At 43.4% G+C, this 71,917-nt stretch overlaps 2 protein-coding genes across 2 annotated transcripts; one reads left to right on the forward strand and one right to left on the reverse strand.

Moving 5' to 3' along the window:
• The first annotated feature begins 3,459 nt into the window (after positions 1 to 3,459).
• COMTD1 (catechol-O-methyltransferase domain containing 1) lies at positions 3,460 to 26,741 on the forward strand. The gene is made up of 7 exons (XM_070945946.1): positions 3,460 to 3,544; positions 9,741 to 9,883; positions 14,073 to 14,178; positions 15,816 to 15,934; positions 19,359 to 19,413; positions 21,252 to 21,385; positions 26,420 to 26,741. The coding sequence occupies exons 1-7, from the start codon at positions 3,460 to 3,462 to the stop codon at positions 26,570 to 26,572; spliced, it is 795 nt and encodes a 264-aa protein (XP_070802047.1). The 3' UTR covers positions 26,573 to 26,741.
• Positions 26,742 to 40,562: 13,821 nt separating this feature from the next.
• On the reverse strand, positions 40,563 to 57,514 carry VDAC2 (voltage dependent anion channel 2). Its single transcript, XM_070946209.1, has 10 exons — positions 57,361 to 57,514; positions 55,029 to 55,090; positions 52,621 to 52,692; positions 49,847 to 49,896; positions 48,570 to 48,722; positions 48,433 to 48,485; positions 47,475 to 47,702; positions 46,019 to 46,169; positions 42,796 to 42,853; positions 40,563 to 41,124 (listed from the first exon to the last, which is right to left on the reverse strand). The coding sequence occupies exons 2-10, from the start codon at positions 55,063 to 55,065 to the stop codon at positions 41,033 to 41,035; spliced, it is 894 nt and encodes a 297-aa protein (XP_070802310.1). The 5' UTR covers positions 55,066 to 55,090; positions 57,361 to 57,514; the 3' UTR covers positions 40,563 to 41,032.
• Between the last annotated feature and the right edge of the window lie 14,403 nt (positions 57,515 to 71,917).

Here is a 71,917-nt window from a genome sequence, read left to right on the forward strand (position 1 = left end):
TGTGAATCAGCAACTTGAAAAATTCAAGCAGGAAATTAAAGAAATTGGTGAATTGGTGAAATCTAAGTTTGACTTTTTGGATCGAAAGATTTTAAAAATGGCTAACGGTTTAGCAGACTTTATGATTCAGTTGGATGCAAATATTAAATTATTAGAGTCTAAAATGAAAGAAACTGAGGATAATTTGGATGATAAGATCCAAAAAATTAAAAAGGATTTGACAAACATTCAGGATAATAGTTTAGAAGACAAACCTAAAATGGAGGCTGATCAAAAGACTGGTAATGAAGAAAATGTACAACAGAGGATTGAAAGAGAAGTTTTAATGATTCAACATAATTTTACAGAATATGCAATTAGACTGAGAGGTCTGCAGGAAAATAATAGAGATGATTTAAGGAAAATATCTTCTGAGATTCTGGCTGGGATTTTAAAGGTTCAACCTGATGAAGTATTTTGCAAGATTGACAGAATTTATAGAATAAACTCCTGGTTTGCAAAGCAAAGGCAATTGCCTAGAGATGTGGTGATTTATTTTACGGATAAAGAAATTAGGAATAATATTGTGCAGAATTCCTTTAACTCTACTTTGCAATTTCATGGAAGAAAGATTTGGATTTTTAAAGAGCTCCCGCCTAAGATGTTAACGGAGAGGAAGAAATTTGGTTTTCTAGTGACTGAGTTAAAAAAAAGAAATATCCTATTTAGGTGGGATGTTCCAATCGGTTTAATATTGAGATATCAAGGAGAAAGATACCAATTGAATACTGTTGAAAAAGCGGGAGAATTTTATCAAAAATTTTTGAAAATGAATTTAACATCTTTAGGTATAATACAGGACAAGCAAAAGGAGTTGGACCCCAAAAGTTTTTTATTAAAATAAATTCGATAAAAATAAAAAAAAATCCAGTTTAAATAAAAAAAATCTGATTTAAATAAAAAAAACCTGATTTTTTTGATTTTTTAAAAAAAAATCATTGATTTTTATCCACCCTGCCCAGGAGGAACAATTCCAGGCCCTGCTCCATCGCCTTCTTGGATTTAAGCACAGTTCAGAAACCTATCCACAGGAATTCCTGTGCAGAGAGAGAGAGACAGAGACAGAGACAGAGACAAACAGAGAGAGAGTGTGAGTGAGTGAGTTCAGGTAATCCTCAATTTACGACCACAACTGAGCCCAAAATTTCTATTGCTAAGTGAGAAATTTGAGTTTTGCCCCATTTTAACGCCTTTTCCTGCCGCATTTCTTACTGCCATTGTTAAGTTGTTGTTACGTACGGCTGTTACGTGAATCTGGCCTCCCCATTGACTTTGTCAGAAAGTCGCAAACGGGGATCACATCACACACACACACACACACACACTCACACACACACAGAGGACATTGCAATTGTCATAAATACGAACCGGTTGCCCATGAGTCAGAATTTTGACCGTGTGACCACAGGGATGCTGCAACGGTCATTAAGTGTGAAAAACCGGTCACGAGTCACTTTTTTCCCCAACGCCGTTGTAACTTCGGTCACTAAAGGAGCTGCTGTAAGATGAGGACTACCTGTACTAAATGTGTCTTCTTGCCCCGCCCCACCCTATGTTACCCCCCCCAACCCCTACCCCTAGGATTGCCAAGTGTCCACTATTTGAGCGGACAGTCCGCTTTTTTCACATTATGTTCACTATTTTTTTTCACAAAATAGTGGACATTTTTTTTATTCAAAAGCTTTATGATGAAATGGTACGTATGTTTTGCGAGTCAGAATTCCATGAAGTTTTGTGCCATGTTCCAACACGTTGGTTAAGTTTGTTTAAAGCAGTCGAAAGACTTCTTTTAAACTGGATACCTCTAAAATCGTATTTTATTTCTCTTGGATCTGATGAGTGCCATAAGATTATCTGGATCCTTATTTTGGATCAGGAAAATGAACTCGCAAAGGACGATGAACCAACAATTTCAGAATTGTATTTATATTTCACGCACTTCTTCATGTCAATAATGCAAGACACCCTACTGAAGCTGGAAAGCAAGAAAATTCTTGCATGTGATCTTCACATTATCATGTGTAAGCTGCGTGATTCTTTGCAAAAAAAAATACGATGAGCAGTTTTTTGGAATGAAAGTTTTATTTGCCTTACGTAAAAAACATTTGCCTGAGAATGCCGTGCAAAAGTTCAAGAAAGAAGCCATCAATGTGTATCAAAGAGCCATTGCGTACCTAGAAAAGTGGTATAATTTCACCGATTCAGTATATGAGATGCTAAATTGTTTCAATCTAATTGATCGCAATAATCCTCCAATTTTAGAAGAAATGACGAACATCTGGTTATTATCACCATGGCGAGAAGAACTTCCACCCAACACTCTCTTCGATGAAATTTCTGCCTTCGAAGAAGTTTATGTTCATCTGCAGGGCGATTCATCCCTTGATAAGTGGACGTACTTTTTCAAGAAAGAGCCAGCTCCGAGTTTACTGAAACTGTTCCAGTATTGTGCATCAATTCCAGTATCAAATGCAAATGTTGAACGAATTTTCAGCGTCATGGGAAATTTGTGGACTGACAAACGTAACCGACTGCTTGTACCATCAGTTCAAAGTGAACTTTGTATATTTTTTAATATTTCTCAACATTGTATTGAAATTAAAGAATTATTCCTTAAACACAAAGAATTGATTGATCAAAGCTGTGCAGTCAAATAAAAAATACACACGGCAGCAAAGTAAAATGTAATTTAATATTCTACATATTATTATAATATATTTGATGTTTTGAATTTAAGTAAAGTTTTGAAGTGATTATTTTAATTGGTGTTAAAATGTTTGTAAGAAAATATATAATTTAATTGTAATTTTTTTTTATTTTTTTACTACTTAACCCCCCCTACACACACACACACACACACACACACACACACACATACCGCTTGTCCGCTATTTTTTGGAAGCAGACCTGGCAACCCTACCCCACCCCCAATGACAAACCGGATTCACTTCTGCAACTTCAGCGACAAAAACCCTCGATTTTGCCACCAAGTATCTTCCTCGCATCCCAGGCTGGCCAGAAATACAAAGTTGCCGAACAAGCTCCGCGCAAAATCCACTTGCAAGCAGGTCAGCAGGACGCATTCAGACGTTCTTTTGGGACCCGGGATATGATGCCCCCCCTTCCCAACCCCCTTCTGGGCTGCCCCCCCCTCCACACATTGGACCCAGAGGCCAGTCCGAGGCACTCCAGACCACCCCACAACCCCCCTCCCTCCCCCAGGCTGCCCCGCAGCCTGGTTCATACCGCTGCGCAGGTGACTAGTCCTCATTGCGCAACGGGGTTAAAATTCAAGTCCCGGGTTCAGCCGCCTGCAGGGGCCGCTCGCCAGCCCGGGACACGTGACGGACAGGTCTTGGGGGAAAAAGCGGCCAAAGCTTTTGCTAGTCGGATCCGCTTCCCACCACCTTTGCTCCGGGCATGGTTTTCTCCGGTTTCTCCCGCGAGACCCTCCTGGGGGGCACGGCGGCTGTTGGGGCGGCGCTGGCGGTGGGCTTCCTGGCGGGTAAGGCGACACGTGGGCAGGAGGGAATCCCCGGGCGCTCGTGGGTGGGTGGGAGAGGGAGGCAGGGTGGGTGGGAAGCCCAACCTGGCGCCCGCGTGCGTGGAAGAGGGAAACCCCCCCCCAGCGCCAGTGGGGGGCAAGGGGAACGCCCACCTGAGGACTTTCCCGCCCCCCGTGATGAGCTTCTTCCCCCCTCCCCATTCCCCAGCTTCTCTGGGGTGCCCCGTGCACGATTTTGATCGTCCGGGTTTAGGATCGCTTTGGGAATGGGGCTGCGCCCGCGGGCCACTTGTTGGAGAGAAAGAAAGCGGGCAAGGAATATGTTTCCCCCCCCCTGCCGCCTAGCGGCGTTGGAAGGCATTGCAGCCTGGAACTGGCCAGCGCTGAAAGCGGGGCTGGTTGGGAAATGGGGCAAGGCATTTTGATCTATGGCCAGTACCACACCTATCAAGATCAATTGACACACCAAAAGTAGGCAACTATCACAGCCATGGAAACCCTTCCTGAAATGCAGCCGAAGTATCTTTTTCATTGAGGGTGGAGGGATCAGTCAGGAACAGATCTTGAGTTTAATTTAATTTAATTTAATTTATTTGATTCGTTTGCCACCTGTCTCACATCAAGGCGACTCCAGGCAGCTTACAAACATTATTTATTTATTTATTTATTTATTTATTTATTTATTTATTTATTTATTTATTTATTTAATTTTTTTATACCGCCCTTCTCCCGAAGGACTCAGGGCGGTGAACAGTCAAAATAAACATATATATAAAAATGTGACTAGAAGCAATAAATAATAATTAAGTCAATCTGGCTTATCAGTTAAGTTAAGATCTTCAGAATAAAATTTACACAATTAGGAAAAGGAAAGAAAAAATTAATTATGCCAAGCCCGGCTTGGTGAAAAGAGGAAGGTCTTAAGTGCCCGACGGAAAGTAGGACTTTGTAAAGTACAAACATGACTTGGCTTTGGTAATTTTATTGCTATTATTACACTACCGATTTTCCACCTCTTCCGTTTTCTAAAAATTGCACTTCTTTACCCACCGATTCTCTCTCAGCTGCTGCAGTTCTGTGTCTCGATGCTGGGAACTGTTACAGAGTTAAATTAAACAAGGGGGTAACCATTAAAAAAAAAAACCGTGGGCGATGAGAGAAAATAAAAATCCTTACAGGCAGGGGGTGGCACGTTTCTTGTTTTTCTGTTCATAGTTCCTGACTTGGTTTTGTTTTAATAAATATTTGGGTGCATGCAAAAAAAAGGGGGGGGCAAGGCAGGGAAGGGGGTCAGGACATCCCACCGCCTAAACTGGGGAGGAGGAGGAGGGATTAGATTGCAGAGATCTCCAGCTTTTTTTTTTAATTCTGCAGGCCCCGGTCCAAGATCATCCTAAAAATCTCTGGCTGGGAGAAAATTCTGGGAGTTGAAAGTCCGTCCCACGTTAAAGTGGCCAAGTTTTTTGGGGGGGGGATTTGAATTCTGTAAGGGGATTTAAACATAGTTGAGGTCTTCTTCCCTGTCGGAGCGTAAATTAACTTTGATACTTCCCTGGGGTAATTGCACTTCATTAGAGACGGATGGATCTTGTTTTCCATGCTGTATACTTTAAAAACCTGAAATATATTCTAAGAAACATTTTATTATAAAAAAATAAAACAAACTTACTAACTACATCGTTACCGGCAGTTTTATCACAGAGACGGACAAAGGAAAAAGATCAGGAAGTTTCTTCCTTAAGCTTGGACATGCACAGTAGCTCAGAAATCACAAGATAGTCTTATCTCTGTTACTACAGAGATGTGCTAAAGTTCTCTGGCAGGCTACCGTAAGTCTTAGGATGGAAGCTTGGCTGACAAACACAACACAGTGACATTCCCTCCATCATTTTCCTGTCTCACAACTGTCCTCTGGCTCCTGGACCTGTGTCCTGGACTTTCTTAGCGACGTGATCCAGACAAGCTCAATCACCCTTTGGAGATACCTAGCTCACTTTAAAAACTTAAGTGGGATGGGAGACCACCCAGAGATGCAGCGGCAGCCAAAAAAAGCCAATGCAATCCAAAGCTGCATTAAGAGAGGGATACAATCAAGATCAAGTGAGATACTAATACCAAGCCTTAGCAAGAGCACACCTAGAGTCTCACATCCAGTTTTGGTCACCACGCTATAAAAAAGATGTGGAGACTCTAGAAAGAGTGCAGGGAAGAGCAACCAGGATGATTAGGGGACTGGAGGCTAAAACATACGAAGAACAGTTGCAGGAACTGGGCATGGCTAGTCTAGTGAAGAGAAGGACCAGGGGAGACATGATAGGAGTGTTTTCAATATTTGAGGGGCTGCCACAGAGAGGAAGGGGTTTATTTTCAAAAGCACCTGAAGGTCAGACAAGGAATAATGGATGGAAACTGAACAAGGAGAGATTCAACCTGGAAATAAGGAGAAATTTTCTGACAGTGAGAGCAATCAACCAATGGAACAGGAGTTGCCTTTAGAAGTTGTGGGAGTTTCATCACTGGAAGCTTTCAAGAAGAGACTGGACTGCCATCTTTCAGAAATGGTGTAGGGTCTCCTGCTTGGTTGGGGGGTTGGACTAGATGACCTACAAGGTCCCTTCCAACTCTGTTAATATTTATTTATTTATTTATTTATTTATTTATTTATTTATTTATTTATTTATTTATTTTATTAGTCATATTTCTATGCCACCCACTCTCCAAGGACTCTGGGCGGTTTACACCAAAGACAGTATCCTAAATAGCATATTGCCCCCAACAATCTGGGTCCTCATTTTATCCACCTCAAAAGGATGGAAGGCTGAGTCAACTTTGAGCCAGTGAGATTTGATCCACTGATCTGCTGAACTAGCAGTCAGCTGAAGTAACTGAAGTACTGCACTCTAACCACTGCGCCACCTCGGCTCGGTTATGCAAGGCTGTAAGGCCAAATGGAGAAATCTTAAAAATGCTGGAAGAAGTTTGGGGCAAACCACTTAAGTATTTTTGCCGAGAAGGTGCATCATTGTGTCTTGAGTGGCCATCAAAGCAGAATCAGATCAAAAGAAGCAGGTTTCGTTTTTTTGGGTTTTTTGCCTTAAGCAAGTGATAGGAACAAACTTTTGAAAAAAGGTGCTTAGTCTGGGGCAAACTATGATCAAAATGTCACAGTGCTTTCACAGTGACCAGTGACTCTGCTTAGGAGGATTGGAGTAGATTGGGCTAAGCCCCGATTAGTCTACTTAGTTCCCTAAGACACGATTTACCGTTGTCCCATCCGTCTTAATCTGATAAGGCAGAGGTGTCAAACTCGATTTCATTGAAGGCCGCATCAGAGTTGTGTTTGATCTCGGGGGGGGGAGTTGGGGGGGCATGGCCAGGGGAGCATTCTGCCAGCGAAAAAGGGACCCTGAGCTCCGTTTCGGCTGCAACGGCCTCCTGCAACCCTCTGCCAGCGAAAACGGAGCTCAGGAGGGCCCTTGTGAATTCCATTTTGGCTGCCAGAGGTACCATGGGTCGGTCATTTGCTGTTTCCACGGCGGCCCCGTGGGTCAGATCTAAGCACCCCACTGGCCGGATCCGGCCTCCAGGCCTTGAGTTTGACACCCCTGTGATCACAATTTCTCTTCTGGGTAGGATGACGTGTTTCAGCTTACACATTTTTAAGCACTCATGGTACCTCTAGCAAAAGATTCACACAGCACACTAAGCTTGTGTTCATTTTGGTTAAGCTTTAACAGCTTTTTGTCATGGGTGAACTCAATGTATTGTATTGATACAACAGCGGAAAGTGAGTTAACTTATTCCAGATTGCCATTTTTTTATTTTTTTATTTTGTTTTTGTTTTTTTTGTTTTTTTGACTCCTGCCTTGAGCAAGGGATAGTAACAGTAACAGAGTTAGAAGGGACTCTTAGAGGTCATCTAGTCCAGCGATGGCTAACCTTTTTGCCATCATGTGCCAGGAGTTGGGGTCGCATGTGGGGGTCACGGGTGTGCATGCCCACACCCATAATTCTATGTGTCCCACCCCCGCGCATGCACATGCGACTCCCCCCGCTCCTGGCACACGATGGCCCAGTAGGCCCGTTTTTCTCTCTCCCCAGGCACCAGAGCCTTTCTAGTCCCACTGGAAGTTGGCAAATGGGCCGTTTCCAACCTCCAGAGGGTGGGGAAGGCCCTTTTCGCCCTCCCCAGACTCCTAGAAAGGCTCTGGAGCCTGGGAAAAGAGAAAAATGGGCTTTCCCCACCACCCCCCGAGGCCCTCCGGAGGCAGGAAACAGCCTGTTTCCCTACTTCTGGTAGGCCCAGAAGGCCCGAAAATCAACTGGCACGCGTCGGAGCTGAGATCACGTGCCCACAGATATGGCTACGCGTGCCACCTGTGGCACGCGTGCCATCAGTTCGCCATCACGGATCTAGTCCAACCCCCTGCTCACGCAGAACTGTACTAGGGATTTGAACCGCCAAACTGCCAACCTTTCTGATCGACAAGCTCAGTGTCTTAGCCACTGAGCCACCTAGCTAAGGGTAAGGAGTTGGATTAGAAGAGGTCTCTTCCAGCCGTATGATCTATGACTTTCAGCTCTTCTCCCACCCCCACCCTGGTCAGTTCAGAAACCAGGATATAAGTATGTTGTGTGAACAAGGATTGATGTTCCCAAGAGCCACTCTTCTTAGCTTATTTCAATGTGTTCTTCTCAAGCGTTTCAAAGATAGATACAGAATAACAGAGTTGGAAAGGATCTTGTAGGTCTGTGATGGTGAACCTATGGCAGAGCCATCTCTCCGGGCACACGAGCCGTCGCTCTTCCTTTGCTCTTCCGGGATCTGGCACGCCAACCAGCTGGTCTTCAGGGAGGTTGCTCTTCTGGTTTCCAGCACATGCATGTGCCACCTGGTCTTCTGGTTTCTGGTGTGCATGCATGTGCAAAAACTAGCTAGCTGGTGTGCATGCATGTGCCAGAAACTGGGACATCATCTTTCCGGCGTGTGCATGTGCACCGGCCAGCTGGTCTTCGCACGCATGCGCACCATCCAATGGCTCTTTGTGCGCCAGAAATAGGAAGACCAAGTGGCCGGTGCACATGCGTGTACCGGAAACCGGAAAAGCAGCCGTCCGGTGGATGCATGTGCACTGGGAGGCTGTTCTTCCGGTTTCCGGTGCGCGCATGTACGCACTCCCATTTTGGCACTCGGTGCCGAAAAGGTTCATCAACAGTATTGTAGGTCATCTACTCCAACCCCACACCCAAGCAGGAGACCCTCCACCATTTCTGACAAATGGCAATGCAGTCTCTTCTTGAAAGCTTCCAGTGATGAAGCTCCCACAAGTTCTAAAGGCAACTCCTGTTCCTTGGGTTGATTGCTCTCACTGTCAGAACATTTCTTTTTATTTCCAGGTTGAATCTCTTTCAGTTTCCATCCATTATTCCTTGTCTGACCTTCAGGTGCTTTGGAAAATAAACCCCTTCCTCTCTGTGGCAGCCCCTCAAATATTGAAAACATTCCTATCATGTCTCCCCTGGTCCTTCTCTTCACTAGACTAGCCATGCCCAGTTCCTGCAACTGTTCTTCGTATGTTTTAGCCTCCAGTCCCCTAATCATCCTGGTTGCTCTTCCCTGCACTCTTTCTAGAGTTTCCACATCTTTTTTATAGCGTGGTGACCAAAACTGGATGCAGGACTCTAGGTGTGCTCTTGCTAAGGTTTGGTATTAGTATCTCACTTGATCTTGATTGTATCCCTCTCTTAATGCAGCTTTGGATTGCATTGGCTTTTTTTGGCTGCCGCTGCATCTCTGGGTGGTCTCCCATCCCACTTAAGTTTTTAAAGTGAGCTAGGTATCTCCAAAGGGTGATTGAGCTTGTCTGGATCACGTCGCTAAGAAAGTCCAGGACACAGGTCCAGGAGCCAGAGGACAGTTGTGAGACAGGAAAATGATGGAGGGAATGTCACTGTGTTATGTGTTTGTCAGCCGAGCTTCCATCCTAAGACTTACGGTAGCCTGCCAGAGAACTTTAGCACATCTCTGTAGTAACAGAGATAAGAGTATCTTGTGAATTCTGAGCTACTGCGCATGTCCAAGCTTAAGGAAGAAACTTCCTGAGGGCAACATCTGTCCCATGGGTTGAATGAAATATTAACAAATATTTAAAGTATTTATGATATGACTGAGGATGGATTGGTTTGCTTTTGAAAGGCAGAAGATACCGTGGGTCAGATTTATTTGCCTTTGGCACCTCCGGCCATTCATACGGCTTCTTGCAAGGGACTGGCAACCTACACAAATACGTCTTGGATCATTCGGTACGAGAGCATCCGCTTTTGAAGAAGCTGAGATTGGTGAGTCCCGGTTGTCAGTGGATCTGACCAACTTCTGATGGTCTCTTCCTCAGGGGGATCAACCCAGGATTCATGAACTCTCCAAATTAACTCCATCTCCTCTGTACTTGGGGGGGTCTTTTCAGCCCTTGCGTGTGGAAGAATTAAGAGTAGACATCCCAAATAATTTAATTTAATTTAATTTAATTTAATTTATATGCCACCCCTCTCCGAAGACTCAGGCTTCGGAGACTAGTGTTCAGCCAGTCTGTTGTGGCCCACCAGTGACCTGTGGAACTGGCAGCAGAGTCGGACAGTGAGAAGGTTGGGGAGGGACATGGGCCAGCCCTGGGGGCTGGGGAAAGCTCGGGCGAGGGCTCTGCATCAGAGGCAGAGAGGGAGATAGATAGCAGTGAGGCAGAGGAACAGCTGGAGCCCGTTCCCAGTATACGCATGTGCAGAGCTGCCAGAAGACAAGGACAACTAAGAAAGCAGGGTCGACTCAGGAGTAAAGCCACACCTTGGAAGTGATTGGCCCCTCCCATAGGAAACAAAAGAGGAGCGAACGGGGAGTGGGCTTTTGCAGGAAACAATTCATTCAGTCGGCCGTTGCCAAAGTGGAAAGTTCTGTTTGTGACTTGAAAAGACACTGTGCCAAGTTTTGCCTTGTCTGGTTGGAAACTAGTTATCTGGCAGCTTTCCCAGCGAGATCAGGTGTGTTGAGAAATACTCCTTTGAAAAGCTGTTTGGACAAGCCTTGCTGACTGTGAATGAACGTAATTCACAGTCATGTAAATTGGTCCCGCCAAAACCGGGACCAAGTCCTTTCTCCTGCTTGTTAAGGGAGCTTAGGTCAGAACATAGTCCTGGACTTAATGACATCTTATTTAGTGACCGTTTCGAAGTTAAAACAGCACTGAAAACAAGGGATTTAAGACCATTTTTCACACTTACAAACATTGCAGCATCCCTATAATCAAAATTCAGACACTTGGCTACCGACTCACATTTATGACGGTCGCAGTGTCCCGGGGGAGTCATGTGATCCCCTTTTTATGACCTTCTGAGAAGCAAAGTCAACAAGGAAGCCAGGCTCCCCTGAACAACCACCATATTACTAAATTAACGCCGGCAGTGATTCCCTTAACAGCCGCGGCAAGAAAAGTTGTAAAATGGGGCAAGACTTGCTTAACAAACATCTTACTTAGCAGCAGAAATTTTGGGCTCTATTGTGGTGAGGAAACGATAAAAACAATATAAATCGTAGAGATACAAGCAACATGGTTATAGCCATAAGTGGGAAGAGATAGATACTAGGAAAGATGAGAATAATAATAGTAATAGATCCTTAATAGTTAATTCAGCAGTGTTGTGGGAATTAGTTGTTTAGCAGAGTGATGGCATTCAGGGAAAAACTGTCCTTGTGTCTAGTTGTTCTGGTGTGCAGAGCAGGGATGAAATGCTCCCAGTTCGGACTGGATCACCCGATCCAGTAGCGATGGAGGCGGGTGGTTCAGAGAACCGGTAGCAAAAATCCCTGCCCCCCCCCAATGCCCAGCTGAGCCGCACAATCATCAGAGGCTTTTTTTTTTACTTTTAAAAGCATTTTTTCTACAACCTCTTCAGAGCGAAGAGGTTGTAAAAAATGCTTTCAAAAGACTCTGAGGATCCCAGCTGAGCTGCCTGATTGGCAGATGCTTTTTTTCTTTTAAATGCCTCTGTCGATCCAAGCTGACAAAATCCAACAATTTATGTCCAGGATGTGAGGTGATTATCAGGTGAATATAATTATATGAATTATATTATATGAATAGAATAGAACCAAGATGGCGAACCTGTGGCACACGAGCCACAGGTGGCATGCGGCGCCATATTGGTGGGCACACAAGTGTTGCCCTAGCTCAGCTCCAGTGTGCATGGAAGTGCCAGCCAGCTGATTTTCAGGCCTTCCCGGCCCACTGGAAGTCGGGAAACAGGCTGTTTCCGGCCTCCGGAGGCCTCCAGGGGGATGGGGAAGGCTGTTTTCATCCTCCCCAGGCTCCTAGAAAGCCTCTGGAGCCTGGGGAGGGTGAAAAACAGGCCTAGCGGGCCCACCATGCCATTGCATGCCAAAAGTGAAGGGAGTGCGGGGGGGGAGAGATCGAACGTGCATGTGCGGGGGCAGGGCGCAATGAATTATGGGTGTGGGCACGCACACTCACGACCGCCCCGCGTTCCCCCCGGTTTTGGCACATGACGGCAAAAAGATTAGCCATCAGTGGAATAGAATATGTATAATATAATATAAGCTTGAAAAGATAATAACAGGCTCCTTCGAAATAAAACTAATGCAGTTGTATTTGTGTGCCTGGTGTAGACTTCGTTTAACATTTTTTATTGAGTTATAAGATAAAATAAGATACAAAATACAAAAGTAAATAGGAGAACAGTGGGGAGGAAGAGCGGGAAGAGAAGTGAGGAAGGATAAGAGAAAGAGAAAAAGAAGCATTGACTTCCAACTCTCTCTATTGCATTAACATCTAATCACAAATTTTTGTTTTTTCACAATATAAACAAGCCATTTCTATAAAGAGCTATCAATCTAATTGGTAAAACCCAAAATCAAAATTTCACTCATTTCCACTTCAAGCACAAAGTTCAGAAGCGGTCTCCATGCAGAAACAAAACTACTTATATTCTTTTCTTTAATCAAAATAGTCCATTCTCGCCATTTCAGCCAACTCCATCAACTTCTGCAACCATTCGTCCATGGTAGGAATCGAAGTTGTTGTGGCCCCGCCCTCTGAGCCTGTCCCATCGGAGGAAGAAAGCTCCGAGCATGAGGAAGAGGAGTCAGCCAGGCCTCCCTCTCCAGGCCCCTCCCCTCTGGCATTGTCTCAAGTGCCGGCCGAGGGAGAGGAGACAGCTGATTCGAGTCAAAGTGATAATGAAACATCATTCCTGGACGCACGCCTCCGAAGGCGTGATAAACGTTTGCAGCAGCTTAGGAGGCGTGCTAGGGATTAGGACTGAGTCACTGGACCACACCCCAGAGACTATATAATAGAGGGTAGTGGTCAAAGGATCCTTGTGACGAACAAAGCAAACCTTGAATAGTCACTAAAGCCTCGTCCGGAGCTGCTGAGAGAAAGATTTAAAGTGTCGGACATTTGGACTCTTGAGTATTTATCTTTCTGTTTTCCTTTGACAATAAAGTCAGTTGGCAGACGGTGTGTCTATCGCTGCCAAGTCAGAGATAAGAACTGGGTGCGTTCCAAAGTGTTTCCTTAACCCTCGACTGGCTGTGTGTGTGTGTGTGGGTACGGGGACAGATCAGAAGTGTCCTTCCATTTTGTCATGGCGTAGATATAGTTAGTTAGTTTAGTTAGTTTATTTGATTTGTATACCGCCCTACTCCGAAAGGACTCAGGGCGGTGAACAGCCACAAGATAAAAACACATAAATACAAAATTTAAAAACAGAATAAAACCGAATTAAACATATATATATGATTTGTAATTTCTGATCGATCTCATGGGCAGGAAACAGCCACAGGACCTGGTGTGACCCATGAATCCAGGCCTGCATTAAACAATAAATTGAATTGTGGGATAGTCACAATATAAGCCTAAGACTGAAAATCAGGCTTGTCAGATGTTACATCTATTCTATCCTGCTCTACGGAGTAGAGAGTTGGTCTCTGACAGAAAACCACTTGAAGAAACTAGAAGCATTTGAAATGTGGATTTACAGGCTGTTACGTATAAGCTGGGTTAACAAAATCACAAATGAGGAGGTGATAAGCCGCCTAGGTAAGCAAAGGGAAATAATCAAAGCCATTAAAAAGCGAAAGTTTAGAGTATTTTGGACATGTGATGCGACACCCAGAAAAACACGGCATCCTTCACTTAAACCTCCAGGGAAAGATTGAAGGCAAACGAGGTCCAGGCAGAAGAAGAAGATCATGGCTTCAAAACCTTAGGGAGTGGTTTGGACAAAACTCAGCAGCACTATTTCATACAGCTGTTGACAAAAATAGGATTGCCAACATGATCGCCAACGTCCGATGACGGACATGGCACAAGAAGAAGAAGAAGAGAGAGAGAGGTCATGCAGGACTTCTCAGTTTCCAGAGGTCCTCACCCCCAGACTTGCTAAGGTTCTTTCAGAGATGACGTTCATGGAATTGCAGAAGAACGTGTCACATGGCTCCCTGTTTGGCTTTTTCTAGGCTGCAACTTCTACTCCTGGCAAAAAGCTGTGGATCTCTTGTGATCAGGCCCAGTTGGTGACAAACCTGATCAGGCTTGTTGGAGCAAAAAAGGTAATTGAGATAGGTAAGTGAGATTGCCTACAACCAGGAAGATTCGGGATTCAGTACCACAATGAACTGGCTACTCCGCAGGTCACAGTCTCATCTTCTTCTACCGGTAGTCCTCAGGTTACAACTGGTCCCTTCCCTCAAACTCCCCTCTTTTATTTTTAAGCGACCAATTCCACACTCTGGCGAAATAAAACCAAAAGGCAGTTTGTTTTAAACTATCTGTCACGGCTGCATCTCCTCCTATCCAAGCTTCATGAGCTGACAAACTGACATTAGCAATGGGGGTGGAGTGGGGGAGGGAAAGATTGGAGTATAAGGAAAAAAGGGGGGGATGGAAGCCCAGTTGAGCCTTATGAGAAGCTTCAGCCAGCCAAGGTCAACCATCGGCATGCAGAGCTGGGAATTGAGAACCTGTCCCCTAAACAATATACAAACACCTAACTGGACATTTACAGATAACTTTACTTAAAGGTAAAGGTAAAGGTTCCCCCCACACATATGTGCTAGTCATTCCTGACTCTAGGGGGTGGTTCTCATCTCCGTTTCAAAGCCGAAGAGCCAGCGCTGTCCAAAGACGTCTCCATGGTCATGTGGCTGGCATGACTCAATGCCAAAGGCGCACGGAATGCTGTTACCTTCCCACCAAAGCTGGTCCCTATTTTTCTACTTGCATTTTTCACGTGCTTTCGAACTGCTAGGTTGGCAGAAGCTGGGACAAGTAACGGGAGCTCACCCCGTTACGCAGCACTAGGGATTCAAACCACTGAACTACCAACCTTTCGGTCGACAAGTGTCTTAGCCACTGAGCCACCAAGTCCCTTACTTTACTTACTTTAATTTACTTTGCATCGTTGGCATGGGAAATCCTCAGCTTACGCTACTTCTGCAACCATTTAAACCATTTAAAGGAGACACTTGGCAAAAACAAATGGCCAGGAGTCTTTCTTTGCTAGATGACTGACTGGGATAGCTGACACCATCCTTTTCTTTTGAGGATAAGTGTCTACTCTTTGGGGTTCTTCAAAATTTAAGAACTAGACCAGGGGTGTCAAACTCGATTTCATTGAGGGCCACATCAGGGTTGTGTTTGACCTCGGGGGGGGCGGAGTGGGTGTGGCCAGCTTGACGTCACTCATGTCGGGGGCGCATGTGGTGGCCTGAGTGCTGTGCCACATAAAATGAGCTCCCGAGCTCCATTTTCACTGGCAGAGGCATCGCAGGCCAGTTCTTCACTGTTTCCAGGGCAACCTGCGGGCCAGATCTAAGCACCCCATAGGCCGGATCCAGTCCCCAGGCCTTGAATTTGACACCCCTGAGCTAGAGTGTTAGAGGAGAAAGCTGACATTACTTTACTGTTAAGAAGAATGGGGTATGAAATAAGTCCTTGACTTTGGTTTAGTGATTGCTCGAAGTTACAATGGCACTGAAGCGTGACTTGCGGTGATTTGTGGGTTGTAGAGATCACTCCCCTCCGGCCTCTGTGGATAACCTTGGGACAGCCTTGAGAAAGATATGTCTGGAATGTGCTCCTGTCTTTGGCTGCCATGTTGCTTCATTGGTTTCCCATCCCCTTTGCCTATGGCAACTCGAGGCCAGGGATGCTTTGACATTAAAACTCCCTTCAACCGTGTTTTTGTAATTTCTCTGTAGGAGTTTCTGCTGGATACAATACTTTAAGCATGGCTCTAGTCCTACCAGAAGATGGCAGAATCGTTGCCTGCGAGATCAATGAAGATTTGGCCAGTATCGGAAAGCCAGTGTGGAAAGAGGTAGAGTAAGTCACTCAGAGAACTGGGGCTTAATCAAGGGATGAGAGAGGACGTGGTATTAATATTTGCTGACATTCGGTTGATTCGTTGGTTTGCAGGGATCCACAAATCTGATTAGAAGAATGGTGCTGTTATGGATTTATGGTAGTTAATCCTTTCTCCCCCTGATTATTCTCAGGGGCGCCCATAAACTGTGTCAAAATTGCAAGGCGGTGGGCGCAGCACTGCAATCGAAGCCAATGCTGATAATCTGTCATTTTGACCTGTGACCCCACCTCTCTCACCCTGCAAAAGCCATCTCTCCTAGAATTCTTATTATCTAACAAGATCATATTATTTAATTAGATCATGTTTCATCGCCTACTCAGATATATTATTTCTTAGACAATAACTTTATTGTCACTTTGAATGTACCCTAATCGGCATGCATTAAAGTGAAATTTTGTTGCGTACAACTCTCAAAGGGTCACCACCTCCAATATATACTACATATATACCGTGTTTCCCCGAAAATAAGACCCTGTCTTATATTTTTTTGAACCCTGAAATAAGTGCTTGGCCTTATTGCCATGCACTCAAAAGCCCGATTGGGTTTATTATCAGGGGATGTCTTATTTTCGGGGAAACAGGGTATATCAAAATAAATACAAAATTATGCATATATCCAGATATATTATATGACACGGAGAAACAACACAGTCTAGTTCGGATGTATACATGTACGTGGCAAGAAAAGCGAATCTTGCGAGTTTACCAGACGGATGGCATTGGGAACAAAGCTGTTACAGAAACTGATAGTCCTGCTAGAAATACTTCGAAACCTCCTCCCAGAGAGGAGCGTGGAGTGGGTGTGTGGGGTCTCTAACGATGCTTTGACCTCTAAGCACAGTATCCAGAGCAACAGGAAGCGAGCTTCCTATAATCATCTCCACTGTACTCACCACTCTCTGTATGGACTTTCTATCTGAGGCATTGCTGCTACCAAACCACAAACAGGGATGCAGTTTGGTAAAATGCTCTCAATCGTACCTCTGTAAAAAGTGGCCAGGACAGAAGGAGAAAGATGTCCTCTCCTCATCCGACGCAGGAAATGCAGGCGCTGGTTTGCATGCTTCACTGAGAATGACGTGTGGAGAGACCAGTTCAGATTGTTACTTATCTACACCCCCAGATATTTAATACCGTTGACCACCTCTACAGCTGCATCCTTGATACTGATCCTTGAGTATGACCATGCCAGCTCTTTCTAAAATCTACGATGATCTCATTCGATTTATTAATGTTAATATATATGTTTATATTGCATTAATAGTATCCCCGTGCTCATGTGATCAGAATTCCGATGCTTGGGCAACTGACTCATATTTATGACAGTTGCAATGTCCCGGGGTCATGTGATCCCCTCTTGCGACCTGACAAGCAAAGTCAATGGGGGGGGGAGCCAGATTCACTTAACAACCATGTGACTAATTTAACAGCTGCAGTGATTCACTTAACGGTAGCAAGAAAGGTCATAAAATGGGGCAAAACTGACTTTAGAAGTGTCTTGCTTAGCAATGGAAATTTTGGGGCCAATTGTGGTCTTAAATTGAGGACTGTGTGTAGTCTTTTACCCCCCTCCTCACCTTTAAACACTTTAAAATTATCATTTGGGGATATTTTTGGCATTTAAGAGGACTTTTCAAGAGTAGGATAAATCCCACCCACAGAGTTCTTGAAGCAGTGCTATTTCCCTACTTTAGACCCATTAAAAAATAGACTACTAAAAAATTCAGTTCCTTTCTTAAAATGCTACCACCTCAATGGATTGTCTACGCCAGTGATGGCGAACCTTTTCGGCACTGAGTGCCCAAACTAGAATGTGTGTGCATGCACATGTATGTGTGAGCACTGGAAACCTGAAGACTAGCTGGCCGGTATGTGCATGTCTTTTTTGGCAGTTTTTCAGGCCGTTTTCAGGCTGTTTTTCTGGCCATTTGGGCCCAAAAATGGCCTGAAAACAGCCCATAAAACCAGGCTGTTTTGGGCCATTTTTGGACCATTTTGGGGCTGTTTTTGGCCTGAAAATGGCCTGAAAAATGGCCTGAAAAATGGCCTGAAAACAACTGGAATAACAGCTTGTTTTGGGGCCGTTTTTCAGGCCATTTTCAGGCTGTTTTTCAGGCCGTTTTGGGCCCAAAAATGGCCTGAAAACAGCCCAAAAAACTAGGCTGTTTTTCAGGCTGTTTCCAGGCTGTTTTGGGCCATTTTTCAGACCATTTTCGGGCTGTTTTTGGCCTGAAAATGGCCTGAAAAATGGCCTGAAAACAACTGGAATAACAGCTTGTTTTTTGGCCGTTTTTCAGGCCGTTTTCAGGCTGTTTTTCAGGCCGTTTTGGGCCCAAAAATGGCCTGAAAACAGCCCAAAAAACCAGGCTGTTTTTCAGGCTGTTTCCAGGCTGTTTTGGGCCATTTTTCGGACCATTTTCGGGCTGTTTTTGGCCTGAAAATGGCCTGAAAAATGGCCTGAAAACAACTGGAATAACAGCTTGTTTTTTGGCCGTTTTTCAGGCCGTTTTCAGGCTGTTTTTCAGGCCGTTTTGGGCCCAAAAATGGCCTGAAAACAGCCCAAAAAACCAGGCTGTTTTTCAGGCTGTTTCCAGGCTGTTTTGGGCCATTTTTCGGACCATTTTCGGGCAGTTTTTGGCCTGAAAATGGCCTGAAAAATGGCCTGAAAACAACTGGAATAACAGCTTGTTTTGGGGCCGTTTTTCAGGCCATTTTCAGGCTGTTTTTCAGGCCGTTTTGGGCCCAAAAATGGCCTGAAAACAGCCCAAAAAACTAGGCTGTTTTTCAGGCTGTTTCCAGGCTGTTTTGGGCCATTTTTCAGACCATTTTCGGGCTGTTTTTGGCCTGAAAATGGCCTGAAAAATGGCCTGAAAACAACTGGAATAACAGCTTGTTTTTTGGCCGTTTTTCAGGCCGTTTTCAGGCTGTTTTTCAGGCCGTTTTGGGCCCAAAAATGGCCTGAAAACAGCCCAAAAAACCAGGCTGTTTTTCAGGCTGTTTCCAGGCTGTTTTGGGCCATTTTTCGGACCATTTTCGGGCTGTTTTTGGCCTGAAAATGGCCTGAAAACAACTGGAATAACAGCTTGTTTTTTGGCCGTTTTTCAGGCCGTTTTCCGGCACTCCAACACTCGTGAAGAGCAGCTGGCCAGCATGCGTGCTGTAAACAAGAAGAGCTGCTGGCGATGGCATGCATGCCACCACAGAGAGGGCTCTGCGTGCCACCTCTGGCACACGTGTCATAGGTTCTCCATCACAGGTCTACACAAACAAACCTAAACAAATACACACACAAGATGGGGAGGCTGAGCATCTGGGACCTCAAAATGTGGCCGATCCCTTCCTCGTGAAATCTTTGACCTGTTTTGTTTCCTTCCAGGCCGGGGTGCTACGTAAGATCGATCTAAGGATAAAACCAGCCATTGAAACGTTAGGTAGGTGGAAGCAAAGGGGTTCGACTGGAAAGGTTGGGGGGCTTGTGGGGGGGTCTATTCAGGCATCAACTCTCCCTCCAGTGGTGGGATGCTGCCGGTTTAACAATCGGTTTGGTGAGCGCGCGATTTGCACGCAGCGCTGAAAATGGAGCATTTAGAAGCTCAGCTGCTTACTTTCCAAGACAGCAACGGCAAGTACAACAGTTAGGAGGGGGAATCAGCTGTACCACGTGATTTTAATTTTAAAACAAAAAAATAAAAATAAAACATATAAACATTCATTCATTCAATCAAGTACAGACAGTACATCGGTCAGTTTGCATCCCTAGTGCCCTCTCCTCTCTTCACAATATCACTACATATCCAAAATTTATTCTTATATAAAATATATCGGTTGTATCATCATTTAAAATATTTCAACATTTACTTACATAGCAACATTTTTTATTATCTACCCAATGGTAAAATAGATCCCATATCAAATTATGGGGTATTTTAAATTTGTTCAGCCAAACTATTTAATTTGTTTTTATTTTATTTTAAATTTTTGTATTTATGTGTTTTATCTTGTGGCTGTTCACCGCCCTGAGTCCTTCGGGAGAAGGGCGGTATAGAAATTTAATAAAATAAATAAATAAATAAATAAATAATATTGTTTTTCTTCCTGCTCTCTTATTTCAAATGTCAGTTTACTCATTTCGGCACAGTCCAACATTTTCCTAACAATTTCTTCATCCTAGGTATCATTTCTTCTTTCCAATTTTTAGAGCTGTACCACGTGATTGAGATGAGCTACAAACCAGGAAATAAAGGACAGGATAGAGTTGGGGTAGGGGGGCTAATGATTGTTGGATCAGTTGCCTCCTGAAAAAGCACCTTCGGGAGAGATGGGAACTCCATCCCCAAAAACTGTGGTTTCACAGATAGAGTCATGTCTGAATAGCGAGGTTAGTTTGGCTTAAGAGGAAACTGGAATTCAGGATTCTTATCATTCCTCGTCCCCTTCCCTTTGCAGGTTGGATTTGTCCGAATAGTAATAGCACTTAGACTTACGTATATACTGCTTCACAGTGCTTTTACAGCCCCCTCTAAACAGTTTACAGAATCAGCACATCGCCCCCAACAATCTGGGTCTTTGTTTTACCCACCTTGGAAGGATAGAAGGCTGAGTCAACCTTGAGCCCGTCAGGATCGAACTGCTGGCAGTGGGCAGAATTAGCCTGCAATACTGCCTTTTAACCACTGCAGATAAGAGTACGACGACATATTACAACAGCAGCGAGAATAATGTATAATGCACAAAATTGGAAAAATAACAATAAACTATCAGAGGAAAATGTGATAAGGAAAGTTCTAGAGTGTGCAGAGATGGATAGACTTACAAAAGAAATAAAAGATAAAGAAGAAACAGAGTACTATATGGTATGGAATGAATGGTATAAATGGTTAGAGGATAGGTGTAAAGATTAAGGAAAGTTTGAATGAAGAAGATATATGAGTTAGAAATTAGTAACAAATTTGTATAAATGGAAATGACACATAATGAATGATTGTAATTTAGTATATGAATATATTATGATGTATAAAAAATAATGGAACCACATGTGTAGATAAAGATAAATTGAAGTAAGAGTGGGAAAATGGATATATAATGGATGTGGAAATGTTGTAAAGAAGAAAAATGTCAAAAAAAAATTAAAAACTGTTTAATAAAAAAAAATGTTTAAAAAAGAGTACAATGACAGAGAGAAGGTGGACAGAAGGAAATTTTTGCATTTAAAAAAAAACCCAAAAACTTATTCTGATTTGTGTGTGTATGTGTGTGTGTGTTTTTGTAGAGGAACTTCTGGCCAATGGTGAAGCTGGAACATTTGACCTGGCTTTCATCCACGCGGACAAAGAGAGTTACAACGATTACTATGAAAAATGTTTACGGCTCATAAAAAAAGGGAAGATATTAGTTCTTGACAACGTAAGTACTTCAGAAAAAGTGGGAACACTTTTTCACTTGGTGGCTTTTCTGGATTAGAACCTGTTTTATCCACCCTTCTTTCGGGTTGCTGGCCAGATGGGAGAAGGGGTCGATCACAAAGCATATTCTCAAGAAAAACAGAGTAGAAGGTTCAGCCTGAGGCCCAAATCCAAAACAACATTCTTTGGAATCTAGTTTTCTTCTCCTTCAGAAGAACCAATTCTTTTCAGACCTACAAGATCCTCTAAATGCTAATAATCTTATGTTAATGCTAGATCATCTAGAGGTCATCTAGTCCAACCCCCTGCTCAGTAAGAGGATTCATTAAGCCACCCTAAACAAACCTATTTGTAAATCCAGCGTAGGATGGAGGAGTCCCTCCACTTTTCTATGCAAAGCAAATCTTAAGAAATTCCTCTTAATATTCTCTCTGAATCTCCTTTTTTTTAAAGGAACTTTCAAACCTCTAGGCCTTGCCATACTCATTCATTCATTCATTCATTCATTCATTCATTCATTCATTCATTCATTCATGTTATTTTGCTATTATTGTATTGAGGATATTTTATCTTCATTTATTTGGTCATTATCTTTGCCTACCACTGCAAGTCCCTGGATTCGTACCAGTGTAGAACCTAAATAAATGAATCAGTCAATTGATACGCCAATCATCTACCTTCTTCTAAGCCCAGAAATGGATGAATCCAACCAGCCCAGGATTCAAGACAAGGCAGGAATGCAGGGTGTCTCTTAATCCAACCCAGATCACACTGATGGTTCTATCCGGTTGCTTAAGATCAAGTTCAGCCCATGATAAGAGCCGAGGTGGCGCAGTGGTTAGAGTGCAGTACTGCAGCTACTTCAGCTGACTGCTAGTTCAGCAGATCAGTGGATCAAATCTCACCGGCTCAAGGTTGACTCAGCCTTCCATCCTTCCGAGGTGGGTAAAATGAGGACCCAGATTGTTAGGGGGCAATATGCTATTTAGTATACTGTCTTTGGTGTAAGCCGCCCAGAGTCCTTGGAGAGTGGGCAGCATAGAAATATGACTAATAAAATAAATAAATAAATAAATAGTCCTACAGTCGTGGCCAAAATTGTGGAAACCTTTTGGGAAAAGTGTATTTTTGAGATTTGATGGTGAATAACACCACTTTTTTTGGGGGGGGGGAGTTTCAAGTTAATCATATTCCACTGCTGGAATGGCCTGGGAATAACCCAGACCTTAACCCAATTGAAAATCTATGGAACCGACCAGGGGTGGGTTCTACTTACTTTTATTACCGGTTCACAACAGGGCCGCAAGCATGCGCAGAAGCATTCTGATGAATGTCGGGGTCAGTGGGCGGAGCCTCCCACCGGTTTTACTACCAGTTCTATAGAACCGGTGCGAACCGGGGGCAACCCACTGCTGGAGCCGACTAAAGAAACTTGTTAGTCAGAAGCGATCCAGCAATAAAACCCAGTTAATAGAAGCCATCATTCAATCTTGGTTTCACATTATAACAGCTGCAGAACTAAAAGACTTGGTTCGCTCCATGGGAAGACGTTGTAAGGCCGTAATTCATGCTAAAGGTGACCCAACAAAGTATTAACTGACGTCATAATTTTTGTATATCTCATTTTTTCTATGGTGATAATTTTTGTATATCTCGTTTTTTCTATGGTGATAATTTTTGTATATCTGGTTTTTTTACGTGTTTCACTTTTCTTCTTTCTACTGTAACTGCTATTCTAACAGCAAATCCTTCATAAAAGTTATTGCATTACATTCTTGATTAAATTATCTTTCCACTGATATATAATTTTATGGTACTACTCCCCCAGAAAAGTGGTGGTGTTAGCTAGTTTTAGAAAATACACTTTTCCCAAAAGGTTTCCACAATTTTGGCCACTACAGTAGATCCATTTCATGTGGGCTGCCACCAAGCCACGTCTCCCATTCTGTATCTCTGCCTTTGGTTTTTAGATCCTTGCACGGTTGAACATCCTACAGCCTTTGCCCCAAGATGCTCCATCATCCAGGTCATAGTTGTCCCAAAGTTTGCTTTTTCCAAAAGGCAGCTGGACTTCCTTGATTTTTTTTTTTCCTTGAAAAAGTTTCGCTTCTCACCCAAGAAGCTTCGAAGTTCTCTGAAGAACTGAAGAAGCTTCTTGGATGAGAAGCAAAACATTTTCAAGGGGGGAAAAAAACCCCAAGGAAGTCCAGTTGCCTTTTGGAAAAAGCACCAGTGCAACTTATCCATGAACATGGCGGCTTTTCCCACCTTTTTGTGTGGCGCCATTTAGACTCTGGATTAAGAGGCATCCCGTGCCAAAATCTGAGGTTGGTTGATGACAGAATCATCGAGACTCAAAGGAGAAATCAGAGTAATGACCTTGGAGTAGAAATATGGCAGCAGTAGGCAAAACATCTAGGAAAACAAACTTAGCATTGCCTCACCTGGACTCTGTGATACAAGGCAGTTGCCCCCAGCCTGAGCAGGGGGTTGGACTAGAAGCCCTCCAAGATCCCTTCCATCTGTGTTGTTCTGTTCTGTTCTTTTGAGCAAAGGGCCAGTGTCAAGTTTCGAGGTCGTCTCAAATAAATTGCATTTCAAACGAAGTCTTTGAAGGAAAACTCCTATTTATTAAGCATGGCATTCTAAACCCGACTACAGTCGAAGCCAACACTGACGTCCAGCCCCAAAATCCTCCCTTTCCGTTACCCACTCCCCTGCACTCATTGGCCATCTTCCAAGTCATTCTACCCCTAATCTACTCCAGCTCAAAGGAATTCCCCCCTCTCATCTCATCTCCTCGGAAACATTATCTCCAGGGAAAATAAGTAGGTGAAAAGTCAGCCGTCCCTTTCCAGACGCCTTCACTTCTCCTTCTTATGTCAGCACTAGAGTAAATGCAGGTTGAAGTGCTGACATCCAGTTCTGTGGGGAGAGGAATTTCTGTGGACTGAAGGGGGCCTGGTTTCATGTGCTACCTGCATCCCTCAAATGGGGCTTTGCTTGTTTGCCCGGCCCGGTTTCTGACATACCGCGGCCCAGTGCCGGTCCACGGACCAAGAGGTGGGGACAGAGGTGGGATTCAGCTGGTTTGAGCCGGTTCGGGCAAACTGATAGTTAAATTGCTGGCTGGCTGGCCCCGCCCCACCTCGGCCCTTTCAGGAATCCCCACATGCCCCATTTTGGCTCCCAGGTAAGTGCAGGGAGACCTACTAGGCCCAAAATGGGGCACGGGGGGGCGGTGCATGGACCCTCCCTAACACACAACACATGAATAAGAACACCTTAAAGGTCACCATCTTTAGAGCGCTTCATGGCTTAGGACCTGGTTATTTACAGGACCGCCTACTACCACAAACAGCCTCCCACCGGCCGGTACGCTCTCATAGAGAGGGGCTCCTCTGGGTGCCGTCAGCCAAGCAGTGTCGACTGGCGGCCCCCAGGGGGAGAGCCTTCTCTGTGGGGGCACCCACTATCTGGAATGAGCTCCCCCCGGAGATATGGAGGATCCCGGATCTGCGCACTTTCCGCTGTGCTCTTAAGACCCTCCTATTCCAGCAAGCCGGCCTGGCCTAATTTTCTCCCCTTTCTTTTAAATTTTTAAATTGAAATTTTAATTTGTTTTAAATTATTGGGATTTTTAATTGTCTTGGGCTAAATTATTTAATTTGGTTTTAATTATGTTTCTAACTTTTGTATTTATGTATTTTATTTTGTGCCTGTTCACCGCCCTGAGTCCTTCGGGAGTAGGGCGGTATATAAATTTAATAAAACAAACAAACAGAGGGATAGAATCAAGATCACATGAAGGCCTAGTAATGCTTTACAAAGCCTTAGTTAGTAAGAGCACACTTGGAATGCTGCATCCAGTTTTGGTCGCCATGATGTAAAAAAGATGTGGAGACTCTGGAAAGAGTGCAGAGAAGAGCAACAAAGATGATTAGGGGGCTGGAGGCTAAAATGAAGAACAGGAAATGGGAATGTCTAGTGTAATGAAAAGACGGATTAGGGGTGGCACGATAGCAGTATCGCAATATTTGAGGATTAAAGTTGCAGTGCAGCCCGCCCTGACTTTGTAATAAACCTCCCGGACGGTATGGAATCTTTGCTTTAGCCAGGGTGATTCATAAAACAAAGGTCCAATTGTAAACTTAGTCATGCAAGGGTAGGGCAAGGCAGCAGTTTGGAACAGACAGATTGTAGAGGCCCCAATTGCCTGCACCTTACTAAACTGCCCAGAACTGTTTCCAGGTTTGTGTGGTTGCAGCAGAACACGGATATCCTAGCGCTGTAATGGCGAACCTATGGCACGCGTGCCACAGGTGGCACACGTAGCCATATCAGTGGGCACGCGAGCTCAGCTCTGGCGTGCATGCGTGCGCCGGCCAGGTGATTTTCAGGCCTTCTGGGCCCACCAGAAGTAGGGAAACAGGCTGTTCCCTGCCTCCGGAGGGCCTAGGGGAGGTGGGAAAGGCTCATTTTTCTTTCTCACCTGGCTCCAGGGCCTCTCTAGGAGTCTGGGGAGGGTGAAAACAGCCTTCCCCCCCACCCAGAGGTCCTCCGGAGGCCAAAAACACCCCATTTGACAACTTCCGGTCCCACCAAACGGGGTGTTTTTGGCTTCCCGAGGACCTCCAGGGAGGTGGGGAAGGCCGTTTTCACCCTCCCCAGACTCCTATAGAGGCCCTGGAGCCAGGTGAGAAAGAAAAACGGGCCTACCGGGCCATTGTGTGCCAGGAGCAGGGGGGAGGGGGGGTCACGCGTGCATGTGTGGGGGAGGGGTGCATAGAATTATGGGTGTGGGCACGCACGCGTGCAAAACCCCCCCTCCTGGCACCCGATGGCAAAAAGGTTAGCCATCACTGTCCTAGCGGTTTAGTCCTGAGAAAAGAGGTAGCTATTTTAATGAGCCTCAGCCAAGAGTTACATTTGAGTTTCCAGGCCTTCTCTGACGCTTCTCTCCAATGTAACAGTGTTGTAATACATGGCGTGAATCCTGCATGCTCTGTATGGTTTACTCTCTGTTTTCTAACAGGTTTTGGTATCGGGAAAAGTACTTAAACCAGGCAAAAGTGATCGCGCAGCCCAGCATATTCATCAGCTAAACGAAAAAATCTTCCACGATCCTCGTGTGAACATCAGTATGATCCTGATTGGAAACGGGATAACTTTAGGATTTAAGCTATAGTTAAGGAGGGGAAGGAAGGTAGGATACACTAAGCACTCTCACTCCTCAGGGATAATGATTTAGAGATGTGAAATTGTCTATTTTGTCCTTATTTCTTTAAATGTGTTTAGGGTGGCATCGTGCATTACACAAATTAAAACTAATAATCATCCCAAAATGTCCTTTCAGTTTTAAGCATCACTTTATTTATTTATTTGTATCCTGTCTTAATTATTTTTTACAAATAACTCCAGGTGGCAAAGATATCCAAGGGACATTCCTCCTCCTTATTTTCCCCACAACAACCCTGTGAGGTAAATTGGGCTGAATAAGAGTGACTGACCCAAAGTCCCCCAGCTGGCTTTCCTGGCTAAGGCAGGACTAGAACTCAACAGTCTCCTGTTTTTTACCTGGTACCTTAAGTCACCTTGATTGGAGTAGTGTATAAATAAATAAATTTACTATATATAAATATAATATATATATAATATATATAATATAAAGGCTCTATGTCATCCTATATATTGTATTTTTTGGAGTATAAGACGCACCGGACTATAAAACGCACCTACCTTTTTTGGTGAGGAAAACAAGAAAAAGAAATCTGCCTCTGCCTCCCAGCCTCCTTGCAGCAAACAGCTTGCTTTACTTTCATTTTCGTTTTCAGCATAGCTTGATTAGCACAAGGAGGGGGGGGGAAATCTGCTCCAGCAATTTTACCTCCTTGCAGCAAGCAGCAGAGGCCTGCGCAAAACAGCTGAGAACAAAACAGCTGAGAGTCGGGAGGCCGACCCAATCAACTTGTGCTAATTGGGCTGTGCTGAAGCTGAAAGGAGCTGTTTCGTCTTGCTGCTTGTTGCGAGGAGGTAAATTGCTGGGAGGTAGAGGCCAAAGAGTGAGGCCAGTGGGTGGGCGGGGCTACATTTGGTGTATAAGACGCACCTAAATTTTCACCTCCTTTTAGGGGGGGGGGAAGGTGCGTCTTATACTCTGAAAAATACGGTATATATATTTCCATTTTCATATTTTTCAGCATTTTGGCTTATTTTCTTTTGAGAGCAGGCATCCGAATTTCCTTTTTTAATGTGTGCCGATGTGTTCACAGAAAAAAAAATGACAATAAATATTATCTTATATCTGTCTAACATTTCCTTATGAAACTGAAGCTAGCTGGCATGTGTGGGGTGAATGCTCCTGTTTGTATCTCGGTTGGGCTGCAAGAGAAAAATGGGCTCAAAGTCACCCAGTCACCTCCATGGTTGAGTGAAGGAGAGAAGCATGGATATCTCTCCCAGGCTGATTCCAACATCATAGCCACTATTCCATGCTTTTCTCTTTGTTACATATTGTGCAACGGAGTATTAAAACACACACACCACAATTTGGTAAGTACTCATTGCAAGAATCAAAGTGAGGTCCGGGGTTTCTGTGCAAGATGCAAAAACATTTATTTATTTTAACCTAAATGCAAAGAACTTTATGTTTGCTTTTTTAAATGATACAAGTTAAAATGGGCACAAGCTCACACATGAAGACACGTGCTGGAGAGATAGATTTGCTACTGTTGGAAGAAATGGCCTTCTGGGTTCAGTTCCAAATGGGGAGAAAGACACCGGAAACATGGTGGCTGCTTGGAAAGATAGTTTTAAGGGTGGACAGGATCACATGCCTTGAAGATCTTGGGTGAAGAAGAAAAAAAAGGGAGGAGATGCTGAGAGTGCCTGAGTTGTACGCCCTCTCTGGGGTTTTGAATTTGAGCTTGTATTCTGATTGGCTGGCAGACTCCCATGAGGCCATGCAGAGGTAACTTTGTAGGTTGTGTTTTTGAGTCCCGAGTTTGGTTGAGCCTTGCTGGGTGATGATGTAATGAAAGGGCTTTGGGCAATTCCTACTATGGCTCTGCCTGAAGGAGGTAGATCTTTGTTATGCAGAATAGATTGGCCCAGGCCTTAATGGCCCATTGACAAAGGTGGGGGGCTGAGTTTCTGCCTCCCTTTTAGGAGAAATATTCTGCCCTTTTAATATTTCCTAAAATATTTCATTTTTCTAGGAGAGGGGAGGGTGCTAACTTCCTACACTACCCAAAATCTTGACAGCCAGTTCTCGGGGACGGTGGGTGGTGAGGCTCTACACCACGAGTTAATTTTCTACATACAGGGGATTTTTTTCTGAAGCTGAGCATTGATGTCACCCTCCTCCGCCAAGAACACTAATCCATGACTTATTAATAGGCAATAACTTTCCTTGTTGTAAAAAGGAATTGCACAATTGTGCACAATCGGAGTTGTAAAAAAAGGCAGGAATGGCCCTCCGTTTTCTTGTGATCAAAAAACAGAAAGTGTGATTCTTACCCTTTGCCTAGATGGATATCTCTGCCTGATCTCCTCGCCATTAACAAAAGCAGTCAAAGGGCTGCACATAGATTGTGTTATTCAGAATAGAGCTGGAAGGGACCTTGGAGGTTTTCTAGTCCAACCCCCTGCTCTGATAGGTAAAGGTAAAGGTTCCCTTCGCACATATGTGCTAGTCGTTCCCGACACTAGGGGGCAGTGCTCATCTCCGTTTCAAAGCTGAAGAGCCAGCGCTGTCCAACGACGTCTCCGTGGTCATGTGGCCGGCATGACTAAACGCCAGAGGAGCATGGAACGCTGTTCCCTTCCCACCTATTTTTCTACTTGCATTTTTTACCTGCTTTCGAACTGCTAGGTTGGCAGAAGCTGGGACAAGTCACGGGAGCTCACCCCGTTAACGCAACACTAGGGATTCGAACCGCTGAACTGCCGACCTTTCGATCGACAAGCTAAGCGTCTTAGCTACTGAGCCACCATGTCATATATATATGTGTGTGTGTGTGTTTGTGTGTGTGTGTGATAGGTACCTATAAACGCATTATCTATCACCACGTGATAGGTACCATATCAGTAATCTGATGGAGCAGCAAGAAGCATAATAACTGGATCAAACCCGTTAAATAAAATGGAGGAAAATGACAAAATACAAAATAAATTCTATATTGCCACTGCTTGCCCCAGTAACAGTGAGGAGTGTGACTAGGGAAATCAGCCTCCTTATTAAGATAGACCAGGAGTCAGCAATCTGCAGCTCTGGAGCCGCATGTGGCTCTTTTATCCCTCTGCTGCGGCTCCCTGTCGCTGGTCTGCTCCACAATTGATAGGGCTTTTGGTTAGGGCAGGTAGAGGAAAAAGGATGCCGCGCTAGGAGGAGACTCTATGGTGGGGAAACTGAACTTCTGGTCGGCTCCAGAATTGAATGGAGGGCTTCCGGTTAGGACCTTTCTGGCTCTTTGAGTGTTTAAGATTGCCGACCCCTGAGATAGACCAATATCAATAGAGATTAAAGAGAATCATTTTTTTAAAAAAAAGAAAATATAAAAATGGCATTATAATTGTAAGTAGTTACATGCAAAGCAAACAATGATGGAAGAAAATACAGACCTATATATATATATGTAGGCTTTTATGTGCATATTCTTTCTAGCCAGGTTTTACCTATGTAAGCTACGATGTTATGCAGCCGTGGTTCTGTCTCCCAAAGGGCAGCACAGAGTCTGCTGTCTGTCAGCAAGAAACAAAAAGCCCAGAAACTTGTGAATGAGATTTCACAGAACCAGGGCTGCATAACATCGTAGCTTACGTAGGTAAAACCTGGCTAGAAAGAATATGCATATATATATATATATATATATATATATGTATGTATGTATGTATGTATGTATGTATGTATGTATGTATGTATATATACTATTCTAAAAATACGATATATATTATATACGATATACTGTATATATAAACCCCACCTTTAAAAAAAACTACTAAAAGAAAAACATGCAGGAAAAAAGAAAATTTTGAGATGTTCTGTCCCTATTTAACTTTGATGTAAAGTTTTGCCAACTTGCACAAAACCCACCCACCAGGACTAAGTTTACAAAGAGACATAAATCACGATACAAAAGGTCAGATGTGCCAGCTTGTTAGATAGAAAAATCCTTCCAACTTCCCCCAAATTCCGAAGTTAATTTTAATTCACGTTAGTTAAATTCAGCGCTCTCTCCCTGCCCCTTACTCCACTTCTACACGTGATTTCTTGCTGTTTTTCTCTTGCGTGCAGTTTTCAAGGACAAAAAAAAAATGTTCTATGAGCCAAGGCATTCAACTGTCCGCTGTGTAGATGCGGATTTCATACCCGAGATTAACAGAGTTGGAAGGGACCTTGTAGGTCATCTAGTCCAACCCCCCAACCAAGCAGGAGACCCTACACCATTTCTGACAAATGGCAATCCAGTCTCTTCTTGAAAGCTTCTGGTGATGAAGCTCCCACAACTTCTAAAGGCAACTCCTGTTCCATGGGTTGATTGCTCTCACTGTCAGAACATTTCTCCTTATTTCCAGGTTGAATCTCTCCTTGTTCAGTTTCCATCCATTATTCCTTATGTGGCCTTCAGGTGTTTTGGAAAATAGCCTGACCCAGTGGTGGAATTCAAATTATCTTACTACCGGTTCTGTGGGCACGGCTTGGTGGGCATGGCAGGGGAAGGATACTGCAAAATCTCCATTCCCTCCCCACTCCTGGAGGAAGGATATTGCAAAATCTCCATTCCCACCCCACTCTGGGCCCAGTCAGAGGTGGTATTTGCCAGTTCTCCGAACTACTCAAAATTTCTGCTACTGGTTCTCCAGAACTTATCAGAACCTGCTGAATAGCACCCCTGCTTGACCCCCTCCTCTCTGTGGCAGCCTCTCAAATATTGGAAGACTGCTATCATGTCTCCCCTGGTCCTTCTCTTCGCTAGACTAGCCATGCCCAGTTCCTGCAACCATTCATCGTATGTTTTAGCCTCCAGTCCCCTAATCATCTTGGTTGCTCTTCTCTGCACTCTTTCTAGAGTCTCAACATCTTTTTTATAGTGTGGTGACCAAAACTGGATGCAGTACTCTAGGTGTGGTCTTTTACTAGGGCTTTATAGAGTAGTATTAGTACCTCACTTGAACTTGATTGTATCCCTCTCTTAATGCAGTTTAGGATTGCATTGGCTTTTTTGGCTGCCGCAGCACATTGCTGGCTGATATTTAGCTGGCCGTCCACTAAAACTCCAAGATCTCACAATTACTGCTATTAAGCCTGGTGTCACCCAGTCTATATGTGTACTTTTGGTTGTGTAGGACTTTACTTTTCTCTACATTGAATATGATTTTGTTAAATAGTGATGTATGATGTATGTATTCTTTTTACAGGAGCAGTTAATATTAGCCAGTAACTCACTGGCTTTATCCCCTCTGTTACATTTCATATTTGAGAGACTGATTTAAGTTCATGGGAGGAAATAAATCCCTCATTGTTTGCATTTCCCTCCTGAGCTGCAAGCAAATTTTACTCACTTATATTTTATGATTTTTAGATAATTAAAACTAATCTTCCCCAGAGTTAGCAACAAGGGTATGATTGACTAGCACTCCTATACAAGAGGAAGAAGGAGGGTTGTTTAAAAAAAAAAAAGCTTGGTAATTTTCCTGCCAATGACATGCTAAGTGCTGTAAACTCCTACTCCGTTCAGGCTCCAGGGAAAAGTGGAAAGTTTGCAACATTTACACTATTGTGAATGCCCCATCAGTTACTGAAAACAGCTCATGTTTAGGTCCATTTGCCAATATGGGATATAAATAAAATATCAAATGTTGGGAATATTTCTAGTGCCACTGCATTTAATTACAGTAAAACACAAGAGAAATAGCTTAAGTGAATAAAGGTTTATATTAATTGTTTTGTTTAGTATCCTAGTATGATTTATGTTGATTATTTAGTATCCTAGGACGTATCACTTAAGTGTTGTATCTTATGATTCATAATGACTATATTTTTATGATGATTATGATCATGATTTGCACTTGTTGCTTGTACATACACACTGAGAGCTTCTGCACTAGAGACAAATCCCTTGTGTGTCCAATCACACTTGGCCAATAAAGAATTCTGTTCTGTTCTGTTGGGTTCTGTTCCACTCCGCTTCGTTCTGTTCTGTTCCACTCCGCTTCATTCTGTTCTGTTCTGTTCCGTTCTGTTCTATTCTAATTCTATTCCATTCCATTCCATTCTTCCATTCTATTGTATTCCTTATTCTATTCTAAATGAATAAAGCTCCCCAACGAGTCTCTAAGGCCATTTCCCCCCTATCGAATTAAAGCATCATTTGCCCCCGTCTTGTTGCAGCACAAATCAGCTCCATCCTAAAACTGGACATCCACATCACCAGGCCTTGTATCTTTGCCCTGATGTAATTCCCTGAATTGCAATGCATTGCAGGTAGTTCTTGTTTAGCAACTACTTCAATGAGCACCCATTTGCAGTTACGATGTAATGAAACGGGAACTTTGCAGCAATCATCACATGTATGACCTTTGCAGCATCTCAGTCATGAGTTCACGATGACAGTCGATCAGTACATGTTGGCCTCTGCCTGACCAGTCTCCCTCCCCCAACAGAGCAGATTGCCTAAATAAGCCATTTCTTCTTGAGGTACTTGTCCCTACCGAGCAGCAAGTCCCTAAAATGTACTCAATGAAAGTTAACAAGCTCAGCTCACTGACCTTAATTGGTTGATTAGTACCCTGCTAGCTCTAAGCTGCTGCCTAATATCAACAAGATCCTAATCAGTTCAGCTTTTTTGCTTCCTAAATAGCATGCTAGGCAAATGGTCAGCACTCACATGCTGCTCTCTTTATGTATCTTTGTGTGCATGCTTGCTCTCCTGAAATTTAATTTAATTTAATTTAATTTAATTTAATTAACCATATTTCTATGCCGCCCAACTCCCAAGGGCGGCTTACAACAAAAATAATAACAAAAATAATACAAACAATGAACATAATTTTTTTAAAAAAAACATTATAAAACCATTTTAAAAACATTAAAAAACACATGCACAACATCCATGGCCGGATCTCGCAAGATTGAACAGCGAGATCAACGGCCTGCCCAGGCCTGCCGGAAAAGCCAGGTCTTCACCGCTTTCCGGAAGGCCAATAGGGTGGGGGTAGTCCGGACCTCAGGAGGTAACTGGTTCCAGAGAGCTGGGGCAACCACAGAGAAGGTCCTCCCCCGTGGGCCCGCCAGCCGGCATTGTTTAGCTGACGGGACCCGGAGGAGACCAACTCTGTGGGATCTTACTGGTCGCTGGGAGCTATGCGGCAGAAGGTGGTCTCGAAGATAACCTGGCCCTGAGCCATGTAGGGCTTTAAAGGTAATAACCAACACCTTGAATTGTGCCCGGAGACCAATAGGGAGCCAGTGCAGCTCGCGGAGAATTGGTGTAATGTGGGTGCATCTAGGTGCACCCACGATAGCTCGCGCAGCTGCATTCTGGACCAACTGTAGTCTCCGAACACTCTTCAAGGGTAGCCCCATGTAGAGCGCGTTGCAATAATCTAACCGTGAGGTGACAAGGGCATGAGTGACTGTGAGGAGAGCCTCCTGATCCAAGTAGGGTCGCAATTGCTACACCAGGCGAATCTGTGCAAAGGTCCCCCTAGCCACAGCTGCTAGATGTTGCTCTAATCTTAGCTGTGAGTCTAGGAGGACACCCAAATTGTGAACCCGTTCTGAGGGGGACAATTTTTCTCCCACCCCCCCAGAACCAGGGATGGACAATCAACATAGTCTTTAGGAGGCAATACCCACAGCCACTCGGTCTTGTCTGGGTTAAGTCTGAGCCTGTTGACTCCCATCCAGACCCTCACAGCCTCCAGGCACTGGCACATCACATCCACCGCTTCACTGAATCCCTTTCTCGCCAGTGAATGAGAATGCAAATATCAATTCACTTCTTGCTAATAATCCCAGCACTGGGATGAGCATACCAAGTGTGTGTGTGTGTGTGGGGGGGGGGGGAAACAGTTATAAGATTTGCAGCTTTCTCGTGAGTCAGTTTTCAAAAACCTTCCCTGTCATTTGGGTTCACCTGGCTGTTTGGGAGGGTATCCTTCTGACCAGGGGTGAAATCCAGCAGGTTCTGACAGGTTCTGGAGAACCGGTAGCGGAAATTTTGAGTAGTCTGGAGAACCGGCAAATGCCACCTCTGGCTGGCCCCAGAGTGGGGAGGGAATGGAGATTTTGCAGTATCCTTCCCCTGCCACACCCACCAAGCCACGCCCACAGAACTGGTAGTAAAAAAAATTGAATTCCACCATTGCTTCTGACTCTCTAAAACAAAGGAAAGCTAAAGTCGTAAACAGAGTTGCAGTCATGCGATTCATTTAGTGACCACTTTTAAGGACTGAGTCACTGGTTCCAATTGTGGCTGCAAAATGAGGACTACCTGTAATTCAATGTAAGGCACTCTCATGATATCCCTTCCCTGGATGTCCACAAGTTACGTGAAGGTTGGAACAAGATATCTGGGCTCTTGGCGTACTTTTAGGATGCTTTACAAGCTACTGGTGGGGTGGAATTGGGGTTCCCAATCCTGCTGTTTTCCCAATCTTTACAGGATTAGCCTTCCAAGGGAGCTGCCCCCTCATTTGCAAGGTGTTGTTGTCACACTTGATGTTGTTCTGGTCTGCTGGGTGAAGTATCACAAGGAACTATAGGATAGGACAGTGATAGCTAACCTTTTTGCCATCTTGTGCCGAAAATGGGGGGACCATGGGGAGGGTCACGCGTGCACATGCCCACACCCATAATTCTATGTGTCCTGCCACCCTGCGCATGCACGCACAACCCCCCTGTGCTCCCCCTGCTTTTGGCACGCGATGGCACGTGGGCCTGGTAGGCCCGTTTTTTCGCCCTCCCCAGGCTCCAGAGGCTTTCTAGGAGCGTGAGGAGGGCGAAAAAAGGCCTTCCCCACCCCGCCAGAGGCCCACCAGAGGCCAGAAACGGTCCATTTGCTGACTTCCACTAGGACCGGAAGGCCCGTTTTTCGCTCTCCCCAGGCTCCAGAGCCTTTCTAGGAGCCTGGGGAGGGCGAAACAGCCTCCCCCCCTCCCGAGGCCCTGCAGAGACCGGAAACAGCCCGTTTGCCGACTTCCGGTGGGCCCAGAAGGCCCAAAAATCAGCTGGCCGGCATGCGCGCCAGAGCTGAGCTTGTGTGCCCACCAATATGGCTCCGCGTGCCACCTGTGGCACGCGTGCCATAGATTCACCATCACGGGGATAGAGTGTCATCACTTAAGGTGCCCAACTTCACTAGCGAATGGAATAAGGCAAGTATCGTGTACCACCTGAATTTCAGAGGTGGTGCCGCTGTATGATTTGCTGCTTTTTCCTAGGAAGATGAACACATTGGCCAAAATCTTTATTCTTTTGTGTTTATTCATGCTTGTTACAGAAAGTAGCCTAACATTCTCAGAGACTCTTCCCATCCTGCTTACAATCTTTTTGGACTGTTGCCTTCTGGCAGAAGATACAGAACAATTAAAACTTGGACCACACGTTTTCTGAATAGTTTTTATCCCAGAGCTATAATTGCACTCAACAATGAACTAAAGGGCCACCATCAGTGAGCTGTTGGACAGCATTACTTGGTCTGTTGTGTGGATGTTTCGGTGGGTTAGGGGTGGGAATTTGTGGTGGGTGAGTGTGTGTTTGGGGATTTTTATGTGTATTGGACCTGGTCTTTGGATTTTAAGTGAATTTCGTTGTATAGGTATACTGTGTATACATGTACAATGACAATAAAATAATAATAATAATAATAATAATAATAATAATAATAATAATAATAATAATAATAATAATTACTATTACTATTACTACTACTACATCCTGGAGGCCTCGTTCCAACCAGTAACAGCTCCAGTTTTTAAACACGGCAAGGAAATTATTTCCAATCTCTTTCCAGCTGTACCTGTAGGAAAAAAGCTGATAATTTCTTTTGTGCAAAGAAAAATGTGACGGGGCTCGGCAGTATGTGCAGCCATTGGAATTCCAAAGCCAAATAAGATTAAGGGGGAAAGAGTGCAACGTAACCTTGAACACTTTAGAAGCAACTGGTCGTTAAGCGAGGACTACCTGCAAATTCTTTGCTGGCTAAGCCACAGTACAATTAATCTCAGCAGCTCCCAATTGCTTCTCTGCTAGCAGTCCCCTCTCAAACAGGAGTGGCTATTTCACCCAAGTTGGTCAACGCCAGGGGTGGGATTCAGCCAGTTCGCACCTATTCAGGAGAACCAGTTGTTGGAAGAAATCTTATTTTGTTTTTTTTCCACTTTACAGGGCTAATCCTGTAAGGAAGGCAGGAAGGAAACATTCTGGTGTTGTTTCTAGCCCAATCTATATTGCCCTGCTTACAGAAACTGCCTCTCTGGTTAACCCTTATTACATTGTAACAGCTAAGGCGAAGCGCCCATGGACGTGATAAAAGTAACAGTACGCAGGAGATCTGTACTAGGGATTCGAACCGCTGAACTTTCTGATCGACAAACTCAGTGTCTTAGCCACTAAGCCACCTAGTCAGGCTGATGTTTTGTTGGCCACGCCCACACGGTCACATGACCACCGAGCCACGCCTACCCAGCTGTTCATTAAGGCGGAGAACCGGTTGTTAAATTATTTGAATCCCACCACTGGTCAACGCTATTATTCCGGTTCTCCTTTATGAACCAACAGCTTTCTGTGACTCAAGAGGGCCCTAAACTAGCTTCCCTACATTATCGTATTTGTAGAGAGATTTCTGGTACCCTGCCAAATTCCACAACAAAATTAGTGGGCCTTCGCTGATTTGTCAACTGCAACCATTGCTGGAAAGTAATCAACAGGGCCAAACAAGCCATGGTTGTTAAAATATCTAGGAACGACCTTTTCATTCTTTTCTTTTGGAGGGAGTGATCAAAAGCTGTTGTTGAGCAGCCTGCTAAGAGTTACAAGGCAACCACGGCGTAGGCAGTAGAGGGGGCAGCTAAGCGCTGAATGCAACCAAGATTTTTAGAAAGAAGTTGATTAGCTTTCTGCCGTATGGTCTCTGAATTGCTTTTATAAAGATCTGGAGTGAAAATAGAAAAAGAGAATAGCAGGGTTGGAAGGGATTTTGGAGGTCTTCTAATCCAAACTCCTGCACAAGCCAGAGACCCTGTACAGTGTTGGCTAACCTTTTCAGCACCAAGTGCTGAAACGGGAGCGTGCACAGGGGGGGCGTGCCGGAAACAGGAAGAGCAGCTCCCCGGCACTTGGGAAGCTGAGCATAGTTTTCCAGGTATTTTAAATTGCTTTCATTTCCCTCTAGCTGTGTTGACCAAAATTTCCTAGCCATCCTAATCAATGTCAGCTGAAAACCCGGGGAAGGTCTAATTCAATAAAACGTCAGTATCGCAACTCAGGCAGAGTTTTTCCCTAACTGCAATAATGCCAAAAATGAAATGTGCAGCATGGCACTACACATAAACTCCACCCTTCCTTCCTTGCATTGTGGCAGTGCCTGCAAATAGATTTAGAGACAGGGGTGAACTGCAATGCAGGCTTTATTACTTGCACCTCCCTCTGGCCTCAGATCAAGGTTTGCAAGGTCTGCAACCTTAAACACTCAAAGAGCCATTTGGACCTGTTTCCCACAGAAAAAAAAAACACCGGGAGCCACAAAACTCTTCCTGTGCCTGACTATTTCTTGAGCGGCCAAAAAACTAGCATATGTAGTTGAATTAAACCTTGTTTTTTTCTGAAACTTTTCTTTTTTTGGATTTATCCATGGTTGGCCTACCAGGGGTTGAAAAGGTCAATAAATCGCATGCCAGTGGGTGTCGCACATTGGCGGTTGTGACGCATATTTTGAGTGACAGGGAGCCACAGCAGAGGGGTGAAAGAGCCACATATGGCTCCAGAGCCGCAGGTTACTGACCCCTGCCCTAAGGACTTTCTCCCCAAAAGTCTTGTTTCCCCTCAGCTCACTTTGGGGGTCTCGTTTCGTGCCCATTTGTAAACTGGGTAGAGAGAGAGACATGAAATCAAGTTTCCTCATTGGAAACATTTCGACTGAGGTTTTTTTTTACAGCTTCCTTCTTGATGCAATTTCTGAGTAAGTTGAAATAGCCCTTTTGGACAGGCCTTGGGGCAAATTAATAATGTATTATTATTATTTCCTACGGCAATTGGGAAGCTGACTTTCTGGTTCTAAAGTTGTCTGGTAAAAAAGCGATTTTCACATAGTTACTAAACTGTCGTTTATTTGCTTTCACTTCATGTGACCTTCAAGCCCATTCTGAGTGGGTTTGTGCCTTAGGTCAGGGGTGAGCAATTGTGGCTCTTTTACAACCTGTGGACTTCAACTCCCAGAATTCCTGAGACAGCCAAGCTGCCTTAGGTGGTTTGAGCAAGGATGCCATATAGCCTGCTTAACCATGTGTCAATGAAGACATCAGAAAAACACACACAGCTATGGGAAATTCAGGTCGTAAATTGAAATCCCTCCTTTTTTTTAGCCTTGATGTTAAAAATAAACATGGAAACAAAGTGGCTTTGTTTTAAATAATTCTATATTCCCAAGCTCCCTAAAGAGATTCCTAGTTCAAAAGCTTGCCTCAACCACGTATGTCAATTCTAACAACTAGCTATTCTCAGCTCCCCAGCTCACATTCCTGCAATAATGGGACAATGCTTAGCTACCTGTCAATAGTACGAAAGTTTTTTTTTTTTTTTTTTTTTTAATTTGATTTATATGCCGCCCTTCTCCGGAGACTCAGGGCGGCTTACAGTGCGTTAAGCAATAGCCTTCATACTTTTGTATATTTATACAAAGTCAGCTTATTGCCCCCACAAACTGGGTCCTCATTTAACCTACCTTAGAAAGGATGGAAGGCTGAGTCAACCTTGAGCCTTGGAGAGATTCGAACCAGCAGTAAATTGCAGGCAGCTGTGTTAATAACAGGGTGCTTTAAACCACTGTAGTACCAAGTGAACATAACACAACTGAATATGATTTTTTTCCCCATTCAGGCAAATACGCAGCAGTCTACCATACAATAGACAAAACCTGGGAAGAATATTGTGATGAAAGCAAAGGATTGGGAATTTACAGAAGAATTTTTCCTATCATGGCGGAGAACTTATAGCAGGGGTCTCCAATCTTGGCAACTTTAAGACTTGTGGACTTCATCTCCCAGAATTCCTCAGCCAGCTTTGCTGAGTCCTCTCTGTGGGCACGCACGCCATCGCCAACTGCTCTTCTGGTTTCCGTTGCGCACATGCACATTGGCCAGCTGGTCTTCACAGACACCGGATCACCGGAAAACGGACTGAAAACGCCCATTAACCAGGCAGTTTTCCGGGCTCTTTTCAGGGCAGTTTTCAGGCAGTTTTCCAGCCATTTTCCGGGCAGTTTTCAGGCCTTTTTCCCGGGCCAAGAATGGCCCATAAAATGGCCCAAAATCAGCCCTGAAAACAGCCTTAAAACGGCTCAGAAAACAGCCAAGAAACAGACCTGAAAACAGCCTGAAAAACTGCCAGAAAACGGCTTGGAAAACATCCAAAAAACAGCCCTGAAAATGGCCTGAAAAACTGCCTAGAAACGGCTCATAAAACAGCCAAAAAACAATCCTGAAAACGGCCAAAAACAGGCATGTGCACACCAGCCAGCTGGTCGTCTGGTTTCCGGTGCTCTGACACATATGCACAGGCATTCTGGTTTGGGCACTCGGTGCCGAAAAGGTTCACCATCACTGCTCTAGGCACTATACAGAAATACTTATTTTATGGTTATTTTAAAGATATCAATTTCAGCAGAATGGACTTACCACCCCTTGTTGTGTACATGTTGAATTGTTTCGCACACCTAATCTAAATCCAAGACTAGCTGCTTCGAAAGCCTAGAGTAGTGTCGTCAAACAGTCCCCCGTTACCTCAGAAGAGTTCCCAGGGTGGATCTGAACAGCTTAAGCAAACTTGCACTTATTATCATTGAAAAGCTAAGTTGTGCTGAGAGTAAAAGGCAGCTTTACAAGCAAATCTTACAGGGAGAGGAGGGTGGGTGTTTCAGCTTTACATTTCAATAACTTAACATATCTGGAGGCACGAGCATGTGTGTGTATTTGTTTATTCATAATTCTGAATTGCCTTGGGATACCAAAAGTCATTCTAATTTAAGGTGATTTAACAAAATTGCTGGCCTCGCTTTTCAGAACATCCATTGATCCGTTTTTGTTATTTCAATGGGCTACCATGTGTTAAAAGAAACATAACATGCACACATGTGTACAGGTTTCATAAAGTCTATTTCATTATTTGTGGGTACCGCATCCAACAGTTAAATACATTTAAATAATGTATTATGTAGTTACTGCACTAATGCAGAATTGAGAACTAGATAGAGAACCAATTTAACTAAAACCAGCTAACAAGGAACTGCCTAAATATTCTTAATACAGCTCTTGTTCTAGGGCATCCCACTGAGGAGGGAAAAAACCCCTCCAAGTCATACTGGAATTACATTTTTAAGGCCATATTCTTCCGCTATCCCCATTTTCTGCAGCAGTTTTCTTCACGCCTTTAAGCCTCCAATTCCAGGCCAAGACCAAGTTTGTGTCCACCGGCATTGATGTTCTTCCCATCCACCAGAGCAGACAGCGTGAGCTTCACACCTGCAGAGAAAGCACAATTAAAAGCAGGTTCCATCACGTCTAACTTTCCCTTAGCAGATGATGCTGCCCAAACCTGTCAATCTACTCCTCCCCCTTCATCCTTCTAGCCTCCCTTTTTTTGGCTGGGTTTTTTTTTTCCCCCATCCCTTGCATCAGCCTGGGAGTTCCTTTCATTCATTCAAGGGGCGTCCCGAGAGAGAGAGAGAGAGAGAGCAACTTAGTATCGCTTTGAGGATACAAAAGAATTGTTTGAAAGAATGCCACCTCTTTGATTATCAATAAAATATTCTCTTGCCAACATATTTACTAAGGTCTACATGCTACTGACTGAGAACTCTGGCAGATTACCCAAAAGAATTATGACCTCAATTCATTGAAGGAGGTATCGGGGCTGTGTGACCAAAATATTTAGGAGATTCAGTGCTGGCTTCAACCCCAAAAAAGGGGAGGAGGAAAGGCCAAAAACAAAAACAAAAACAAAAAACCGCTGAAAAATGAAATGGACTCTTTATAGTTGTTTTACAAATTTCTGAGCATGAATCGGAACACTTCAAATTCTAAATGTTTTATGAATCATTTATTACAAATGTAAAAATTTGGGAAAACTCTGAAGCAATGGTATTTATCGATCTCTAGGAGGGGGATGAGCTGTTTAGAAATGGGAATATGAAATACTAATTCTTGAAAAGGCCAGAAAGACAGAAATATTTGCAATATTTTCTTTGGCCTTTTTCACAGACATAAATACTCTTGCCAATTTTTGATGCTCTGGGGCCTGGCAGGAAAAAGATCCCCCCTCCTCTGAGTCAAGAGGAAACAAGGTACTGAGCAAAGGACTTCGTCTTCTAAAAAAAAGCAAGAATCTCTAACAGAAGAAGAGTATTCCTGTCTTTACAGCTGGGGGTTCTCCTGCAGGGCAGCTTGCACAGAAATATAATGAACTAGAGCTGTAAATAAATTTCCTGTTGCATAATTTCTAGCAAATCATCTCAGATAGGCAAAATCTGGGTAGCAACAGACAACCATTTTAACACTTTTAGGTGTAAACATATAAGGACGTAGGATAGAAAGCAAAAAGGTCCTAGAAGATAAAAAATACCCTCTCTGCTGTGCCTTCACACAAGTATTGCCCACTTTCTGGTAATAAACAGCATGTCTTTTCAAATACAAGGAGACCCCTTCAAACAGATGGATCAGTTGTCTTTAAGTACAGATGCATTTAACAAACATATTAAGCCTATGTATAAGTTAACAGCTATTTCACCTCAATATTGGTTAACATCAGTGGTGGGATTCAAAATTTTTTACTACCGGTTCTATGGGCGTGGCTTGGTGGGTGTGCTGTGGCTTGGTGGGCGTGGCATGGGAAGGATACTGTAAAAACTCCATTCCCACCACACTCCAGGGGAAGGTTACTGCAAAATCCCCATTTCCTCCTGATCAGTTGGGACTTGGGAGGCAGAGAATAGATGGGGGCAGGGCCAGTCAGAGGTGGTATTTCCTGGTTCTCCGAACTACTCAAAATTTCTGTTAATGGTTCTCCAGAACTGGTCAGAACCCGCTGAAACCCACCTCTGGTTAACATCTACATCCAGTTTGTCAGAGCTTCTCAAATATAAAAATTAAGACTGTCATAGTGAAAAGTGCAGTCTTATTTTAGCATATATTTACCTGGCCTCAGGGACTGGGTGTAGCCAATTCCAATTAGACTAGAGTTGTTCACTTTTGTCTGCAAAGCAAATGACAAGCAAAGTAACATCCTTCTTTCAATTCTATCATATTTAAAGTAACCTACAGAATCCCGTCAAAGATTGAAATTTACCGTATTTGCAAGGCACACATATCACTTCACCCATATTTGCTTGTTTTAGATATATATATATATATATATATATATATATATGAATGGGGATTTGGGTATTTACATCTCATAAACTTTGAGCCAGTTAAATACCATTCTGTATCAATTCCAGCCAGTGTTATTCTTGGGTTTGTTAATAGTATAATCTGGATTGAGCCAAAACCTATTCTAGCATGTATATTCTCAGGATCCCATTCATTTCTATGGATATCTTTGTTCTTGTTTAGCAGGAGAGTGGCATGCCTCATGGTGTTTTATCAATGGGACAGTTCCATTTGGATTGAAGCATGATTCTTCCCCTATTTATAGTAACGTAAGTCATCACTGACGCTCTTGAAAGTCCTCAAGTAGGCCGACCAGCAAGCCACAAACATTCAAAGTTTCCAGGATAGAATTCCCAGGATGGAAATTTCTGCTTTTCCTCTGGCCCATGCTTATCCTGTGGTTATGGGAATGGTTTAATAGTTTTCCAAAGCAAATTTTCCAAAACAGGAAGTAGTTTGTGGCATTTAGCTCCAAATGGGCAAAGTATTCCATCCCCCCAAACTCTCATTTTACAGTTAGTAATCCGCTCTGAATGGTACAATCTAAAAATTAGCCATAGTTTTTTTTTAAATTATAAAGTCTTAGAATACACAAAGCAAACAAATGTAAGCAACAAACATCTCTTCTGCAACGTATACCCGCAAAGAAAAAGAGAGCTGAACCAAGCACAAAATAGTAGCAGATGGTTCCACTTCAACACACAGCATAACTTTTCTTTTAAAGTAGAGTTCAAATCTCTGTTCATATCCTTACTCTACCTTTCCTTAAGTCGCTAATGGCAGGAGGGATGTGGTTTATGTTTGCTATTGATTTAATAGCACACAACTAAAAAAAAAAAAAGCCAATCACCCAATGGCTCTTTGAAACAATGTGGATCAAAATAACCCTATTTGTCCCAAGAAAAGTTTAGGGGATATTGTTCTAAATTCAGGAAGAAAGCCTCCAACCTTGACTGTAGGCAGGGTGGATAAAAATCAATGATTTTTTTAAAAAAATCAAAAAAATCAGATTTTTTTTATTTAAATCGGATTTTTTTGATTTTTATCGAATTTATTTTAATAAAAAACTTTTGGGGTAAAAATCTATTGTAAGATAGTTTTCTATTTAAGATACATAAATAATTTAGTTTATTCAGCATGAAATGGAGCTTTGTTATGTCGCATGAGGCTGTATATTCTGCAACACTGGAACTATCGGTGAGTCAACAGTGGGTCAAAGGAGTAGCAGAGATGACAGTTGCTCTTTAAAAATTATGATTTAAATCGAGTTGATTTAAATCAAGCCTTTTTACTAGTGATTTAAATCGTGATTTAAATTGTGATTTAAATCAACCCGATTTAAATCAAATCCACCCTGACTGTAGGTAACCCATGCTAATGGAACAAGAGAGCCAAACTCTATAGTGTATAAAGTGACCCTGAAATTCGTCCCAACATGTGAACTACAGAAGGAAATAATAAATCCCAGATCCTCTCCTGACCCAACACTTCTGGGCCACAATCTTAGCTCTGGTTTAGGTGTATGTACAACCACTTTTGCTTCTTCTTTTGGACTCCAAGTCATAGGAGGAAAGCAGATACAATGGACTGCCAAAAAGACCAGTGCCCCTGTTTCTCCGTAAAGGGAATGGGGAATTGTATTTATGTTAAGTGTTCAACCGCACATACCCAAGGCAAAGCCTGCAGATTTCTACCAGCCTGGCTAGCTAAATTGAATGCTGTTCTCTAATTTCAGAGAGGAGACAGCCGAGATCTTGGTTTGGAAATAGTTACAAACCAGCTGCAAAACTACAAGCTGCGGTTTTAAAATGCTTCATACAGGGAGGATAAGCAGCCATAGGTTTTTGATGGCTAATCATCATGGCTGCCCCAAAATGCCTGATTCCTATATAAAACAGGAGAAAATAATTGGCACAGCTCAAAATGGAGATGCAGACATTAAAAAAGCCCCATTTCTATTGCTTGAATAGAAAAGTGTAACATAGTTTCTTACACCTTGAATTTACAATGGCAATCAGGTATGTTTAATTTATATAAATTCAAAGGATAATGATATATTTAAAGTGAGCCCACATGTCAGAAATCTCAATTCAATGCTGGCATACACCCAATACTTACCCATTAATTTAATCAGACATCAATAGACACAGAGATAAACCATATATACACACCATTCAAAAAAGACAATAAATAGCTAACAACAGAAAAACCAAAACACATCCTTCCCAGAAGCCTACACCCACATAAGTAGGGATTTATGCCAGACGATCAAACAGAAAATGCCACAATCAAGGAATCTCACCCTCACCAACACTGACAGGGTGCAAGCTATTGTATATGAACAAGGTGCAAACCCCACACTCACTAACCCTGAAGTTAGCTACTACAGGAATGAAACATATAACCAAACTCAGCACCAAGGACCCTGCTTAACTTTTAGATGTCACTTTTTTTGGTGACTGAGATTTACTAAACGTTAGAAAGATGCACAAGTGCCTTGAACATTCATGTTTGTAATCGGCATTGCTTACTGTAATTTTAGATAAATTCATGTTATTTCCACGTGACAAATATTACTCAGCAGGTTCACAGCAGAGGTAAGAGAATGAAACGAGGAACTTTGTTTTACAAAATAATCACAAATCACCCAAAGCAGATAGATCCCCACCATCACTAATCCAGCGCCAAGCCCACAGGAAAAGCCACAATCATTTGTAAAACCCCAGACACTAAATCTATCATTCAGTCCTTGGGCATTTAAAACTTTGTATTCAAGTGTCTAAAACTTACAAAGCACAGCTGGGAATTACACAAAATCAAGCACAAACCCTGGATGAGAAAGGCGTACTGGCTGCTTTACATCAGCCTGGGATCTTTTCAGTGTGAATTAAAGAGGAATCAATAAAGGAGAACATTTGCAGGTCAGGGTTGAAATGAGGTATTCCTTTAAAGAGGAATTTAGCACTGGGGTTGCAATTAGTTTACTTACAGAAATGGATGCAGTAGGATCCAGCTGGTATTTTGCTGCAATTCCAAAACGAGTGCTATTGGTACCAGATACCCAGTTAAGATTTATGGCAGTTTCAAGGTTCTCGCTGACCTTCTGATAAATGGAGCCACCAAATTCTGACCCATCATTGCTGAAAAATATTTTAGCCACAAAACGATATGATAAAACAAAACAAATTCAAGGGAAAGAGTTCCCATAATTTCCCATTTACCATAATTCTGCCCACTAAAACATGTCAGCTTTATGGGGGGAAAAAAGATACTAACAAAATCTTTCTTAAGCAGTTTATAAAAACTGTTTTGGAATATTAGTGCAGTAATGCTAGTTTCCTAGAAAGTCTATACAGGTATGTGTCAAATATAGATGTGCCAGGTTTCGCCAGAAAACCTGACCAGCATCAAAATAACTGTGCACACAAACAAATGCAAACAGGATGGGATAGAAGTACTTTCTATAGTCTACACATATGTAAACCAGAAGAAGGAAGAAGTATTTTCAAAGAAACAGCTCTGCAAACATTCATCTCATGATTATGTCAAGGCCATAGACTTGTCCAAATATGTACAAATCCATAAAATGCATAATCATGGGAATAAAGTCCAAAGACATATATAAACGAGAAATTAAATATAACAATATTTTCCTTGTACAGAAGATTATAAGATCAACCTGTTAGCTTTTTTTAAGGTAAAAATACCCTTATTTTCTATATATTTTCTTATTTCTTTGCTCTATCAAAGTAACTGAAATTGCTGTGTCCATGTTTATTTGCCCAAATATAAAGGCTTCAAACATAGTGTATAAATATATCCATCAAATGAACAGACTTATAAAATTGGGCCAGAGTAACTTAAAAATATGAAGAATTCTAGTATCATAAAAATATGCTGCAATATGCAAATACTTACTTCTTTTAGGCATGGACATTCATAAAAGCAAAATATCCATTTTAGTTTATTTCAAGGTTTGGTTACTACGACAAGGAAAGCTGCAGTTTGCTACTTAATAGAGTTAAAGTTCCAACTGCAATTTATACTCCAATTTCTTTAAAATGTGTGTCATTTCTCTTTTAAAAAAATCCAGAAGTGGTCCACCATAAAGCTTGTGTTTAAGATATAAAAACTAAAGATCCCTTGTAAAACCAAACCACACAACAGGATTTCCCATGCTTTATTTAGCTGCTCTGACTGACAGAAGAAACAGCCAGCTTCTCAGTGTTTCTGGCTAACACATGAGAACAGTGCACATGACTTAAGTCACTTAACTTACTAACTGTGTTGATCACCCTTTCTAATAGTTAATTATTCAGCAATTAATCCCCACATACTATAGGAATATTCAAGGATATCAGCTCCAGTAAACTGACCTTACTTTGGCAAGAGAGAGGTTTAATTTTCTGGCTCTCTTTGTGAATAGCAATATGGTTTAAACTTACACATTGGTATGCAATTGGAAATCTCCAGTCTTGTAACCCACAGAGAAGTTATTTCTTGTCAACTTGGATTTGGCACTATCAAAAGTCATCTGGTAACCAGCGAGCCAGCCCTCGTAACCCAAGACAACAGAACCATGGATGGCAGGTCCAGCAAAATCGAAGTCAACGTCACACCCAAGATTTATGCATTCACGCTTATAAGCAGATTTGATTTTGCCACTTTTCTTTCTGCAAAGACAAATTCTACAGTAAGATTTTTCCCGTCTGATGTACAAAATCCACATCTTATCTTTAGCAGAGAAATAATAAAAGGTCAGCTGGATCTCTTCTTCTGAGTTATGGACAAATAAGGCAGAACTACCATCAAAAAAGCAATGGTGTCAATGTCCTTAAGGGACAAGGAAGAGAAAAAAAATGTTTACTCAATGCCAGAATCTTGCTATGTCTACAGGAAAAAAATTAAAACTGAAGAGAGTTCCATCCAGTTGTCACAACCAATTGAGCAAACTGGAACAATCAAGTGATTCTACGAACAAACCTAGACAAAATTGCACATCATTTATATAATATAAAAATAAATATGCACCACTATTTCTCTGTAGAAATCAAAGCAATTCAAACAGGCTTCCTTCCTTTTTTCTTTTAAGCCAAGAAAAATGCACCACTACATTTTATACCTACTTCTAGAGAAAGGAAACTGGATATTTCAACTGGATATTTTCTGGTGTTAACGATATCAGTTATGCATGGTCGATAAGGTATCACTGTCTTGGATCAACTAGTTTCTGATATAAATTCTGTTTCCGCCTCAGAAAGCAAGTGCTAAGCCAAATAGCCACATGTTGTATGAACATGATTGTAACACTGTCATAAATAACAATCTTCCTTCTTAATCCTTTTCTCACATTGAGGTCTCCTACCTGGAATGTGTCAAGACAGAGTAAACAGAGACACTCACCCAGTGTTTGGCGAGAAAGTTGTATCAAATGTTAACTTCAAACCTTTGGCAATCTAGTTTAGGAGAGAAAAAAAGTTAGCTAGAAACTATCTGCATTTTCTCTGTAATTTCTCCTTAAATCTTTAAACACAAGTTACCTGGTCTTCAATTGCCATTTCTGTTCCCAGAGTATTGTCTGTGTTCCATTTTTCTGTGAAAGTCACACCATATTCAGCCCACTTGTATTTGGTCTCCAAGCTTCCATTCACTTTCCCTGTATCTGTGTTTGATGAACCAGATGTTGCGAATTCCTAGCAAAGCAAGAGAAACATATTTTATCAAGAGTTTGATTCAATCCCATTTTATTTCAGCATCTTTTATTACAATTTAGTAACCAATTTGGAAAAATAGAGTACTCTATACTCATTTATGTTAAAAGGTCACTGGTGCATACTTTATAAAAACCTCAAATACTCCTGTCAAATGTAGAGCAGAAAATAGCCGGGACGGGACCAAGGAGTCATGACTCTAAACCAGAGTTCGGCAGTCCAAGAATGAGCTAAGTAAAATCACATACCTCCATGCTACATTTTTAACCGGTAATCTCTGGTTCATGTTTGAAATAAAATGTGATGTATTTTTCCCTACTTTTAAAAACAATGGTAATTTCTGGTCCGTATATGTAATATAACGCTATTTGTTTCTTCCAACAGAACTGTGGACAAATATCAGAAGTTTCTGAGGACATAGGCAACATGTAGGCTTAAAGCTTGTGCAAGCTCTTTCTTATAAAAAGCGTTACTGTACATCTGAATAGTCATTGAATAGAAGCTCAATTACATGGGGCCCAAGTTAAGATTTATAATAGTAGAAATCAGTAACGATAAACATCCTGGCTTAAATTAAGATTCTCTCCCAACCATGAATCGGAAAATAAGAAAAATGTTCCATAATCTATTACTGGATTGCTCTAATGGCAATCCAATTTGTGCTAAAAGCAATGCAGCTCATCTTCCAGATTTGTGAATGTTATTTCAAATTATGACTAGCTTTAATTTGCCCCATTAGGATACCATTCAACTAAGATTAGTGCAGACCGGGAAAGAATGAGATGAGATCCACAAAGGAGGAAAAGAAATGGACCCAGAGCACACTTTCTGACATGACAGCACATGTCAAGTAACATTATCTTTCCCTTTCACTTCCATTTATCTGGATTGTCTCACTCTAAAGGAAAATTGGGTGGGGTGGGGTGGGAGAAGCAACAGAATACCCCGGGGAACCAATTTTAGTCCCTCGTATTCCTAGAGGTTTCTTGAAAGCCGCTTCTCATGTTTAAATACTTCTGTCTAGGATTCAAGTATCCCCTTTCAGGATAAAAGATAAATCCGTTTACAGCTTAGCCATTATTATTTACTATTACTTAAGTACTTACCACTCCACTTGTGGATTTAGTTTTCACATCCAATTTCACCAGGCCAAAACCTTGACAAAATAAAACTGAAGTTAATACACCGATCTTTCAAATAATTAATACCATAGCCAAGTATTAACCTTAGAAATTTCAGAATAGTCACTACTGCCATTGTAATGAAGCTCTGATCTTTAGAATTGTACACAGAAACGCAAACACACATTCTAACCAATAAACAGAAGATTTAAGATACTCGATATCCTATTTTTTTTCAACTCCAAAACTCCTTCCAATGTAGCTAAGGGAATAAGCACTTAACTGCTATTTGTTTTTGAATTGGCAGACACATCTAGAGTTTTAAAAGCGTTATCACTGGCACTTGTAAAATGGCTGCAGAAGTTGTGGCTAGGCACAAACTAATTTACAAGGAACTTGATGCATTATAAAACTCTCCCTACTATTATAGCTTAAAGTTGTCTTTTTTTAATTGGGTAGCATACCCAGTTATATGTTTTAAGGATGCCTGTGGGCCCTCCACAATATATATATATTACGTACACTGTATATTGGTAGCATGCACCTTTCCATTTATATATTTTAAATTAATTTTAAAGCAAAACAGATGGAAGTGAGGATCCTGGCAAACATTGAGGAAAGTTTTCATGGGAATCAGATTACTTAATTCTTCACTACCTGCTGACAGCTCCCCTGTATAGGCCTGCTAACATGCAGATGCAAATGCTTTTAATAGCACAGTGAAGACAGCTGTCTCCATATTGCATCATTAAAAACACTTCCATTTGACAACAGATGTATATAAGCTCTACCCACAAAAAAAGTTCCTCTAGGGCTCAATGATATTTGGAGATTTCTTAATCTTCCTCTCTTCTGTCAGGCTAAACATGTCATTCACATAGAGATCTTTCAACATTAGAAATCTCAATACCAGTTTTTTTAAAAAGAGAAACAGATCAGTTTTCCACTCTCCATGTACCACTTACAACATTATATTCAGGCAAATAAATCAGGTTTAGTTCTTATTTGTTAAGTCATTGTGACATACAGCGGCTGTAGAGTGCAATGAACTGAAAAATTCAAGTTTGATCTTCTGTCAAATGGTATTCAGATCTCAAATGTTACTCTTTCCTGTAACCAGATAACTGGCATCTTCCTCACACATTACAAGTGCCAAGAAAAACTGATGCCACTTTGATTACTTCCACTTGGCAGTACAGGTCACTAACCTGAACTTCAAGAACCTCGCCCCTCTCCTCCTCCAGTCTTAAATTGGCCACAGAACTATCACTCTACTATACCAGGGGTCCCCAACCTCTGGGCTGCAGCCCACTAATGGACCGTGAGTGGTTTGCAACCAAGCTGTGAAAACAGTGGGCGAGCACGCATGCATGCAGGTTCCATTTGCGTGAGCGACGGGGGTGTGGGTGTACTGGCCACTCGCACAACAATCCCCTCCGCCACCCCCACCCCCGGGTCAGTCTATAAGGCTGGAAAGGTTGGGGAACTCTGTGCTACACAAATTACATATATTCTTTTTCAGAGCCTATCCCTATATTTCAGGGGGAACAGGCAACCTATTAGTGGCCACAGGCTATATATAATATTTTGAGGAAGCTGGTGGCCATAGTGGGTTGATTTTTTAAAAAAAACTTTCCTTAGTTTTGACACTCTTTGGAGAACTTTTTATTTTATTAACTTTAAAATGCTAGCCCACTGCAGTGTTTACATTCATTTTTATCTATTTACGCCTTCAAATGGGGAGAACCCACGATATCTATTTCTAGTAAAAGGGATTAAAGCAGGCTCTAGGGCAGGGATGGCTAACCTTTTTGCCGTCGCGTGCCAAAAGCGGTGGGGAGTGCGGGGGTTGAGTGCGCGTGTGCCCACACCCATAATTCAATGTGCCAGTGCATGCACGCGCAAACCCCCCCCCCCCGCGCTCCCACCACTTTTGGCCCATGATGGCACGGTGGGCCTGGTAGGCCTGTTTTTTGCCCTCCCCAGGCTCCAGAGGCTTTCTAGGAGCCTGGGGAAGGCCAAAACGGCCTTCTCCACCCCCCTGGAGGCCAGAAACGGCCCGTTTCCTGATTTCCGGTGGGCCCGAAAGGCCCAAAAATCAGCTGGCTGGCGTACACATGCACACTGGAGCTAAGCTAGGGCAACCCTCACGTGCCCACAGATATGGCTCCGCGTGCCACCTGTGGCACGCGTGCCACAGGTTCGCCATCCTGGCTCTAGGAGTTACCCATAGTTTGGGCCTTTGGGTTCCTAACCCCAACTATGTGTGAAAATCTAAAACACTAATAATTGCTGGTGTATGCAAAATCTTTTCAGGAATGAATGTTCCATAAAACTCTTAGTATGTTGTTTTCCCCTGGACCATGGCAAAACTCTACAAATCACTTTATTAAAATTGCCAGGCTGGTATTGTCCAAAAGAGAAATCCAACATCCCAGTTTTTCAGAACATTAAATCGCTACAATGTTAGGTTTTCTACAACCCCATTGGTTGACTATTACAATCAAAATAATTTCTATTTTCTTCTGCACAGAACTTCACTATTCTAAGAATAGCAAATCTTATTTTGAAGTAAAAGGCAAAATTAAAAAAAAGCACCAATCTTTATCCAAAACATCTTGAGCACATCAGTTATGAAAATTCAGTAGCAACTACAGGAAAAAAGAACTGAGTAATATGGATGAGGGTTTATTGGCAACAACAGCATAAAAACCAGACAATTCTCTATTCAAATATTCTTCATATACAAATATGCATACCAAATCCTTTGTTGAAGATGTCTCGGGCAGACTTGCCAAGGTCCGCATAGGCTGGTGGAATAGCCATTGGCGCTATGGAAACACAGTAATGAACAGGTTAGTACTGCAAAAAAGAGAACAGGCAGGACAATTATTTGTATGCTAATTCACAAACATGTGTCTACATATTTTAAAAAGAAAATTGGTTTCGGATGCAGCAAAATGGCTTTGTTAGTAATCCAGCATCCTCTATTTTTCACTACTAGGAACTACAGATTAAGATATTCAGACCAACATCCCGGATAATCAAGCTATACTTTTCCAGACCAATATGTCTGGGCATTGTTTTCAACTGCAAAGAAAGATATGTTTAGTTGGCTGAAGTTTTTTCCAGATCTTGCTAACAAATGCAGATTTATCCACATAATACCAGTGAAATCCAATATCCTCTTGACTTACAAAGTTTGCATAGTAAGAAATCTGCTTATCCACTCATGAATCTGAGAAGCAATAAAGAATATTCAAATCATGGGCAAAGAAATTAGCTGCAATCTTATTAAACTTGCAACAGAAGTCTAATGTTATGTTTGGGATGCATTTGTTTTAAGTACACATCTGTTCTTCAAATTCTAAAATGCAGATATTAAATCATTACTTCCCCACTTGATTTTATGCACATCATTTATTTTTAAGCACAATAACTTAAAATCAAACCAATTACTTTCTACTGTGCAACTAATAAGATTACACACAAATCAGCAAATTTTCTATTCCACAAGGAGTTTAAAATTCAATCAATGTTTTTTTTTTTTTAATTTGATTCATATGCCGCCCTTCTCCGGAGACTCAAGGCGGCTTACAATGTGCTCAGCAATAGCCTTCATCCTTTTGTATATTTATACAAAGTCAGCTTATTGCCCCCACAACTGGGTCCTCAATTTACCTACCTTAGAAAGGATGGAAGGCTGAGTCAACCTTAAGCCTGGCGAGATTCGAACCTGCAGTAATTGCAGGCAGCTGGTCTTAATAACCACTGTACTACCAAGGCTCTATCAAGGTTTTGATTGATGCACGTTTCAATAGAAGAGAATATCTGCAACTCATGGTTGAACTATGGGGTCCTTAGTGCTCTCTCAGCTTGGTTGATTTCTTGAGCATTTCATTACCCAACTAGGTAACATCATCAGTGAGAGCTAGCACTAATGATGTTACCTACTTGGGTAATGAAATGCTCAAGAAATCAACCAAGCTCAAAGAGCATCAAGGATCCCACTGATACAAGTTTAGAACAAATCATCCTCCAAATTCCAAGGACATAAAATACTTTGTCCTCCAGTTCCCAAAGGCCTAAAACCAATTTAAATTCAAAGACTTTCAGTTTAAATTCCAAAAGTACTTTGGAGCACCTTGGACTGGGGATATAGCTCCTGCCCACAACTTTTTAAAGTAGCCACATCTTCTTTAAGAATAATGTAATTGTGGAAAGCAGCCATGCAATCCCAGAAAAAAAACCACTTTTTAATGAATGGCAGACAGGTATAATATTTATGTTCCTGCACTCTCCAAAGCACTTTTTTTGAACTATTTCCAAATCAACATATAGCCCTACAAATAATTTTGTGACATAACAATTCAACCTATACAACCACCTAGCAGTATTTATATTTTCTAGCAAGTACTATAAAAATATTGGTTCTATTTCCACATTTAAATGGAATGCATTTTCATATCCTAATTTTGTTTCTTAGGAGACAGAAACTAAACAATGGCTTCAATAACCTTAAGGGTAACTCCTGACCAGCACCTTCCAGTCACAAATGAAAAGGTACTTTCTTTTCTCTTTGCCTTTCTGTCACCATCCTGAAATGTTTCAAGTTTCAGAATTGTTCACTGGTTTATAAAAATGTATATTTGCAAGCAAAAAAGCACAATCTGCCCAATTAAATTGTAATTGTAATTATAAAGGAATTAGAGAAGCAGCTGTACTTCCCTATTTTGAATATGTATTACTTCTAGAAACAGAAAATTAAGAGAAAATCCATTTAGAAACCTCACATCTAAGCCCAAAGGCTAGGAAATGTAATTAAAACTTAATTTAGTTAAATTGCATAATTGTGTTCCACCTTTCCTTGAAGTTCTTTTTAACATCTCCACCTCATCTTAAAGTGCTCATAAAGAATTGTTAGAAAAGTTCGCAAGTATCTACAACTTTAAATATTAAAATAGATCATACTGAGGAACAGACTTTACAGAAAATTCCTTTAAAGTACTCATTTAAGATGGGTCTAGATTTGTTTTGAGTAACTAAATTAAACTAAGAATTATCCCTCTATTAGATATTAGTCTTTCCTCCAAACCTCAATATAGCTTATAAAATGATTAGTTAAAATGGTTACTTCAACATCCTTCCAATAACTCTCCCTACTTACGTCTTGGTGGGCGCTGACATGGTTGGTTAAAATTCATAGCTATTTAGTCCAATTTACAGTATCTACAAAATGGGGAAGGGGGAGATTACAGCAAAATTAAGGTTAGTCTCTCTTACAGATCATTTCAACAGTTGCATTGCTTAAAAAAAAAACTTTCATTGTCACAATTGAAAATATTTGTGTAACTCTTTATAAACCAAGCACCCCTTTGTTTGGGGAACCTGCCTCAGCCCTGTGCAGAAATCAAGAGACTGTCTTAGCTTCATGTATATACAGGTAGTCCTTGATTTACCACAGCTCACTTAGTGACCGTTCAAAGTGACAATGGCACTGAAGAAAGTGACTTATGACCATTTTCCACACTTACTTTTGCAGCATCCCTATGGCCACGTGATCAAAATTCAGACACTTGGCAACCGGTTACTTATGACCTTGCCGTGTCCCAAGGTCACCTGACCCTCTTTTGCGACTTTTTGACCAGCAAAATCAATGGGAAAGGCAGATTCACTTAACAACTGTGTTATTAGCTTCTCAATGCAATGATTCACTTAACAACCGCAAGAAAGGTGGCAAAAGGTGGCAAAACTCACTTAACAAATGTCTTGCCCTAGCCACAGAAATACTGGGCTCAATTGTGGTCACAAGTCAAGGACTATCTGTCTTTTATGTTTTTTCAGTAGGAATAAAATACAGAACAGAGTAACAACAAAATGTGTATAGAAAAGGGGGGGGGGGTTTCCCCCAAACATCCAACATTAAACACACACACACACACACACACACACACACACACACATGCATGCGATTAAAAGACTGGGGACACAGCCCTCCCTGTGGCCATTTTGCAGGCGGCCACCCACCCCACCCTCCTCCCTAGCAAACTCCCGCCTGGACGGAAGAAAGAAAGGAAGGGGACTCGGAAGGAAGGAAAGGGGCTTGGCTACTCCTAGGCCAAAAACAGAAGCCACAGAAAAGGGCAAGGGGGGGGCACAAGGCAAAGCAACCCTTGGCTGGCAACCCTTAAAATAATAATATAAAATAAATATAAATTTGATAAACATATAATAAATATAATAGAAAATAATAAGAGATAAGAGATAAGGGAGTGGGATGCCCATTAAATGGCTAGCATGAAATGTTGTCACCCAGGTTATTATTTTTCTTTTCTTTCTTTCGTATTGTGCTTTTTATATCCTTCTGCTGTGCAAGTAGGCGGCAATGTAAATTTTCTAAAAGAAATAGATTATATATACACTGCTCAAAAAAATAAAGGGAAGACAAGCAGAAGACATCCGAGATCTGAATGAATGAAATAGCCTTATTAAATACTTTGTTCGTTACATACAGTAGTTTTGTGTTCCCTTTAATTGTTTGAGCAGTGTATAAACTACTGTATGTAACGAACAAAGTATTTAATAAGGATATTTCATTCATTCAGATCTTGGATGTCTTCTGCTTGTCTTCCCTTTATTTTTTTGAGGAGTGTATATAAAAGAAGTTGTGTGTGTGTATAATATATATATATATGTGTGTGTACAGTTAATATCTCGGGAAGAAACCCGAGATATTAACTGTACACACATATATACCTGTGAAAACTTACATACATACATATATATAAAATATATACAAAGTACATATATATAAAGTGTGTGTGTGTGTGTGTGTATATATACACACACACACACTAATATTAATGAGGATGAGTTTAATAGCGAAGCCCAGCCAACCCGGGCAGGGGAATGGAGGAGGCGCGGGCCAGGCCAGTATCCCAAATCCTCAGCGATACTGCCTGCCGTGCCCCCCACCCCACCCACCCAAAATAGAGGCGGGAGCCCCCCAGCCCCGTCCACTTTCCTCCCCCTCCCCCACCCGCGAGGGCAGCCACGCGGAAGCCACGCGAGGCAACGCCCCAGGGAACCGCCTCGCTCTCCCCTCTTTCCGCCCCCCCGCCTCTCCAGGGCCCCGCGGTTCGTTTCTCTCTCCCACTCCCACCCCCGAGGCTTTGTGAGGCGGCCTCCTCCGCCTCACAAAGGGGGGGGGGTGTCACGTTCCGGGCGGTTCCAGCCCTCCGACCGGTTGCCCTTCCCCTCCCCCCACCCGCCCCTCACACGCCACCCACCCCAAGGCGTGGAAGTACGGGGAGGGGGGGGAAGGGCGGCCTGGCCCACTCCTCAGGGCTGGTTTTTTTTTTTTCCAGGAGGGGCCGGAGAGTCTTCGGGGGGAGCCGCCGCCGCCGCGCCGCGAAATGTCACGAGAAGGCCCCCCCCACCACGTCCCCGCGCCGTTACCGTGGCAACGGCGAGGCCCGGCGCCCCTGCCGGCCTCATACCTGTCTGGGCAGGGAAAGGGCGAGGAGGGAGCCTCTCTCTCTCTCTCTCTCTCTCTCTCTCTCTCTCTCTCAGCCAGGCGCGCGCGCACCGCTGCCGCTTCCACTCGAAGGCCGCGCTGGAGGGCGAAGTGAAGGAGACGCCGCGCGCTCGCCAGCCGCGGGCCAAGACCCCCCGCAAAACGACGAACAAGGGGCTGCCCCGAGTCCCGCCGGATAAAATCCTCCTCTTCCCGCGCCTCCCGGTTTGCCTCGCCGCCCTTTCCGTGAAGACGCGAGCTTATCGAAAGAAGGAAGGAGTCGAGAGCCCACTCAGCCGGAGGAGAAAAAGCAGAAAGCGAGCGGAGGGAGAGGCCTCGTTCAATCAGGCACCGGTTTAGACAGCCCCGGCTGGGAAGCGAGGGAGAGGGCGGGGCTCTGAGGAAAGAAAGCGGGAGGGATGGGGGGGGAAGAGAAAGTGGTCTGGGCGAGTCAGGAGCCGATGCGCATGCGCTGGCAAGTGGTGGTGGTGGTGGGAAACAGGTGGTGCGGGGACGTGCGATTTGCTAAGCGCTTTGTGGCGTGTGTGGTTTTTTTTTTTTTTAAATGTATATAAAAAAGGCTGGATTTCATTATCGCGCGACATGCATCGTGATGTTTCGTGATTCTGAATATTTGTTCTTGCAGTTGCAGTGAAATGCACGGGGGGGAAAGAAAAAGGACGGTTAAAAAAGGCAGGTTTATACAGCCAGAGCCCTGTAATGTTGCCTTAGGGATGAGGTTGCAAAATAAATAAATAAATAAATAAAAATCCACAAAAAATGCAGGTGTGTCCATTCAGTGCTGGAAAAAAAATGCAAAGCCTCCCTCCCACCCCCAGAAGCACGAGATTGAAATGAAAGGGCCGTGCAAGCTGTTAGATACCCTCCTAGAGACTGACATGCCTTCTGTCAGGTGTGGGAGAGAGTCAAAATCTGCAAGATAAGAGGCATTGTCATGCAAACAAAGCCCCCAATCCCCTATTTTTATATATGTATAGGAGGCTTTTGCTTGTACAAACAGGCTGTGGCTTCAAACCATGATGCACATGCATTCCTTTGCAGATTTTGGCACTCCCTGCGGAATCCACTGCCTCCAGGAAAGGCTGGATTTTGTCTTAGAGTGTGTGGAAGGCGAGCTAATGGAGGAACACAGTTGCAGAAGTCATTGCAGTGCCAAAAGGTATATGGGAAAAGACTGGCATATTTGCAAGCTGGACACACCCTCAAGGCTCAGCAAGAGAGGCTGGGTATCAGCCTGGTTCCCAGGCACCCTGGGCCAAGAGCCACATGATCAGCAACAGGAGACACAGACATGAGAAGCAAGCAAAAGGCAAAATTTTCTTGGTAAAACCGAAGTGGAAAGAATTGGACAATGAACCGCAAGGTATTCTACCACCTCCAAGTGTTAAAAACAAGAGACAGGTGTCATTTCTGCAGGTCTGCAGAGAAACCTAGGTTATGCAAAGCAGCCACGAATGGCTTTAACCTGTACTTCAAGGATGAAGAGTGTCACAAGAGCACATCTGAATGCAATCTTTTGCGGAATCGTTGCATTCATTCGACTTGGATCCATATGCAACGACAGCCGTGGTGGGATTCAAATAATTTAATAATTGGTTCTCTGCCCTAATGACTGGGTGAGTGGGTGGGCATGGCCATGGCAGGCGTGGCCAGGGTGTGTGACAGGTAGCACTCAGTCTCCTGCACCCCCCTGGGTTGCAGGGCGGGATGACGCATCGCCCTCCTGTGCCCCGTTTTGGTCCTAATAGGTCTCCCTGAAGCCTTCCAGGAGCGAAAATGAGCTGCAGTGGAGTGCCACCCCCCCCACCGCGCCTCATTTTGGTCCTAGGAGGCCTCCCTGGGAGCCAAAATGGGGCGCGTGGGAACTCCTGAAATGGGCGGGGCCAGCCAGCAATTTAATTACCGGTTCTTCTGAACCAGCCCGAACCGGCTGAATCCCACCACTGACAGGCTCTCAAAAGAGTAATGGAATGTAGCCAGGTGGAACCCCCAGGGGAGAGGGGCTATATTCCATAGGATTATGAGGCAACTCAGCCCAGATATTATGTGAGAGAAAGAGGGGGAAGGCAGCCCCTACCTAATAGTTTACAAAATGTATGGCAAGGCAGATAGCGGAGTTCTCAGCCTGGCAAAATTTTGTCTGTAGCTGCAAAATAATACAGAACTCCGCTTGGAAGAATTGTTGTGTATCATTCTTGGTTTGGGGCCTGAAACAAAGGAGCTTACAAACCTCAACCCAGTGGTAGAGTTGGAAATATCCTTGTATATCATATTGCTGAAACACACCCGCTGCTCCAAGAGGAAGATAAAGTAGTGTGTCACTAAAAGATAACCCTCGGGATGCAACCAGTCGTTCAGCAATCATTGAGAGTTACAATGGCTCTGAAAAGACGTGAACTTGCACCCCATTATAGTTCGGGGGTGCTTGGCGGATGGCTCACACTAACCACAGTTGCAATGCCCTCTGGTCACATGATTGCCCTTACAACAGGGGTGTCAAACTCCAAGCCCGGGGGCCGGATCCAGCCTGCAGGGTGCTTAGATCTAGCCCACAAGGCCACCCTGGAAACAACAAAGGAACAGCCCATGATGCTTCTGCCAGCAAAAACAGTGCTCGGGAGGACTGCATGCAGGTCCACTGACCTCCGTTTTCACTAGCAGAGTATTGCAGGAGGCTGTCACAGCCGGAAATGGAACTTGGGAGCCTGTTTTCACTGGTAGAGCACTCAGGCCACAGGCACCCCTGATACGCATGATGCTGAGCTGGCTACGCCCACCCTGGCCACACACCCCCGCCTACCCACCTCCAAGGTCAAACACAACCCTTATGCGGCCCTCAGTGAAATCAAGTTTGTCACCCCTGCCTTATAACCTTCCCTGCTAAATATTGATCGGGACTGGGGTTTACGTCACCAAGTGACACGGTTATGTGATGTCGTGCTTCATGACCGTATCCCACAGCAACAAGAAACTCCAATCCCAAGGACCATTGTAACCCATGGGATACCTGTATTCTAAACCCTGTTGTGACTGAGGCCCACGTAGTGATTACCAAACACAATTCAGTCCTCAACAAACTTATTTTATTAAAACACCTGAGAATTAATTCATTCTCAGCTTAGTCCAAAACAAAATTCTTCATAACCAGTCTGTCGGCCTTATCACCAACCTTTGATGTCTTTGGCAACCTGCCAAAAGCTTTTCTTGGCAAAACCCCCACAAAGTTCAAGAGACGCTGACAAGAAGCACAGGAATCAACGTTGCTTTTCTGCAAAGAACCCAACAGCTCGTTGCTGCTCTTTTAAGCCTTATGGGAGTGGCCAATCATCTCCTGGCCTTACTCCCGAGTTGTCCTTTTTTCTTCTGCTGCTCTTGCCTTCTGGCAACTCTTCGAATGCATGCACTAGGAACAGGCTCCTCCTGTTCCTCTGCCTCTCTGCTGTCTGCCTCTGGAGGCTCTGGAGTCCGTGCAGCGCTCCCAGATGCCCTGGCCCCATCTCTGCCTCCGATGCAGAGCCCTCATCCGGGCCTTCCCCTGACTCCAGGACTGACCCATTGTCCTCCCCAGCCTCCTCACTGTCCGACTCCTCTGCCAGATCTCCAGGCTGCTGGCGGACCACAACAAACCCTCCGGAGCCTATCAGTCTGTCTCTTGGAGCCGATGCACAACAGTTTGTATAGTACAATAAGGATAATGATCCCTCCCTGCTAGGAAGTAGTAGTGATAACGAAAGCAGATATATACCAGAATGGACTGCATAATTCATTTCCAAATAGGAAAATGGGTAATCAAAGATGAGGTGGCATAGCAGAAAATACATTTGGGTGTGATTCTAGAGCTCTGTGAGCTAACGATGAAGAGGAAAGGACCAAAGAAACAGGAGTGTTTGAACAAACTGGGCCATGAACACCAGACCTCAAGGCCATACAGGCAGTCCTCGATTAATGACAATTGAGCCAAAAATTTCCATTGCTAAGCAAGACAGTTAAGTAAGGTTTGTTCCATTTTACGACCTGTCATGCCGGGGTTGTTAAGTGAATCCCTGCAGTTGTTAAGTTAGTAAGCTGGTTGTTAAGTGACTCTGGCTTCCCCATTGACTTTGCTGGGTCAACAAAAGGTTGCAAAAGGGGATCACGTGACCCTCCAGGACACACCAATAGTTGCCAAGTATCTGAATTTTGATCACGTGATCACGGGGATGCTGCAATGGTGGTAAGTGTGAAAAACGGTCATAAGTCACTTTTTTCTGGTGACTTTGGTCACTAAACAAATTGTTGTAAATCGAGGGCTAGCTGTATACTCCAGCGCAGGCCAAAGGACCATAGAAAAAGTTGGGATTTCTAGTATTCGTGGTAAAGAAGCATCAGATGCCAACCTTCCTGTTTAATTCTGGGGAAAAGCACTGACAACAACCTACAAAATTAACTCTTGGCAAGAGCCACAGAAAGGACGTTGCACGAACGATGGCATAATCGGTAAACACCAACTGCAAAGCCTACATGCATATCATATTTTTCGGAGTATAAGACGCTCCGGACTGTAAGACGCAATCTTTTTTGGGGAGGAAAACAAAAAAAATCTGCCTCCCAGCATCCATCCGGTATTCATCTGGCCCATTTGCCACAGCCTGTTCACTGCCACCCATTCGCTGCCGTCGCAGCCCATTCGCTTCCACCGCAGCCCATTTGTCCTGGCCCGTTCGCTGCTGCCACAGCCTGTCACCGCAGCCCGTTTGCCACCGGCGAGACCCGTTTACTGCGGCCTGTTTGCCACCACCCATTTGCCACTGCCCATTTGCCACCATCGCTGTGACCCATTCTAGAACAGCTGGTTGGCACCACACTAACCCCCCTCCTCCCCACCTCAACATTCTCTATATAAGACGCACCGAAATTTTCACCCACTTTTGGGGGAGGGGGTAGTGCATCTTATACTCTGAAAAATACGGTATATATTGGTGGATTGCCCCCGGTTCGGACCGGTTCACAAGAACCGGTAGTAAAACCTGCAGGAGGCTCCGCCCACTGCCCCGGATGTTGTCATAGGCGATCTGCGTGCGTGATCCCTTTACAAACCAGTAGTAAAGGTAAGTAGAACCCACCCCGGTATATATGCTTGTGTGTGAGTGTGTGTTTGAGTGACAGAGCCCTTAAGGGTATCATGGTGGGGTACAGTTGGAACAGCCAAAGGTACCAAGCTCTGATCTTGAACACCGAACAAGACCTTCGTCGTGGACTTGGGATTAATTTATAATTTTACTAAATATATTGGCCGCCCAACTGCCAGTGGTTATGAACGTGTACCGATGAATAGGTCGTAGATGCAAACTAATATATTCTCAAAAATCTGTCAGTCAAATGCAAACAATATGCTCGACCCATGAAGCCAGCAGGTTGAAAAAGGAATCTTGAAAATCAAGCTAAACAGCTGAGGTCACCGCAGCGAGAAGACTTATCAGGTTGAATATTGGTGGATGTTTGAACCAGTTGCCTGAAGAGCTAGCGATAGGTAAAGGCCTCTATATTTGGAGAGGGTGGAGAGAGAGAGATTGCACAAGTAGGAACCCTAGGAGAAAATTTGAAACTTGATGCTCTCCTGAGTGTGCCGAGACCACGATGCCGTCAAATGCAAATATGCATTTGTATATAACTCAGTGGAGATAGCAATAGCATTTAGACTTATATACCGCTTCACAGTGCTTTACAGCCCTCTCTAAGTGGTTTTCAGATTTCCCCCCAACAATCTGGGTTGTTAGGATATGGTGTAGGCCTAACAGGTTGTCCAGGTAATATATGTGTTCTATAACCTTAAATGTATTCTGTAACTTTAAGATGTAATGCTGAGTAATTGTACTGATGAGTCATTGTAACTGACTGCTGACTGACTGCTGACTACAATTATCCTAATTGTACTGTTGAGTCATTGCACTGCTGACTTCACTTATCTTAAGTGGATAATTGCTAGTGTTAACTATATAAGAAGGGAGCCGAGTCATAGCATTGTTGGTCAGAATTGGTTAGAACTGTTACCATCGTGTGAAGGAGCTCTCATCGTGGATGGATTTGCTACGATCGTGATTTGTTACCAGCGTTGAATTGCTGTTTATTACCTACTGCTGTTTTGTATGGTAAGAAGATTTCTGTAACGCTGGACTGATTTGAAAGGCTAAAGACTTGGATTGACTAAAAGACTATGCAATTGTTTTTCACTACAGGACTTCTCAGAGCTTGAACCAACTATATGAATTAATTGCTTCCTGCAAAGGCTCACATCCATTTGCTCCTCTTTTATGTCTTATGGGAGGAGCCAATCAACTCCAAGCCTGACTTTTTTCTAAATTGTTCTTGCCTTCTGTTAACTCTACGCATGCGCACACTGGGAACAGGCTCACACTGTACTGCTGTCTCGCTGATGTCAGATTCTGGAGGCAGCACGTACCATAACTACCAGATGGCCCTGGCCCCATCTCTGCCTCCAATGCAGAGCCCTCGTCCGAGCCTTCCCCAGACTCCAGGACTGGCCCATGTTCCTCCCCAGCCTCCTCACTGTCTGACTTTGCTGCCAGCTGCGCAGGCCACCAATGGACCACAACAGCTATAGAGGATTTGCACTGTGACAAATATTGGGATGCAAATAGACACTCCTGGATATAGGATAACATTCCTATTTGAAGAGATCAATGAAATAGTGTACATGGAACAACTATGAGAAAGGGAAAAACCAGGTTTTTTATGGGTAAGGAAGGGAAGGGGGTTTCCACAGAAACACCCTTTGAAAAAGTAAGGCATATTTATGCTGCTAAAGTAAGCGGAAAATATGGCAGAAAAGTCCTTACTATGAAAACATGCATAGACATTGCGCTAATCGGTTACGACAAGAGAATGATGGAAGTGAAATCATGCAGCAACGCAATGAGAACATTTGAGATAAAAAAAATGTAGGACAAAGCAAATGCTTACTTTGGTTTCCTTTTGGTGTAAAACACTAGCATCATGACAGAGGTTGGAATCTTAGAGTAGCAGGGCTGAAAGCAACCTTGGAGAAGTTGCCGCATCATCTAGAAGTAATCGGGTCTCCAGCGAAAAGTGTGATGCGTGATGCTTCAAAGAGACAAGAAGCTGAAACTGCATCACCAAGTCCAAAGCGGACTCCTTCTCTTGATGCAGATGACACCACTACCAAGACTCAAGGATGTTAAAAGTGCAAAGAAGAGCAACGAGGATGATATTAAAATCGTGGCGACTATGAAGAACAGTTGCAGGAATTGTGTGTGGCCAGCCGAGATGAAAGAAGGACTAGGGGTGACATATTATTTGAGAGGCTGCCACAAAGAAGAGGGAGTCAACCTATTTTCCAAAGCACCTGAAGCAAGGCAAGTGTTCTGTCCCCAACCACACGCACACACACCAACAGACGTTCAAGAGTTAAAGACCAAACCAGCCAGCAAAATCCTTTTCCTTATGATAATGGAACTTGGTAACAACCTAGTGGCTGCCTGCCAAGAGTTTATTATTTACGAAGAGGAGATATAACTTCTACCCACTCCTGGTACTTCAAAAGAAACAGCTCAATAATTACGGAGTCAATCAAGTCCAGAGATAATCCAGCAAAGTCTATAGCAAAAAGTCCGGCAATGCAGAATGGCGTGGAAGCTTTCAGCTTTGTTCGTCACAAGGTTTGACTGGCCAACACGCTCCCTTTTATATCCTGTGGGGTGTGGTCCAGTGACTCAGCCTAATCTCGGGCACGCCTTTTCTTCTGTTGCGCGCGCTTATCTCTGCGACGCTGGCGTGGATCCAGCCAAGACTCATTACCCTCATCACTGTCCATCTGTGGCTGTGTGGACATGCTTGGCCCCGGCCCTATCTCTTGCCCTTCGGCGGACACCGAAGGCATTGCCAGAGAGGAGGGTCCTGGAGAGGGAGGCCTTGCCAACTCCTCTCCTTTACTCTCGGAGTCCTCTCCTGCTGATGACACAGGCTCAGGTAACGGAGCCACAACAGCAATGGATGGAAATTAATCAAGGAGAGTAGCAACCAGGAATTAAGGAGAAACATCCTAATGGAGAACAATTAACCAGTGGAATGGATTGCTTATAGAAGTTGTGGGTGCTTCATCACTGGAGGCTTTTAAGAAGAGACTGGACAGCCCCTTGTCTGAAATAGTATAGGGCAGTGATGGCTAACCTGTTTTGCCGTCATGTGCCAAAAGTGGGGGGAGCATGGGGGTGGTTGCGCGTGTGTGTGCCCACACGCCCCAGTGTGCATGCGCACGCGACCCCTCCATACTTCCCTACTTTTGGTACGCGACGGCAAAAAGGTTATCAGTGGGCCCAGTAGGCCCGTTTTTTTGCCCTCCCCAGGCTCCAGAAGCTTTCTTGGAGCTTGGGGAGGGCAAAAACAACCTTCTCCACCCCGCTGGAGGCCCTCCGTAGGCTGGAAACAGACTGTTTCCTGACTTCCGGTGGGTCCGAAAGGCCCGCTGGAGCTGAGCTAGGGCAATGCTTGCATTCCCACAGATATGACTCTGTGTGCCACCTGTGGCACGCATGCCATAGGTTCGCCATCACGGATATAGGGTCTCCTGCTTGAGCAGGGGGTTGGACTAGAAGATCTCCAAGGTTCCTTTCAGCTCTATTCTAATTCAAAGACTAATTGCAAGTTGATTGATCATGGAACACCGTTTCCTGTTAGGTGGTAGAACTGTTAACTGGGTTGGAAGAAAACAACTTGTGTTTCCTTCATGTGTTAAAATGTGTTAAAAGAGGGATTTGAACTACTGTATCTTGGCAAGGTGGATGGATTCTAACCAGGTTAGAAGCAGTGGTGAAATCCATTTTTTTTTTACTACTGGTTCTGTGGATGTGGCTTGGTGGGCATGGTGTGGGTTGGTGGGTGTGGCAGAGGAAGGATACTGCAAAATCTCCATTCCCACCACACTCCAAGGGAAGGATACTGCAAAATTCTCCAGAACCTGGGAGAACCTGCTGGATTTCACCCCTGGGTTAGAAGGTATGGAAAAGATTCAGTGGATATACATATCAAAGAACAGATCATGTATTAAAAAGGAGAGAAAGGAGGAACAATGGAAAACGAGAAGAAGATTATGGGGAAAGGTGAATTTGGATAGTTATCAATCAATCAGAATAAACCTTGGAGGTCTTCTTGTCCAACCCTCTGCTCAACAGGAGACCCTATACCATTTCAGACAAGTAGCTGTCTAGTCTCTTCTTAAAAACCTCCAATGATGGAGCACCCACAACGTCTGATGGCAATTCATTCCACTGGTTAATTGTCCTCACTGTCAGGAAGTTTCTCCTTAGTTCCAGGTTGCTTCTCTCCTTGATGAGTTTCCATCCATTGCTTCTTGTCCTGCCTTCTGGTGCTTTGGAAAATAAGTTGACCCCCCTCCTTTTTGTGGCAACCTCTCAAATACTGGAATGCTGCTATCATGTCACCCCTAGTCCTTCTTTTCTCTAGACTAGCCAAACCCAAATCCTGCAACCCTTCTTCGTATGTTTTAGTCTCCAGACAAGAGTTGGTATTCAGCAGGTTCTGACCAGTTCTGGAGAACCGGTAGCGGAAATTTTGAGTAGTTCGGAGAACCGGTAAATACCACCTCTGGCTGGCCCCACCCCTATCTATACTCTGCCTCCCGAGTCCCAGCTGATCGGGAGGAAATGGGGATTTTGCAGTAACCTTCCCCTGCCACGCCCACCAAGTCATGCCACCCCCACAGAACCGGTAGTAAAAAATTTTGAATCCCACCACTGCTCCAGACCCTTAATCATCCTCATTGCTTAGTTGTCTACCTTACTACTGAATGAGGCAGGTAATTGCCTATAGCTGAAACACTATTTGGTTTTATGATGGCTAGGCTACCACTTAGCCTTGACTAATTTTTAGCATTTAAATTACAGCAACTCTCAACCAGAAATCATTTAAAGCCTGGATATCAGGGGTGAAATGCTCCTGGTTCGGACCGGATCGCCTGATCCGGTAGCGATGGCGGTGGGTGGTTTGGAGAACCGGTAGCAAAAATGCCTACACCTCCCCCCCATGCCCAGCTGAGCTGCATGATCATCAGAGGCTTTTTTTTTTTACTTTTAAAAGCATTTTTTCTACAACCTCTTCTGACGAAAAAATGCTTTTAAAAGTAAAAAAAAAAAAGCCTCTGATGATCGCGCGGCTCAGCTGCGATCATCAGAGGCTTTTCAAAGCATTTTTTTCTGCAATCTCTTGGCCGAAGAGGTGGTTAAAAAAAATGCTTTGAAAAGTCTCTGACGATCCCAGCTGAGTTGCCTGATTGGCAGAGGCTTTTCAAAGCATTAGAAAAAATGCTTTGAAAAGTTAAAAAAAAAAAAAGTTGGCCACGCCCACCCAGTCACATTACCCCACAGAACCGATAGTAACAAATTTTACATTTCACCCCTGCTGGATATATATATCTACCCTATTCTCCCCAAAAATAAGACCCAAGCGGAAAATAAGCCCTAGCATGATTTTTCAGAATACTGGTAATATAAGCCCTATCCCAAAAATAAGCCCCAGTTAAGATCGCCAGCCAGCCAAACTCATTAAGTACCATATTTCCATGAAAATAAGACCTAACCGGAAAATAATCCCAAATGCATTCTCTTGGAGCAAAAATTAATATTTATTTTTATTATTTATTTATTTATTTATTTATTTGATTTCTATACCGCCCTTCTCCCGAAGGACTCAGGGCAGTGTACAGCCTGATTAAAAGCACAAAGACAGACAAAATTTATTTAATTTATAAATTAATTTATAATTAAATTAATTATAATTTAATTTATTTATTTAATTTTTAAATAGTTTAAAAAATTATTTAATTTAAAAATAATTAAAATTATTAAATAATTGGCTCAATTATAAAACCCCCAAATTTAAAATCGCATATTTAAAACCAATTAAAATCTTTACATTGATAGCCCGGCCTGGCGGAACAACAAGGTTTTGAGGGCACAGCAAAATACACGGAGGTCGGAGATCTTACGCATTTTTGGGGGCAGTTCATTCCAAAGGGCAGGGGCTCCCACAGAGAAGGCCCTCCCCCTGGGTGTCGCCAGCTGACATAATTTGGCCGATGGCACCCTGAGGAGACCCTCTCTGTGGGAGCGGACTGGCCAGTGGGAGGCTACTGGTGGCAGAAGACATTCTCGAAGGTACCCAGGTCCAATGCCATGGAGCGCTTTAAAGGTGGTAACCAACACCTTGAATCGCACCCGGAAGACCACTGGGAGCCAGTGCAGCTCGCGCAGGAGGGGTGTCACATGGGCACAATGAGTTGCGCCCATAACCACCCATGCGGCTGCATTCTGGACCAGTTGGAGCCTCCAGTCTTATTTTTGGGGAAACATGAGTATGTCCTACTCATGTCTATATAGTAATGGCATTTGCTGAGTCACTCCGATTTAAGAATGGTGGCTTCAGGATAGCAGCCTTGGTTGTGTCAGTTTATTTTGCCCATTCCTCTGAACTGTGCAATAAAAAGTGTTCTGAGATATACAGAAATCTAATTGGACTCGTATAAAAACCCTACTGAGGATTGTTCATAAGCAAACTGTAAGACACATTGGGAAAGGGATTTCAGGGAATTAACCACCCATTTCAAGACGACAATCCACCTCTTTTGATAAGTACCTTTGAACAGGAAGATCAGGGTTGTCGTGTGCACATTTGATTTTCTACAGCAGTTCACATCAAGTGGAGAAGAATGTAGAGTGAATCTTAATATTCTAACCAACATCGAGACCAACGTTTTAGCAACTCCCTCTCAAACCAACCCCATACAGTAAAGATAAGAAGGAAGTATTCTCTGTTATGAAAAAGAAACCAAGGTGATACTCACAGATATATTTGCTTTTGTGTGAGTGTTTGTGTCCTTTCTTTTTCTTCTTTTTCTTCTTCTTTTCTACCTCTGTTTCCATGTTTGGCTCCATAAGCACCAGGGGAGTTTACACTTTTTTAAGCCTCAGCTGACAAGATAGAAGTCACTCCTTTTACTAAAACAATAGACAATAATATGCAGGTCAAAGTCTGCTTTTGCTGCTTCTATCTAATGAAGAAGAAATTCTTTAAATGCTCTGTCTTAAAGGGGGATTTAAGAGGCTGCTATTAGTGGACTAAAGGTTAAAGAGCCCCCACCCTCTCCTGCAATTTACAAATCAGTGGCAGGAACATAGATAGTCCCTAAACTCCCTGAAATTATATAAAGAAGCTGTAATCCTAACTAAGGCAATATAACTAGAGTTACATTTGCCCAATCCAGAATCACTTGGGATTTTGGACCAGTACCTAAATCAAATAAACAAAACTCACTTTTTGGAAGTAAAGCCAGTTGAATGCCAGAGGACTTACTTCAAAGTAAGCAAATTTGGTCCCTCGTATTTAATCAAGAGACAAGGTTTGGTTTTATACCTTTATAACTTTTGCTTTAGGATGATCAGTCCCCCAAATGGGCTTTATAATTCGCAGGCTGAAATTCTCAATTGACGTAGCTGAGAATATCCCAAATGAATGCTACAAGTAGCAAGGATCATTGGAAAGTAAGTATGTAACGCATCGGGCTAGAATTGCTAGTAGGCTTACTTGAAAGCAAATACCAGGAGCTTGTTGTCAATTTGGATGAAGGACCAATCTTGACATTTAGAATAATTTGGAGCAAATGATCATCTGTCTATGATGTTAAAAAAACATGGTTCTAACCTGGGCTGTTACAAACCAAATGGTTAAGCCAAGCTCGATCCATTGCTCTAACATTTTGCAAATATCAGTTATATTTATTTTATTTATTTTTATTTATTTTCTTTGATTTTTATACCGCCCTTCTCCAACAGGACTCAGGGCGGTGAACAGCCGAGATAAAACATAACATATAAAATTTAAAAAACAGTTTAAAAGACATTAAATAGTTTCGGCCCTCAATTTAAAACAACCCAGTTAAAACCAATTTCAAATTAAAACTGAAAGGATGGGATCAAGCCAGCCCGGCTAGATGAAATAGATGAGTTTTCAGGGCCCAACGAAAAGTCCGGAGGTCTGGTATCGTGCGTATCTCTGGGGGTAGGTCGTTCCAGAGGGCAGGTGCCGCCACAGAGAAGGCTCTCCCCCGGGGGTGGGCCAGCTGACATTGTCTGGTTGACGGCACCCTGAGGAGGCCCTCTCTGTGCGAGCAAACTGGCCGGTGGGAGGCTATTGGTGGCAGAAGGTGGTTTCGTAGATACCCCGGCCCTAAGCCATGGAGCGCTTTAAAGGTGGTCACCAACACCTTGAAGTGCACCCGGAAGACCACTGGAAGCCAGTGCAGCTCACGCAGGAGAGGTGTCACATGGGAGCGCCCCGTCGCTCCCATAATCCCCCGCGTGGCCGCAGTTATAGTTGTAACCTTCCCCACAAAAAAACCAAAACAAAACCACACCCCCTATAATGCATAAAACTAAGGTTTAAATAAGGTTTTAGACGCTATGATTCTTCTCTTTCAAGCATGAAATCATTTATAGGTGAGGCTTTGGAGAACATATCAAGGCTACTCCCTTGGGTTACAGTGAGAGTAGAAGGGGGTGGGAGAATAAAAACGCAACATTTTGAGCATGAGAAACTGTGAGTTGACCAAACTCTCATGCAGGTAGGAATGATGGTATATCCCTGGGAAGGTGCATACTCTGAATTTGGGAATTTTCTGCATAGTCTCCAGCAGGTGTGAGTTCCAGCAGGTTCTGATAGGTTCTGGAGAACCAGTAGCGGAAATTTTGAGCAGTTCGGAGAACCCACAAATACCATCTCTGGCTGGCCCCAGAGTGGGGTGGGAATGGAGGTTTTGCAATATCCTTCCCCTGGAGTGGGGAGGGAATGGGGATTTTGCAATATCCTTCCCCTGGAGTGGGGAGGGAATGGGGATTTTGCAGTATCCTTCCCCTGGAGTGGGGAGGGAATGGGGATTTTGCAATATCCTTCCCCTGGAGTGGGGAGGAAATAGAGATTTTGTAGTATCCTTCCCCTGGAGTGTGGAGGGAATGGAGATTTTGCAGTATCCTTCACCTGGAGTGGGGTGGAAATGGAGATTTTGCAGTATCCTTCCCCTGGAGAAGGATGGGAAGGGAGATTTTTTCCTCTGCCACACCCACCAAGCCACACCCACAGAACCGGTAGTAAAAAAAATTGGATTCCACCACTGGTCTCCAGCCAGAGTTCAGCAAAAGTCACGTCTGCCATCTTGAAGAGCTACTTTCAGTCAGTGGCTTTGTGGGCCTGGAAGCTCATTCCAGAGGAGCAAAAGGCAACTCGGTCGGAGTATTATGTGTGAGAGAAAGAAGGCGAAGACAACGATCTATGCTCCAAAGTTCACTGTTTTAACAGCGTTGCTAAAAAAGCATTGAGAGTTGTAAATTTAATTTTGCGTAGTTTGTTTTTTTTTTCCTGGAAACATTGTATTGCTAATGAGAGCTTATAAAACTTATGCTAGTGACCAGGGGTCTGCAACCTTAAATACTCAA

The sequence above is a fragment of the Pituophis catenifer genome, unplaced genomic scaffold (genome assembly GCF_029215685.1).
Source record: "Pituophis catenifer annectens isolate HBS135680 unplaced genomic scaffold, rPitCat1.0.hap2 SCAF_6, whole genome shotgun sequence".
Taxonomy (NCBI): Eukaryota; Metazoa; Chordata; class Lepidosauria; order Squamata; family Colubridae; genus Pituophis; species Pituophis catenifer.

Excerpts from the sequence above, each read along its gene's own strand:
- COMTD1 (XM_070945946.1), top strand. The coding sequence starts at position 3,460 with ATGGTTTTCTCCGGTTTCTCCCGCGAGACCCTCCTGGGGGGCACGGCG. Across the intron at positions 9,884-14,072 it reads TTTTGAAGAAGCTGAGATTG|GCTGCAACTTCTACTCCTGG; the intron begins GTGAGTCCCGGT and ends GGCTTTTTCTAG. Across the intron at positions 14,179-15,815 it reads AAAAAAGGTAATTGAGATAG|GAGTTTCTGCTGGATACAAT; the intron begins GTAAGTGAGATT and ends ATTTCTCTGTAG.
- VDAC2 (XM_070946209.1), bottom strand. The coding sequence starts at position 55,065 with ATGAATTTTAACCAACCATGTCAGCGCCCACCAAGAC. Across the intron at positions 49,897-52,620 it reads CATCTTCAACAAAGGATTTG|GTTTTGGCCTGGTGAAATTG; the intron begins GTATGCATATTT and ends TATTTTGTCAAG. Across the intron at positions 46,170-47,474 it reads TTCCAATTGCATACCAATGT|CAATGATGGGTCAGAATTTG; the intron begins GTAAGTTTAAAC and ends AATATTTTTCAG.